The sequence below is a fragment of the Lycium barbarum genome, chromosome 6 (assembly GCF_019175385.1).
Source record: "Lycium barbarum isolate Lr01 chromosome 6, ASM1917538v2, whole genome shotgun sequence".
Taxonomy (NCBI): domain Eukaryota; kingdom Viridiplantae; phylum Streptophyta; class Magnoliopsida; order Solanales; family Solanaceae; genus Lycium; species Lycium barbarum.
In genome coordinates, this window is record NC_083342.1 from 125040549 (window position 1) to 125111403 (window position 70855).

The following is a 70855-nucleotide window of genomic DNA, read 5'->3' on the forward strand; positions in this document are numbered from 1 at the left end:
AATTAAAGATAAGAGTTATCTTTTATGGTGAATTTTATTGGGTTGATACAGAACGTAGAAAGGCCAAATTTGATCTTAAGTGCTAAATTGGAGATGTCATTGCCCCAAAATGAATTTACAAACGAAATCAAGAATTTAAGTTAGTAAATTTAAAATTCACAGCACTCGTGTTCCTGACATCAGTGAATTCAATTTTAGTATAAAGATTATGAATTATCTGACACTTGTATATCTGAGCGCATACATTTGATCGAAATTTCATCAAAAGTATAATTTTATGTAGTATATGATGTTAACCAAACAAATACTTTTTTTTTTTTTTTATAGTTTTAGTCGAGTAACAAACTTGTTTAAAGTGAGTAAAGTGAGTAATAATAATCATAATCCCTTTCTAATATAAAATAAGTAAAGTGAGTTTTCAAAACGTCCATTTCCTCTAATCATTTTAAAAGTATTAGTAGCTATTTATATTTTTATGTAGCTCCAGAAGAAGGTCTCCTTTTGGCAACATAAAAGGGGAAAAGATGTTTGTTTTAACTAGTGAAAAAGATATCGAGAAGTGAATTACAAGTGAATATTTTTGTTCAAACCGTATGGATCATGTTTCATTTTATAAAATAATAAAAGGAGATATACGTATACGGTAAAATTCGGACATATGTTAGAACCGGTAAGACCAGAGATCGAAGAAAAAGAGGGAAGATCATCATCTGGTCCGATTTCTCCATAGCCGAATTGATTGTGGCCGTTGGTCCGTTTGACCGGGGCTGTTGGTCCGAATTGATCGTGGCCGTTGGTCCGTTTGACCGGGGTCGTTGGTCCGAATTGATCATGGCCGTTAGTCCGGGAGATCCTGGCCGTTAGTCCGTTTGATCGTGGCCGTTAGTCCGGGAGATCCTGGCCGTTAGTCCGTTTTGGTCATGGCCGTTGATCCGGGAGATCCGTTACGCGGTTGCCACGCGTCGATAGCGTCCTGCCATGCTCAGCTGCCAATCGTACGGGTGTCAGACCGTACGGCCAACCTAACCCAACCTAATCCAACTCAGAGCTTTTTCATCATTATTTTATTGTTCATGTTGTATGAAGCTCATAGGGCACTACTATAAATAAGGGGCATCGTCCTCCTCTTAAAGGGTTGACTTCCTCATATCAAGAACTCTTGTAATAGCCAAAATATAAAAAATCTCTCTCTCAAATATCCGATTTCGATCACATTTGTTGTGTTTATTTCTTACATTTCTTCAATCAAGTAACACTCATACATTAGTAAACATACAAGTATATAGCAAACCACCGATTATCATTGCTCTCTTCATATCATATCTATATATATATATCTTTCTCTTATCAAGAAGATTGAGACTTAACCACATATCTTATACCCACTCACAAATTTAATTGATTATCCAAATTCGGGGTAAACAGTTTGGCGCCCACCGTGGGGCTAGGATAATAGTGGTCTTTGATCTTGATCTCTATCTTACCCATCAAAATCAGAAACATCTACTGTTCGTCCCTGAAAAAACGGACCAAATGGCTAACAGTGGGCAATCTGGTCACGTCAACAACAACGAGATCGTGGCCGAAAATGAAGGCAGCGGGCCACGAGGATTGCCAAACCCCACTGACCCTTTAAATACTAACAATTCAATTACTTTGTCCGGGACACAAGTCCGGAAAGAACCGGATACCCCGAATGATAATATTGACTTGCGTTTAATTTTTGAAATGTTGCAAGAACAGAGAGCGGCGATTGCCGAACAGGGAATCGCAATAGCCCAGTTGCAAAACGGAAGAGATAAAACGACCCCAGAAAAGGCGAAGGGTGTTGCTGAACCCATAAGAGATGAGACACGGAGGGTTGAAAGCAATGGCTCCGGAGCTGGTTCATCCACCGAGGTTCTGAGAATGCTCGAAACGTTGGTGAAACGGGTGGACTCGACCGAAAAAACGGTGGAGACATACAACTCTCAGGTGGATCAAATCCCGGAGGCTCCGCCTATTTTGAAAGGGCCGGATTCAAAGAGGTACATCCAAAGGCCTTTTCCTCCGAGTGCGGCTCCGAAATTGATCCCGAAGAGGTTCAAAATGTCGGATATCCAAAAATATGACGGCACAACGGACCCTCACGAACACGTGACCTCATACTCCTGTACTATAAAAGGCAATGATATGGAAGAGGATGAAATCGAATCCGTGTTGCTAAAAAAGTTCGAGGAAACTCTGTCAAAAGGAGCATTGACTTAGTACGATCATCTGCCCGAGCATTCAATCACTTCTTTCGAAATGCTCGCCGATGCCTTCATAAAAGCACACGCCGGAGGCAAAAAGGTGCAGGCTCGAAAGGCGGATATTTTCCATATAGCCCAAAGAGACGAGGAGTTATTGCGTGAATTTGTCAACCGGTTCCAAAGGGATCGAATGGAGCTCCCCCCGGTTCCGGAGGAATGGGCCGCACAAGCTTTCACAAAGGGGCTCAATGTTCGGAGCTCGACGACTTCGTTCAAATTAAAGGAAAGCTTACTGGAATACGAGACCGTGACATGGGCGGATGTCCATAACCGATACGAGTCAAAAATTCGGATAGAGGATGACCAACTCGAGCTTCCCCCGGGGCCCGTAAAAATGAACAAAAGCTCGGAGAGATCACGAAATAATTACGAACCGGAGGCCGGACCATTGAGGGAAAGGTATCGGCCATACTCTCGAAAACCAAGCTTCAGGTCGGAAAAATCAAGGGATGGCCCGAGTCATTTCTCCGGGCGGGGGTGATAAACGGGCCGAGCCCCCGGTTCAGGTATACCATCGAGGAGTCAAACGAGGAGGCCACGGCTGTGAAACTCGATCTCACGGATGAACTTCGCGAAAACGCGTTGGTCCGTATTGCAGCCCAAAAGCAGAGAATGGAAAGGTACTACAATCGGAGAGACAATTTTTGACATTTCTAAGTTGGGGACTTGGTGCTTCGGAAAGTTACCTTGAGCACCAAGAATCCCAACAGAGTAAAACTGGGTTCGAACTGGGAAAGACCGTACAATATAACCGGGGTAACGAGCAAAGGATCGTATCAGCTGGAATCCGTGGACGGGCAGCGATTGTGCAACAACTGGAATGTGGCTCATTTGAAAGGATATTACTGCTAAGTTATGGACACCTCATGTTTAACCTTTTTCTTTTTGCAGGAAGTCAAGTACCGGATAAAGTTAGGATCTAGGTCTGAAAACGCGTGTTGCACTCTTTTCCTTAGTACGGTTTTGTCCCAAAATGGATTTTTCGACAAGGTTTTTAATGAGGCAACAAGTACAACGTGTACTTAACAAAGATAAGGACAAACGCCCGGGAACTCGGGGTCACGACCTACGAGTGGGGGCTTGATAGCGCTCGCTCGATCTTGCAGCTCGGATAAGCACTAGGGGACTTATACCCACATCGAGGTTTACCCCGGTTAATGGAAAACGGAGGAGCTCAACAAACCAAGACCGGACCTTCTGCATTAGGTTTCGGTGTAAGGACCAAACGTTCAAAATGAATCGTGTCCCCCCAATATTTACTACGGCAAAATCAAGACCGAACCTTCTGCATTAGGTTTCGGTGTAAGGACCAAACGATTAAAATGAATCGTGTCCCCCCAATATTTGCTACGGCAAAACCAAAACCGGACCTTCTGCATTCGGTGTCGATGAAAGGACCAAACGATCAGAATGAATCGTGTCCAAACAGTATTAGCTACGGCAAAAGCAGAAGGAAACAAAATTCTCGTATCTTGTACAAATACTTGCAATACAAAAATCATCGAAAGTTCGGATAACGATATCTCGGATGTCTTCTTGTTAAAATACTCTACCCCGATGATTGTCGCCTTATTTCGGCATTACTTCATTCGTATACCCTATTCCGGGCACTACGGTCGAAATTCGACAAAGGCAACAAGGTCATAGTGAACCGAGCCAAAATCGTTAACCCCTAAAACGGGGACTGTTACATCAAAATTTAGCTAAGGCTGAGATTCAGGTGTCCGAAAAATACCGGCCCTAAAAAATAGCCGAAAAATATCGGCCCTAAAAATGCCCATCGTGATTCGGAGACGTCTGAATTCACAAAACATAAGATAAGTCCCACGGGAAAAAACTCCATCAAATTCCCAGACAAAACATACCGGATGAAGAGGAAAGCCGATATTCAGGCACAGCGCGGAATAATGACTCCGAGTCTGCTTGTCCTTAAATCAGACCGACAACTCGGGCAAAGGTCATAACAGATATTCAAGCAAAAGAATAAAGGAAATCAAGAAAAATGCGTGTTCCATTTATACGAAGGTCTTTACACCGGAAACCCCTACAAAAGCAAAAAACAAAAGGCTAAGTACAGCCCCTGGTCTATCCGGTATGGCTGGATTCGGAGTGTTCGGACATTGTCCGCTTGGAGTCGTGGGAGTCAGTCTCGAGGGCTTTCTTAGCTTCTTCCTCGACCCTCTTAGCTTCAAGTATCAGGGCCGGAAGATCCGCAAAACCATGCCCGGCTTGCTCAAGGGTGATCCTCCGAGACTTCTACCGTTCATAATACAAGCGATGAACCAAAGGGGATAAACGGTTAAATCAGCAACAAACTCGAGATGGAAGATGATTAGAGGTGACGAAATGAAGAGAGAATAAAGTGAAGTGAAGAAAATAAAATGGAGGAAGAATGAAATGAAGGCGTGATTCATCCACTTCCCGTTACTCCGATAAAACTACGGTCCGGAAAGTGTGGGGGCTATCTGTATACGGTAAAAATCGGACATATGTTAGAACCGATAAGACTATAGATCGAAGGAAAAAAGGGAAGATCATCATCTGGTCTGATTTCTCCATAGCCGAATTGATCGTGGCCGTTGGTCCGTTTGACCAGGGCCGTTGGTCCGAATTGATCGTGACCGTTAGTCCGTTTGATCATAGCCGTTAGTCCGTTTGATCGTGACCGTTAGTCCGGGAGATCGTGGTCGTTAGTCCGGGAGATCTTGGCCGTTAGTCCGTTTTGGTCATGGCCGTTGATTCGGGAGATCCGTTATGCGGTTGCCACGCGTCGATAGCGTCCTGCCATGCTCAACTGCCAATTATACGGGTGTCAGACCGTACGGCCAACCTAATCCAACTTAGAGCTTTTTCATCATTATTTTATTGTTCATGTTGTATGAAGCCCATAGGGCACTACTATAAATAAGGGGCATTGTCCTCCTCTTAAAGGGTTGGTTTTCTCATATCAAGAACTCTTGTAATAGCCAAAATATAAAAAATCTCTCTCTCAAATATCCGATTTCGGTCACATTTGTTGTGTTTATTTCTTACATTTCTTCAATCAAGTAACCCTCATACATTAGTAAACATACAAGTATATAGCAAACCACCGATTATCATTGCTCTCTTCATATCATATCTATATATATATCTTTCTCTTATCAAGAAGATTGAGACTTAACCACATATCTTATACCCACTCACAAATTTAATTGATTATCCAAATTTGGGGTAAACAATATACATGACATCCTTTCAAAATAGTCAAAAGCTCGTGTTTTTGCTTTAAGAAAACTTGAATCACATCTTTGGAGTTATATGATTGTTTGGTTTTCCTTGGTTGCTTCTATTAACAATTATTTATTTCTCCATTACATTCTTTTTTCAATTCCAACATTATATAATTATGATGTTGACATTGCTAAGTATATTTCATGACTATTTAAATAATTACTAAAGTCTCACCTCTTAACATTTTTCAGAAATATTACTCCAACTGTTTGTAAATTAGAACCACCAATACGTGGCAACTACCGGATCAATACAATAACTTTAGTTAAAGCACTATGATAATTAACAAAAGTTTCATAAGATTACCCTCTGGTTATAAAGTAAAATCATTTAATTTTTAAAAACTACTTTATTTACTCTTTTATTTTTTTATTTTTTTATGTCATGAATTAACAACCGTTGCATCTTTTTAATGGAATATTATTATTAAACGGGGAAAGAGAGGCGGGGGCCCGGCGAGGGGGGGGGGGGGGTTTCTGGGGGTTGGGCGTTAAAGGGAAAGAAAATGACTTTGGAAGCGTTGGACCACTCTCTTCAGGATATGATAATGCCCAATCCTACAATAGAATGAGATTAAATCTAATGATTAGAAATATGGATTCTCCATTAAGTTTAAGCTTACAACTGTAAAATGAATACTAATTCTCGGCCTATAATTATAAATAGGTAGAAATTTACTGCCAAAGCTGAACCATGATGTAAAGGTTTGAAAACTTTTTCTTTTTTGCCAAACATTTCAATTTAGAAAAAAAAAAAGTTTTTTTTGTTAAAGTACTTTTAGGTTCTCAAAAGTTTGACCAAATGAGCTAATGTGGTGAGGTCTTTGCTTTTGCCCAATTTAGAGAAAGCTAACCAAAAGAAAGAATCCGGAAGCAATAATTATAAATCTCACACATTTTAAACCCAATATATAATATATTGAAAGAAGAACTAAAATGGCGTTGATAGAAATCTTTCACATTACAGGTGTGAGTTAGATTTTACCGTCAACTCTTTTTTTTCCATGTATCGACAAAGATTATGATATTGTGGTAAGTACTCCTTCATTCATAACCAGAGGTCTCTAGTTTGAACCTTAAATATGAAGCGATTTACTCTCCATGCGAGATTTTTAAGTGCCAATCCAAATTTAATTATAATGAATACCAGATCCTAAATAGAAACCAAAAAAATAACTTTCTTCTCCTTTACATGTATGCTTTGTGTGATAGAATTTTCTTTTTTTGATAAAAAAAAATATTCATTGAAAAATAAATAAAAAGGAAGAAAAAGAGAAATAAATTGAGTGGCTGATTGCAAGAACCATTAGTGGGAGTGGAAGCAGCAGCATAATATTTTTCCTAAAATAAGAGATATTGGTTTGAAGAAAGAGAAAGAGTGATCCTTTTACTCATTCACTTGTCAGCCAGAAGACTGTCACTCTCTCACAAGTATCGAAAACCCCAATAAACTCTCTCTCTCTCTCTCACTCACACACACACTTCTCGCATTTTAGAAAGAACCACAACACAAAAAAAAAAAGGTTTAAAACTGAAAAAGTAATTAAATTCGTCTGTGTTGATCCAGTCTTCAACTGACTTTATCTTTTGAAATTCCACAATTTTATTATGCATTTTTTGGTGGTATATTGATTGAAAGTTTCGAATATTGAAGAAGAAATGCTTGAATACTGCTTGTTATTCATCGAGGTTAGTTCTAGTTTTGCAATCTACATTATTAGCTTGCAAATTTTAGACGATCGTTTAATAGTAACTCTTTCGAAGCGGATTTTGTGGTTCATATACGTTTTTTTTTTTTTTTTTTGTTACTTACATGTATTCGTTGAAGTATGCCTTGAAATTGCTTATAATTTCACGTTTTCTCGGTGAAAAAGTATTTTTTCTCGATTTGTGGTTCATCTAATTTATGAGCGATTAGACGATTTTTTTGGTAACTGTTTAGACGTGGAAATGAGGATTTATTCTTAATTTTTTTGGTTACTTCCTTTAATTCATTGGATTATGCGTACAAATTCTTGGTGTGATTTCACTTTTTCGTTGAAAATGTTTGTTGTGTAATTTCAAGCTTTATTATCCGTGTGTGTATGAAGGAGTTGATTTAGGGCTAAAACTATCTGTAGGAGAGAAACTAGTTTGGAAGATGGAAGTTTGAAATGCTTACCCTTGAATTTCATCTATATGTTCATATTCTTTAAGCAATAACGAATGAAAGAGATTCAGCTTTTGAACAACTCGTTTTTGTCATGATAATCTGTGGAACAGTCTGAGAGGTTCCGGCGTTGTTTAGGATGACTTAAAGATCTACGAGAGTTCTGTGCTAAACATAATGGGGCAATTGTGGTCTCTTCTGCTAATACATTTTGTCACTGTCGTTTAATCTAATAAAGGGCTATTTTCATATTGGATATAGATCTGTTTATATTTATGAATTCTGTGAGTAGTTAGACTTGAATAAAGCGGAACAAATACTCAGAGGATTCATATATCCAAAACGAGATAGTTTGGCGTTGAGGCTTAGTGATTGATTGATATATGGTTATCTTATAATACAATGAAACATAATGGTATTTTTGCTGTTGTTTGACTTTCTACTACTAATAGGCAAATACAATTTCTATGCAAAAAAGAAATTTGTTATTTATCTGGAATATCTGTACTGTAATTTCCCCCTTTCTCTTGAATCTTTGCTTACAACTAGTATGTTTCTTGATGTTGGAACACATATAAACTGGCATATTGCCATAAGAATCTATATTTAAGACTAGCGTAATGAGGTTATTTCCTTGACTCTTTCATTCAGCATCCTGATTGATGGTTAATTCCGACCCCTCCAGTTGAATATAAATGTTATGCATCTGAGTGTGGCATTTATTGGCATGGTTTGCTTACCTGGTCTTCTCAACTTGGTTGATGCTCAATGAATCAATATTTTTTATGCCTTACTGTGTTTCACTAACTATTTGCGGTGCTTTTCTTTTACTCATACCAACTAGCTTCATTCTGCTTAATTTTAGTCACAAGTTCTCTTCAACTATATTGAGTTAAGGACCTTGTCTCAAACTAGGTAGACAGGAACATCTATGGGATGGAGGGCTGTGCCAGAAAGAATTATGCTGAGAGGAGCAGAGATTAGTGTCAGTGACTTCTGCAAAGTTCATTTATGGCGTCCACTGGCCTTGGCCACGGAGGAGCAGGGAGTTCTAGAAGTGCTAATGGATACAAGAGTTCATCTAGTTCAGTCGACTGGCTGGGAAGAGAAATGTTTGAGATGAGGTTGAGAGACAGGGTGGACCATGATGATGACGGGGTGAGCTTCTCAAGTTTGACTGCAACCTAGTCAATGCTCCATAGTTGACTCTACCACCAGTGGTCTTAGTCACAACACTAACTATGTTCTCTGTTAATTGAACATACCATGCTTTTACTGGAGTTTTTTGACTGTTTTTTTTCTCAGGAATAGTCTGCCTGACATTGCTACTGCTTTAGTATTCACTTTAGGGTCCTTGGATGGAGACATTTGGTTGCACCTCTCGTGTAAATCAGTTCAAATCAATCTCTATATTGTATTCATTCAAATGAACTTGATAAGCATTCATATGAAAGTTTAAAAATATGTTTCTAATGTTGAAATATCCTTGTAAATCTAGATGTCTACCAGCTAATGGACCTATCAACAAATATATTATTAAGGTTTTTTTCTGTTCGACGCCCCAAGAAACATGCTTACTTATAACCATGGTAACTATAATTACACAAATCTTAATGATAATTATAATTAAGGGCTGAAGTCAATATTTCTACGGAATTGTGTATAGTTATCACTTATGACTTATTCACTCTATTACTGAATTCTTTTCTAACAATCCTGTGTTTCTCTACTGTCTCTCTCCCCTCCCCCCAAGCTGCACTCTCTCTCTCTTTGAGACTTCCTATCTTCTCTTCATTGTTAGAATTAACAAGTAAATTTTCTCTTTTTTTTTTTTTTTTTTTTTTGTTTGCTTAAAGTGCTCTTGTATACATATATATTGATTTTGTGTATCACAAGAATACTACTTCCACTCAGCTTATTAGAACATTTCAGCTTCAACGATCATTTATCTGGAAGACATCATTCTTTCTTTCTTTTTGGAATAATCATGCAGGACAGTGAACCAGATATAATTGATGGTGTGGGTGCAGAAACAGGGCATGTTATCAGAACCAGTATTGGTGGTCGAAATGGTCAACCCAAGCAGGTTATAATTAGTTACGAGAAGTGTTACTTATCATGTGGTTGGGATGAAAAATGACTATTTTTATTGTGGTTCACAGGATGTAAGTTACATTGCAGAACACGTGGTTGGAACTGGTTCTTTTGGTGTGGTTTTCCAAGTAAGCACTGCATAATTTCTGGGTTATTTACTTTTCTATATTTTTCTGATATAACTTTGCTATCGTCACAGGCAAAATGTAGAGAGACTGGAGAGATTGTGGCAATTAAAAAGGTTCTTCAAGATAAGCGCTACAAGAACAGAGAACTGCAGATTATGCAAATGTTGGATCATCCTAATATTGTTGCTCTTAAACACTCTTTCTTCTCAACAACAGACAAGGAGGAAGTATACCTCAACCTTGTGCTTGATTTTGTTCCAGAATCTGTCAATCGTATTGCGAGACAATACACTAGAATGAACCAGAGGATGCCATTGATATACGTCAAACTCTATACCTATCAGGTATGTTGCATTTTCCGGTGGATCTAAACTGTTAGTTAGACACTAGCTTGGTCATGTAACCTTTGTCTCTGAATTGCATCTCTCATTGTGGACATTGGCTGGTGCTATATTACTTTGGCTAGTTTTGAGTTTTATTTGCCTTCTTTACTATCCAGTACCTGCTGCTAGCTTAGTCCTCTTCCATTACTGTATTTAGCCTATTTAATTTGGGTGAGTGGGTGAAGATACATTGTGGGGAATCCACCATTGAATTGTCACATGGTGCAAATGCTTAAGTTGGGAACTATTTTATACATTTGGTGCGTATCATGAACTTGTAATTTATCTTGTTTAGACTTTTAGACCTTTCTTCCTTGTGATGGTTTATCAAGTCAGTCAGTGTTCTGCATGATAAGTGTCACATCTTTTCACCAGTCAATTGTCTCTAAGTTGTAACACAATCCCCCCAACCCCTCCGCCACCCCCAACCCCAAAAGCAAAAAGAACAAAAAAGGGAAAACAAAGATGGTTAAAATGTTAAGACTAGAAAACCCGTCAAAGAAAGAGTAGAGAACTTCCAGTGTATTTGCCTATAAGTTGCTTTTTATCCATCTAGACTTGTATGAGTTGTTGTCGTACCTATGGTTAATGTGCCTCTATCATGGTGGACCAAAAGTCCATCAGATTCATACGCCCACTGTGTATAGAAATTAAGTCAATGTTTCAAGGTTCATAGCACACAGGTTGACATTAGACCATTGCTTTCCTTCTGTCCTTTTGATTGTCCACCCAGCTTTGCTAGTTCGTAGATGAATTGTATTATTGAAAACAAGAAAAGGGCCTTAAAATATTTTGATATGTTCTATTAGAAAATTTACTATTAACTACTTACAGAAAATTCAAACATTTAATGCTGGACTAGTTGTTGATTCGAGGCCATCTAATGTCTTACTTACTATACCTTTTTCCTTTTTTTGGCTCAGATATGCAGGGCACTGGCTTATATTCATAACTGTATTGGCATCTGTCACCGTGACATCAAGCCTCAGAATTTACTGGTTAGGTGTTTCTTTTATGATAGTGGATTCTGTTCTTTTAAGTAAATACTTTGTTAATTTTTACTCTTGACCTCATTCTTTGGATAATGATTTTCTGGATCGAAGGCCCTCTAATCATGATTAGTTAATTAGGTGATTTGTTTTTCTTTCTAAATGTGTATGATTAGCTGCAATGCATTATGTGCGCGTGTGATTTTACAACTGAATAATCTAGTTGGACTAACTGTACTTTTTTGTTTATAGAATAGACTTTGATATGATTCTGTATTATATATTTAGATGACATATGATGACAAGAGGGGGTGGCTCAGATGGTAAGCACCCTCCACCTCCAATCTTAAGGTTGTGGGTTCGAGTCACCGAGGGAGAAAAAAGGTGGGAGCTCCTAGGGAGGGGTAGAAAAATTAATTAAAAAAAATATGGTTAAACTGAGTGGATGAAATTCTGTACTTTATCGCATAGAAAGCCCTATTCTTCATCAAAAAAGTTCTCGTAGAAAGCCTTATTTAATAAAAATGTAAAACTGTATAGCAAAAAGGAGGAAAGTGACTGAAAGGAGGAACACCCAAGCATTTTGCATAAATGATTGCAAATTTATATTTAGCGTTTTATGATGTGTGTATAATGATATGTGATGCCCGGTAGAATGCTTCAATTCTGGGAGAAAGTCTTAAGACCATAACGAGTGAAGGGGTAAAGAGCATTGAAGAGGTTTCTTAACTTAATCTTATTTGTTGGGCAAGCCACTAAGCAGACTATAGAGAAACCAAGTAACTTAGTAGGCGCTTGGCCATGAAAACCAAATATTTTTTACTTTATTTGGTATTATGGAGTTGGAGATGGAGTTGTGTTTGGTTATAGTTTTTGCAAAGAATATTTTGTTGTTTGAATGTATTGAAAGTGAAAAAAGTGGGAAAAAAAAGTGAAAAACAAGTTTTTGTTGTTTTTCAAATTCCAAGTACAACTTCAAGCTGTATTTGAAATTTTTATGGCCAAACACCATAAAGTGAAAAAATAATTCTGAAAAAAGCGAATAATTCTCATTGACAAACGGGCCCTTAGTATCTACCAGATCAAGAATACAAATCCTTTTAAGTTGAACCGTCTAAGAGGCAATACATTTACACCTTTTGGAAAGAGAGATGCAATAGCATAATCTTATGGTAGAATACGTGATGATGTCAGCTTAATTTTGGGTAGTGTCATGTTATTGCTATTGCTGGTATCTTGTGGTTATCATCGTGATATTCTTATCTCACTAAGCTGGAATACTGTTTAATACTTAGGTAAATCCACACACGCATCAGTTGAAGCTTTGTGATTTTGGAAGTGCAAAAGTTTTGGTAATTTCTCTCTGCAAAGACCACTTTGCATTTAAGAATCTCACACTCGCTACAGTTTTCCGACTTAATTCTTTGACCACTGGTTAGGTGAAAGGTGAACCCAATGTGTCATATATCTGTTCGAGATATTATCGTGCTCCTGAACTCATATTTGGTGCCACCGAATACACAACAGCCATTGATATTTGGTCTACAGGTTGCGTGATGGCTGAGTTACTTCTTGGACAGGTATGTCCCTGTCTTAATGTTTTGTGCTATTCTTAGTTGTAGTCTTTGTTCTAATAAGTCCTGTTTGACAGCCATTGTTTCCCGGAGAGAGTGGGGTTGATCAATTAGTAGAGATTATAAAGGTGAATTTTAGAAACCTTTTATATTCTTGATATTGTCTTCTCAAGGATACTTAACTGATTTCCTTGGACCATTGTTGCCTCAGTAAATAAGGGAGCATATCTCCTTTTGGGGGAAATTCTAAAAAAAAGAGCATGTTTTCACATTATGGCTTAAGAGTTTGCCTTCTGCACAGTATGATTATAGACTTAAAATGCCTATGTGATATTGATACCTAATGTTTGTACAAAGAATATCCGGTTTTTGTAGTTCAACGGGTAATAAATAAGAGAAAAGAAAGATCTTGTACCCTGCATTTGTAGAAATTTGTCAAACTTGCACTCATCCGCTGTTGTCTTACATTAGATATCTATCCTTGAGTCAATGAAGTTTTACTCATCCACTTTTGTCCTATATTAGATATCTATCCTCGAGTCAACGAAGTTTCACTAATCCACTTTTTAACTTTTGAAATTCCCAACTAGTTTTAGGGGTTTTTGTTGATGAACATATTAATTCATGTCTGTGGTGCTGTCATACACTTAAAACTGCTGTTTTCTGCTTCCCCTGGAAGAGAGTTGAGGTGGATGTTGGGGTTGGAGACCTCTTTGTTTATACCCTTTGGGACTATTTTTGTGAGTACTTTTGTTTATAATGTAGCTATACATGTTGATGGAAAAGATGGATTGTTATCTGTCAGCCTACTTTTGCAGGCGGGATTTAATCATATATCTTCGCTGTAGGAATGGCAGTATTTGCTATGGATCATCTGCCTTAATAATAAGTTAAACTTTCCTTTTCTGCTTCAAACTCTATGCAGGTTTTGGGGACACCTACTAGAGAGGAGATAAAATGCATGAACCCAAACTACACCGAGTTTAAATTTCCACAAATAAAGCCACATCCATGGCATAAGGTATGTTGTGTCAAGTAAAGCTGAAATTCAATATATAAAGCTTGATTATTGGTGTTCACTGCAGCAGCTTATGTACTCTTGGTCATTCCATCACTTTACTTTTTGATGAAAAATGGGCTGTGATTATAGCCTTTATTTTATTCTTCCTTCTACTGAATGTCAGATGTAGTTCACCAGAACCATGGGCTACTTAATGTGGTTCATTTTTTTCTTCCATCAGGTATGAAGGATGATATTAGAAATACTGATGTTAATCGATTAAAGTTGGTCAAGGACAGTTTTGAAAGTTCCTTATTTCTGCTTAATGACTTAAAAGTCAAAAGGTGGATAAGATACTTGCGCCCAAAAAAAGGGGCAAATATAGATTAACAAAAATCAGGGAAAGCCATGCCTAAATCTGATAACTTGATTTTCCCTTAGGTTGTATTTGCCTCATTTAATTGCTTGTATTGGATCTGGGGTGACGATCTCTAGAGAAGAGTCAATGGTATAAAGTTCCTCGAAGAGAGCCCCTCTTCTTCGTTACAATGGTAAATGACATTTTAAAATTTCGAAAAGCAAGTGGAAAATTTCTGCTTTGAAGAAACAAATAGGACTGGTGGGTAATTTTTCACCCACCCTTCCATGGTGTGGAAAGATGGGACACTGAAAATCAGGAATTGAGAATGAGAGCAGTCTGTTAAAAAGTACAACCTGTTGGCAAAAGATAGAGAACATATGGCATGTGGTTCCAGAATATCGTAGAGGATGGGTGGTATTTGGTGCACCTAATGGAGTACTTGAAAATCATAGTCTGTCAAATACCATGAAAGACATGAACATTCTTCCTGTTGGTTCACATGTGTCTGATGGTAAGGCATTGTAAGATCCAAATTATTCAGAACAAAAGATGGAGTAGAGATTGTGTGTGGACGAACAGAGAAGAATGTCAAATAGGAAATTCTTAGAAGAGTTTTAGATGAGCCTTGATTGTGCCATGTGACATGTCTTACATTTATAAATACTTCTATTTCAAGGCTCTTTGAGCCTTTGAGATGCTTCCAAGCCTGAACAAGACTTTGTGCATCAAGAATGTACAGCATGTCAGAGTACTAGTGGAGTGATGAGTTTAACTAGCTTTTAATGTGATGCACCTAGAAACTTGTGCTATCGACTAGTGCAGTGAGATATTGACTATGTTATCTTTCCATTTAGCCAATGGGAACATTCTCATTTATTGTCTTTTATTCCATATGTCTGGATGAATTGTGCTTCTCTTTTCCTGATTGTTTTCTGTCGTATACAGAATTCATATTTCTCTGTCGCCATTATCCCTTTAGTAAGTTATTTCCTCTATGCAAGTCTAACTGTGCCTCACAATGCATCTTGCAGGTTTTCCAGAAGCGATTGCCTCCAGAAGCGGTTGACCTGATTTGTCGGTTTTTCCAGTACTCACCCTATTTGAGATGCACTGCTGTAAGTCTACTTTCATTCTGGATTAATTCAATCTCATTATCTTGAGGTTTGCCTGTAGTAGCCTATTGAATTCTACTTTAATCATGCAGTTGGAGGCTTGTATTCATCCATTCTTTGATGAATTGAGGGATCCTAATACCCGTCTTCCCAATGGTCGCCCTCTTCCACCACTTTACAATTTTAAGCCCCAAGGTAATGTACACCAAAAGAAGGCTATTTTGCCACATTGTAAGCATATTACGTGGGTGACTTATTAGACTAGATAAGACTGATTTCAGACTGAGGCTTTGGGACTAATAATCATTATTTCAACTGCAACCACAGATGGGAAAGAAAAAGATGAGACCTGAATTGGGCGGAATTTTTACAGTGGATTCATATAGCTGACTTCACCTAATTCGTATTGAGGTGTAGTTTATTGATTATGATGATGTTCTCTAATTATGAAGGAAGCTTAACCTCTAACTTTTTTGATCACCAAAAAAAAAAAAAAACAATTCAGTACCACACGGGCAGACTTATGCTGGTTGATTGAGCTGTTTCTGCTCCAGCATGGATCTTACTGCTTTTGCTCTAATTATTCACCATGTAGGTTAACATATGTTGCACCTAGGATTCTAAGGAATGCGGTTAACTACCATATGTGTCCAGCTGTTCAAAAATTAAAATAGCTTAACTTCTATGCAGTCAAGTTAAGTGTAGATGTTGTTTGCTAATACTCCAGTGATTGGACCACAAGACTAGTAGACTTGGGCAGTACCTTTGGCAATATTTTTACTCTCTCTGAATATTCAAATTCTCAATTAGTGAGCCCTAAATTTTTCTCTAGCTCTTTTGATGTATGTGTCTTCTTTATTGTGGCATGCACCTTTGCAGAGCTCACTGGAATTCCTACTGAAACTCTCCAGCGCCTCGTTCCAGAACATGCTCGAAGACAGAATTTATTCATGGCTTTACGATCCTAGTGGCTATTTCACATTTTTGCCACTGTCCCTATCTTCTGTACAATGTGATAAAGTGGTGTTTGGACATCATCCACAAGTGCTTGTTAAATGTGGTTGTAGATCAAGTTCACAACGCTGTTAGATTTGCCGTTGCATGTATGTGAGAGAGCATCTTGTAATTTGTTCCTGATAGCTGTAGCGAATACTGTGCATATATGTCAAAGCACGTTTTGTATACGTACGAAAACACCGAGGTTTTAGGTTTGGATGAAGAAAAGCTTAAGAGATTTTTATATAATTGTTTCAGTTTTTTGTTTTAGCACCAATTTGCTTCAGGGGCAATACTAGCTAATTTTCATACCATAAAAGGGTAATATATGTCTTCAGTATTTCCTTGCATGTGTTATTTAGTGAAACACGATCACATATTCATATGTTACTTTTCTAAGACTAGAAGAGCTGTTTTCAGCAAATTGGGTTATTGTTGGCTTTGATAATCATATCTCCAATAGACTGTTGATATTCCAAGAGCTATTCTCATGTGGCCAATAGCAATGTTTTTCATAGGTTTTATATCATAGGTTTTATACAGTGAGCATTGATGTATGTGCCTTGTTGCTAGATGAGTAGTAGTAGTAGGTACTCTTGACATTGTCAAGTCATTTGCTTCCTTATCCACATTGTGGTTTCTGGAAATCCTTGCTATAGTCATAGCTTGAATAGGATAAGGTTGTTATAGGAATTAAATCTGTTGGCACTTTTTTGGCTTTTGTTTGCTCCCTATATTTAGTATAGGAACCCCCTGTAATGAAACTAACTAATTTAATTTTGTGCTAGTTATCTTTTGTACTATCTGCATCGTCTTGATACCATCAATGAAATCAATTCATCAAAAATAAGAATAAGGAAACAAAATATGTGGCACTCATGAGGTGTAAGCTGACAACAGTTAGCCCATAAGTGCGTTTTGCCTGGACGGTTTTCACCAAAAGAAAGCAAGAAGACTTTCAATATCATTGAATATATTGAAAAAATCACATTGAAGTGAGCAACCTCTTGATTATGGGCATTAGTAAAGTTACGGATGATATATGGTCTCTATTTATTATTTTCTGGTTCAAAATTTTACTTTCAGATTCTTTTTTATAAGATTGGGGATGAGGTAGGTTTTGGGGATATGAATCAATGAAAATTGAACTCACACATATTGTGTCAGAGATTTCACTAGTGCTACCAGACTATAATAATTTTATTGACTTGCAAATTACATTCCTATGACGTGGGAATACGTTAGTTACTACTTTGTGATCTTAGAAATCAAGCAAATTACAGCTTACCGTTAAATTATACGCTGATACTGCCAGTCTTCTCTTTGAAATAATTCATGTATTCGTCCTGTTGAAGTATAAAAATTTATTAACCAATCCCAATAGACAATTTTTTTCTTATAAATCTCTTATAAGCATTATTGTTTACCAAACAATTCTTTCTTTTCACTACACATTCTACTTCGGACACACTTTTATTAAAACGAAGAGGACAACCAAAATAAATTGTTTTAATTACATAATGAATATATCAGGTTAGAGATGAGGTCCAACCGATGCATTTCAACGTTAAAAGAGTTCTTAATTTCACTTGACTACGGGGAAGCTCCACATAAAAGACTTAAAATTGCGGTACTTATATTTATAATAAACGCTTACTACGTTATACTTCGAAAATTTGCACATCAACAAATAAGTAATGCCAAGTTAGAAGGATTTTCATGTAATTAAGGAGTAGAAGCAAAGCTGTAAAGATGGAATTCTGGAACAGATAGATGTATAAAGTTTTATTATACTACTAGTTCTACTTTATATTTTACTAGTTCTTTTCTTTCTTTTTCTTCTATCACAGAGTAATCCCTCAAAAAAAAAAAATTGTGATGGAGGAGTTCTTACATAATATTTTCTTCAGCTTTTATTTCTCTTTTAGGTTTTGGTTCCAGCAATTTCCAAAAGGAAAAAAGCCTTTTAACTTCTAAATTTTAGTACAACTCCAACTCTAGAAACATGACCGTGGATAAATTCTATTTCTTTCACGTTTTCTCTAATCTTTAAAGATTTATTATACAATTTGTGAGACATAATTTTTAAATAAATAATATTAATTGAAAAAAAATGTTATACGATTTTCTCTGCGTAATAAGCAAAACCCTAAATTGGAAATGCAAACTAGGATTTTTTATTTTTTTTTGGGTAATACACTTACTCCCTCTGTTCACTTTGCTTTTACTTGTCTATTATGGACCCTACACCCCTCTTAATAAAGGGAAAATGTCCTAATAATACTACTTAAGACTATAAATTACAAAACATAAGGATATTTTTTCTTATTTACAAAATATAATAATTTAATTACTAAACGTATCAGATTTGGGATTAATGTGTTTTTCTCACTCCTGTACTCTTTCTCTCTCTTCCCATCATCAGCATCAAAAAGATTTTTTCTCTTTCTAGTTCCCTCTTATTTTCAATCTCTCTAACTTCTCCTCTGTAACAGAATCGTACTCAAACCCAAACTTTATATTTTTTCCTAATAACAAGCATTTTCATATTCATGACAAACAATTATTTTCTGATGTTTCTTGGCTACTAGAAAATCCTCCCCAATCTCCATTTTTTTTCTTGTTCATCTTTACTGTTGAAGCAATGAGTAAAAAAACTTCAATGGAGTCTCCTACTCGTAAAAGCAACAGGCTATTTGCCTCATGTAGCCCAAAAATAGGGCCGATCCCCGACTTTAATTTGCGTGCATACACTCAAAGTCCTGTTAAGGAAGGTGGAAAATCACCTATTGTTACAGTAGTTCATCAAAAAATGCCTTCCCGAAATCATGCTAAAAGTAAGGGGAAAGAAATTTTGCGTGCAAATTCCAAAGAAATAGTCTACGATTCTGATTTTGAAGGCGAATTTGGTTGTCCTACTGCTAAGAAAAACAGGGTTGACAGTGTGGAAATAGCAAAAGGTTTTGACAAAATTGAGGCTCCTATTGTTGTTAAAAAAAAAGGTTAACAAAGGTGAAACATCAAAGGGGACGCATGACCAATCAAAATTGAAGGTATAAAACAAGTATTTATTTTTCAATTGTTGTTTTATGGTCAAAATGATTGGTATGAATTTTGTATAGAAAATGGTATCTTTCATTTTTATTTTTGGGTTTATTATTTTGGGAATGAATATTATTTGAGTATGAATAAAAAGTGTATGACAATGGTATGTTTCATTTTTATTTTTGGGTTTCTTATTTTGGGGATGAATATTGTATAATTTCGGTATTTTTTTAGTATTTTCATTTTTACTTTTGGGTATGAATTTTGTATAGAAAATGGTATGTTTTCATTTTTATTGTTGGTTTTATTATTTGGGTATGAATATTGTATAATTTGGGTATGGATTTTGTTTAGAAAATGGTATGTTTCATTTTATTCTTGGGTTTATTATTTTGTGCTTACTGTTGAGAAAAAACATAATATTGTGCTTAATGTTGAGAAAAGACATGATTTTTTGTGGATTTTGACTTCCAAATTTTGATACGTTTGTCATATAAGATGTAATTTTGAGAAATAGCCCTCTTTGAAAAAACTCAAATTGCTAATTAAATAGTCAAAGTTGTTAGGGGTGTGAATGTGTTACCAGCACATCCATAATTAAGATATTCATTTTGACAGCTTTTACTTACAGTTGCTTAATGGAACAAGAAGTTTTGTTAATATTTTGGGTATGAATTTTGTATAATTTTGGTATATTTTAATACATAAACCTAAGCCATATTTCATGTATATTTTTATTATTTGTTCATATGTGGTTAATATATATCCTCTTTATTTACTTTATGAGAGCAGGGTTGTTTCAACAATATGATGTCCTTGAATACTTAATGTATGAAATGTATATCTTTCAATTAATTGTAATTGCTTCTTTTAGTCTTAGTTTAACCACTATTATGTATCCCATAAAGTTATTGGATTCCATCAACTGAAGATGGTAAACAAGCCTTTCAACCTTAAGGGTTCCTCTAAATATTGTCAAATTATTTTGTATGAATTTTTATAGAAAATGGTAGTTTTCTATTTATAAGTAGGTTCGTATTATTTGTGTATGAATCTTGCTCTTGAACTTGTATAGTAATAATAAAAAATTTGTTATTTATTACATATTCAGGTGAAGAAGAAACCAATTCGGTTTTGTTGTTACACCAACATCAAAGCTATTGATAATATAAAGGGTCGACTTAAGGGAAAGCACTTGCAGATGTTTAGGGATTCTTCATTTGGATATTTTCTTGATTTACCGAATATCAAGGTTCACCCACAGCTCATTCGCAGCTTGATGTATGTGGAGACCAAAAACGATAGGGACGATATGTTTATCGTCATGTTGAATGGGAAGGAGCTCTATTTTGGCATAAGAGAGTTTTTCATTATCAGTGGTTTGAAATGCGGCATGCTGAGTGATTTCGTCTCGGACCCTAATTCACCAAACCGATTAATGAATAGTTACTTTCCCCAATCAAAAAAGAGAAGCAAAGAGTGAGTTGATGAGGATTTTTGAAGGAAAAACTAGTGTGGGGGATGATGATCTTGTCAAAATCGCCATTCTGTATTTTATTAGCACATTCCTATTCTCAACTGAGACTTCGAAAGCTTATGTATCTAAGTTGCACTTTGGCTTAGTTAAGGGTGGTGAATAAAGGCGCTATTCTTGGAGAAATGGTTGTTTTAAAGAAACACTTGGTTTTGTTAGTCACAAGTTGATTGGTGATCCATCATATTATATGGTTGGGGGCTTTCCACTTGCTTTGCAAGTATGGTTCTATGAGTGTTGCTCAAAGGTTGACATGAGAAAATTAAGAATCCAATGGCACAAGTAAATGCACGTACTTTGCAAGAGTGGGCGCATCCCATGATGAACGTGTCGAATAATGTTATTGCATGTTCAACCAGTGGGAGCAGCAAATTTTGAGGTCAAGAAGACTATGCTACAAATGTTGCAAAGCAAGGGACAATTTGCTAGGCTAAGTTCTGTATGAAATATGTATATAACTATATAAATGTTGCATAATGATCATGTTGGTTTCTGGAGATTAAATACAATTACAACAACATTGTTTACAACTTTCATATAATATCCATACAAATTTAATAGAACTACAAAGACATATAAACTTAAAATACAAATTTCATACAACTCAACATACAATTATAATACAACTTTGATAGAATATTTACCTCGATCACCTTTATATTATACACATTATATACATATTACATACAAGTGATACATGTGAGATTTTTTACCACTATTGTTACGCCAGTAAGCGTTTGATTTGAACACATAAGTAATACACTTATGATACAGTTGTATGGAATCTAAATGAAAGTAGTATATTGCTATGGCGTGAACATGTGATCTTGAATATCCATGTCTTCTTCAGCAACTTTTCGACTGATCTTGGCAATCTCTTCTTCTCCCTTATCTTCTTGATTATACAATCCAAATCTTCACGGTTTCTCACTAGTAAATCTCCATGCCCTAATTATAGTATCATATAACCAACAATCGAATATCAGATTTTGGTCTATTGGTATTGTTGTCTCTCTTAAATACTTGTAATCAACAATATTATACGGAGAACAATAGATGGATGAGTAATTCATAAATAAAACACAGAACATGCAATATATATACATATAACATATAGTTTACATACATTTGAAAGAAAGAGAGAAGAAGTGTATAGACAAACAATCTTACACCCATACACAATACATACAATCTATAATTATTTGACAAAAAAGGCGGAAGAAGTCTACTACATGCTTACATACACATGTTATACAAATATATGCATTCAGGTTAAACTTTAAAAATATGACACAATTTCTCGATAAAGATTTTAGGTGACCTTTATGAGGATATATACAATATCCATACATATTTCACACACATAAATTAACTAGACAATTAACACAATTTAATACACAAGAACTAGGACTGAAAATCAGTCAAAACTAGCTCAAATTTTACCCAAATAGCCTCAAAATTTAGATCCGGACTCCCTTCGACCTTCCAGTTCTTTTGACATATCACCCACTCAAAATGAAATTCATTTGTGACAAATCGATTTTTCAAACTTGAGCTTCGATCTCTTTTAATGGCTGACAATGAAGTTTTTTTCGAATTTGGTTCTTCTATTTTTAACTTCTTGAAAAAAACTTAAAATAAGAACTGAACGAAATCATGGGTGAAGTTAAGAGAGAGTTTTTTTTAGTCATTTTTTTTTTTTTTTTGCATAATAAATGGAATCCAAAACACAAATAAACTAGACTACTGTGGAAAGTTGACTCTTACTAAACTGAAAAGGGGAGATACCCTTAGCAATGGGTAATTTGTGGGTTGATGAAGATGAATATGTGGTTGAAGTTGAGTGAAGGATAAAAAATTGAATGAAAATTGCATCTTCAAACAGTGGTGTAGAGAGAGGAGCTTTTGAAATTAAAAAGATTTTAATGAAGAAGGAAACTGAAATCATGTTCCAATCGTGATGTGGAGAATCTGCCGCTTAATGGATTCAATCTCAAACTTCCATGAATCGTGGATGAAAATGGGGAGAGAAAATTGCAAGGAGATATTATGAGGAGAGGGAATACTGAACGGTTACGTGATTTATGGCTTTTGCTTTACTAAATAGTGACTTTTTTTCTTTTACTGTATTTGATATTTTGTATAGGTTTTGTAAGTTTTCTAATGTTAGGTTTGGCAAATTTAAAAGTATCGTTATGTTTTGTAAATACGTCCTCTATCTATGTATATATATGTTTTTCTCCCTTTAATAAATGAAGTTATATTTTACTGTAGGAAATAGTTACCTTAGTTTTAGGATCCGTTTGGCCATAAGAATTATTCGTTTTTTTTTTCCACTTTTTTCAAAAATTAGTGTTTGGTCATGAAAATTCCAAATACAACTTATTTGGAGTTTGAAAACTTTTTTTCAAATTTTTCCACAAACAATACAAGTACATTTCAATAAAAAAAATATAATTTAAAAAACTACGGCCAAACACAACCCCAACTCTGACTCTAACTCCAAAATTTCAAAAAACAGTTGAATTTTTTTTTTTCTATGGCCAAACGCCTACTTAGTTCTGGTGAGCATTGCCCAAAAGCCATTTGATTCGGCCGTCACTTTACAAAAATGGGCTTAATGCTAAAACCCCAAATATAAGTATCAAAAATATCCGTTTGCTAAAACTGAAACCTAAACCACTCTCCTTCCTCCGTCTTCTTCTTCTTCTTCTTCTTCTTCTTATATTTGGTGAAGTGAAGTAGGTGAATTGGTACAAGGAAAAGAAGAAGAAAATGGCATGTATGTCACTCAATATTGGTGCTGCTTCTTCATTGAAGTTTGTAACCAATTGCCAAAACCATTCAGCTAGGCTATTCTCAGCAAAACAACAATATTGTTCTTCCAACTGGGATTGTTTCAATCTTCGAGTTAGTCCTAGTTCTTGTCGTGGTTTTCATACTTACAAATCTTTTGCCACTGTTTTTAACAGTCTTCCAGTGGATAATGACAACCCCAGTAAGAACCACTACTCCATTTTTGTCTTTCCAGTTTTTTTTTTTTTTTTTCAATGTGTTTGTAAGAATAGGAAAAATTGAGAAATTGGGTGTGTTGCTTTTTTAATTCTTTTCGGTTTTATCCCTTAAAGCAGCTATCTTTACTTGCTTTGCTTTGCTTCTTTGGTTTATTTCTGCTGGAAATCTATGTTGGTACTTTGTTTGGGTAAATTTTTAGCATTTACTATATGTCTTGGGAATTCCAGAATCTCAGTTATTCTGCCTATTCTGAAGTGATTCTATTTTCTTTACATTGAATGGATATGTTAATACCTGCTTCTTTTCTTGAATTTTGATTTTCCCTTTTCTTTAGAGTGAAAAAAAAGAAGAAGAGGAATTATGATTGTTATTCAATAGCTTGGTATTGCAAAAAAAAAAAAAAAAAACCTTTCTTTTTATAATAAAGTACCTTTTTTTGGGTTTTCATTTATCTGGCAAATGCTAGCTATTTAAATAGCATAATTAGCAACCTTGATCTGTGATATGGTGTGGAATTCCTTATAATTTTTAGCATTATTTATTGATACATTCTAATTGATATTGTAGAGGAAAGGGTGGTTGTCTTGGTAATTGGAGGAGGAGGGAGAGAGCATGCGCTCTGTCATGCGCTGAGGCGATCCCCTTCTTGTGATGCTATTTTCTGTGCACCTGGTAATGCTGGAATTTCCAGCTCAGGTGACGCGACTTGCATATCGGACCTTGATGTTTTAGATAGTTCAGCTGTGATCGCTTTCTGTCGTAAATGGGGAGTTGGGCTGGTTTTGATTGGACCAGAGGCTCCGCTTGTTGCAGGTCTTGCTAATGACCTTGTTAAGGAAGGAATTCCTACCTTTGGACCCTCTTCAGAAGCAGCTGCTTTAGAAGGTTCTAAGAACTTCATGAAGAGCTTATGTGACAAATATGGAATTCCAACTGCAAAGGTCCGCGCTCTCTCTCCAGTTTCATCTACATTTACTTGTTTTTTGTTAAACAAAACGTAATGTTATGTTGTTATATTACAAAAAAAACAGTTGTTGTAGAGAATTGTTTTTACAAAGAGTGTATGATTATAATTTATAAAGATGGATGTTGTTATTGCTAAAAAACTGTTATAGAGGGGTAGAATTTATTATAAAAAATCGGTTCTGAAAAAGATTTGACTTTCATAATGAAATGTTATTATATACAGTGGCTGTTATAGAGAGGTCTGACTGTACTTGGTTCATTTCATCTCTTGACTTCATCTGCGGTGAATATTTTTGCAGTATCAAGCATTTACAGACCCATCTGCTGCAAAAGAGTACATCAAAAAGGAAGGTGCTCCAATTGTGGTTAAAGCGGATGGATTGGCTGCTGGTAAAGGAGTGATTGTTGCCATGACATTGGAGCAAGCATATGAGGCTGTTGATTCTATGCTTGTAGACAATGATTTTGGTTCTGCTGGTTCTCGAGTCATTATAGAGGAATATCTGGAAGGAGAGGAAGCATCGTTTTTTGCTCTAGTAGATGGTGAGCATGCCGTACCTCTGGAATCTGCTCAAGACCACAAACGTGTTGGCGATGGCGATACAGGACCAAATACTGGTGGGATGGGGGCATATTCTCCGGCTCCTGTCTTGACAAAAGAACTCCAATCAGTGGTCATGGAGTCTATAATTTTCCCTACGGTGAAGGGAATGGCTGAAGAAGGCTGCAAATTTGTTGGGGTTCTGTATGCTGGGCTCATGATCGAGAAGAAATCTGGTTTGCCGAAGTTAATTGAGTACAATGTACGCTTTGGAGATCCAGAATGTCAGGTTAGTTGGATTTGCTTGCCAGTTGCAATAGAACTTGTTATTTTCGTATTGAAAGTTGTGTCAGTACCATACATTGTTATTTTAAATTATGCTTAGGAAAGCATCGGACCCTTTGCTACTTCACTTTGGTATATGATGAATATGTTGTGTGAAACATGCTTGCTTTCTATTGATTACATGATTTGGTATTTGCTAAGTAGACTAGATGTTAGTCTTTCAGCAGCAATAGATGCATTCTAAGAGTAGCATATACCCTTTTTTTTTTAGGGTGAAAAAGAGTTATTACCATTGTGTTCTACAAGCAAAGAAAATTGTTAAATTGGTACAAAATCATTTGTGTAGAGAACTGATTGGTTCAGGAGGTGGATAATTGGAGGTGTTATTGCTAAGTAAGTGGGTGGTCTCTTTTAGTTATGAACTTGAAATATCTGATCTGTTATATGACTCATAGTCTTTTGGCATTCTTATTTTGGATGACAAGTTACTCCACTATTGTCCCATTAGAACACCTCTCCAGTGCTGCTTCATCACGTTTTTATTGAAGAGTGGAAGCTATTATACTCCCTTAAAACTATATGTTTTTTCCTAAGACAAATCTTAAATTATAGAATTAGCTCACTATGATCCTCATTTTTCCTATTTAGTTGCATCTCATTGTGCTCAGTGTAATTACTCTACCCCACAAAATAGTTTTGAACTCTTTTTTCTTATGCTTTGCAGGTGTTGATGGTCCGGTTAGAGTCTGATTTGGTCGAAATTTTGCTGGCAGCTTGTCGTGGGAAGCTAGATGGGGTGTCTTTGGACTGGTCCCCTGGGTCAGCCATGGTGGTTGTAATGGCAAGTAAAGGGTATCCTGGCAGTTACCAGAAAGGAACAATCATTGATAAGCTTGAGGAAGCAGAGCAAGTTGCTCCGTCGGTTAAAGTATTCCATGCTGGAACTGCTTTTGATGCGGATGGAAATTTCATTGCTACTGGGGGACGTGTTCTTGGAATCACAGCAAAAGGAAAGGATCTTGAAGAGGCTCGGGATAGAGCTTATCAAGCCGTTGAACAAATTAGTTGGCCTGGAGGTTTTTATAGACGAGATATTGGTTGGAGAGCACTACCTCAAAAACAATATTCCTAAGGGCGATCTCCTGCAATCATACGTTTCATTGGGGTCGTAATAACATTTTGTAGCATGATATGGTTTTCAGCTCGGCATTGACTCTATCGGGGTACTCATCTGGCATGGTGTTTATGGGGACTGAAGCATGACATGGCTCTTTCGAGAACCATGCAATATTAGATGTGAGGAAAGGGTCCAGGAATAGAAAGAAAGCCCTGAATTGACAGTAGAACTCTTTAACAAGGTGATTCTATATTGTGAAAGCTGCTGATAAAACTAAAAAAGAAGCTGTTGTATCCTAAATCTTTTCTTCTTATTCCCCTTGCAGTTTTAAATGAAATGCTCTGATTATGAGCTCGTATTTGCTGGTGTAGTTCCTTTAGCGACCCTTGTTCGTTGTATCTTATCCATATCTTCAACGAAAGCAATTTGTTGCTCATCGTATGAAAAAGCATGGCGGAATAATTTACTTCAACATTTTCTTTATTTTTGGTTCCTCCAAAGTTGAGAGAAGTGCTCATCTTTCTTCAGTTCTCATTGTATGAAAAATACAGCAGAATAGTGGCGTAAATAAGTTCTTTTACTGCCTTTGTTTAAAGGTGGTGGCGCCTTCGAAATTGCATTTTGACAATTCTGGTTATCGTATTTTGTATAATGGTGCTTAGTTCTTGTCAAATGATGAGACTAAATTATGGTTTAGCAGATCAACATGTTTGACCACGCAAGTCGCTTTTTCTCTTGCACGCCAAGGGTGCTATATTGTAGCTTAGTTTTCTTGGAGACCCTCAACATGGACTTGGACTTGGCCATACGCTATCTATCCACAAGGCTTAAAATTGGCGTCTAATCTGATTTTAGATTAAATTTTAAATTTTTCGAGGAAACACTATCAATCTCTTCCCACAACAGTGCACGTGATCCTTATTAGGAAGAAAATGGGACAATTTTGTGATCTCAGTAGCTAGTAAGTCCAGGTACCTGAGGCATGTGAGAGGAAAGAAAGACTTTTTAGCATGTATAAATAGCTAGAAAACCAAGTTATGGTGGATCAAGCACTTTATGCTCTATGCTCATATAGGTAAACTGGAAATCAAATGTACAAGTTTTTCATAATTTCTACATATTACTAGGACAATTCAAGAATTGCGTGTACTTACGTACTATGGCTAGCAAGTCAAAACTAAATACTAACATTCTGTGAAGGATAGCACTATGTGAACAGTAAGTAAGAATATTATTGATCATTTTAGTACTTATTGAACTAGTATCAGAAACTAATAGCAGAAATTTCAACCAAGAATACTTGATATTTTACAATTCCACGCAGTGGCAGTATTTTCATTCAGAGATTCGAAAAAAAAAAGTCTTTTACTTTTATTCAGGATGTTCAAAAGCTAATATATGCACATAAATACAAAAAATTTACCCTATATATATATATATATATAGGGTAAATTTTTTGTATTTATGTGCATATATTAGCTTTTGAACATCCACGTGTATTTAATTAATTGTAGTACTCCCTCCATTCCAATTTATGTGAATACTTTTTCACTTTTCGATAATCAATTTATCTAAATCCGCCCCTGATCCACGTGTATTTAATTAATTGTAGTACTCCCTCCATTCCAATTTATGTGAATACTTTTTCACTTTTCGATAATCAATTTATCTAAATTTTGTAGCTCAATTGTATTAAATTAACTCAATATTTTAAGATTGAAATTTATATATTTGAAAACTATATGAAAAATTAGTATAAGTTGCGATTTTACTCATACTAATTTAATAAAAAAAATACATCTTAAAATGTCGATCAAAATTCATACAATTTGAATATCAAGAAATGTCCCTCTTTAAATCCGCCTCTGATCCACGTGTATTTAATTAATTGTAGTACTCCCTCCATTCCAATTTATGTGAATACTTTTTCACTTTTCGATAATCAATTTATCTAAATTTTGTAGCTCAATTGTATTAAATTAACTCAATATTTTAAGATTGAAATTTATATATTTGAAAACTATATGAAAAATTAGTATAAGTTGCGATTTTACTCATACTAATTTAATAAAAAAAATACATCTTAAAATGTCGATCAAAATTCATACAATTTGAATATCAAGAAATGAAAAATAACAAATAAATTGGGACATTGGGACAGAAGAAGTATATTGCTTTGAACCAACAACAAATGAAATGCAAATTAAACAGGAGAGTTTAAGGTGAAGTTTGATTTCATTTCCAAAGCTTTCACTATGAACATTACGACCCTAACCCAGAGAACGAAACAAGATGATCAAGCCCTTTCACCCCTAATACGCCTAGCCAATTGAATATCCTTAGGCATAATGGTAACTCTTTTAGCATGAATAGCACACAAATTGGTGTCCTCAAAAAGACCCACCAAGTAAGCCTCAGCAGCCTCCTGAAGTGCAGCCACAGCACTGCTCTGGAATCTCAGATCCGTCTTGAAATCCTGTGCTATTTCTCTTACAAGTCTTTGAAATGGTAGCTTTCTGATTAAAAGCTCAGTGCTCTTCTGGTACTTACGGATCTCACGAAGAGCAACAGTTCCAGGACGGAAACGGTGAGGCTTCTTCACTCCTCCTGTTGCGGGTGCTGATTTCCTTGCGGCTTTTGTTGCTAATTGCTTCCTTGGTGCCTTTCCTCCTGTCGATTTTCGTGCTGTTTGCTTTGTTCTTGCCATTTCTTCTGACAGACAAAAAGATTAAACTCTAGTGTGTTAATGATGATTGCGGTGAAGAGGAGAGCTGTGTATATATAGAAAGATTAGAGGAATGTGGAGGGAGAAGTTGAAAATTTAGTGGAAAATTCTAGGGGGGCGCTAATGTGAACCGTTTGATTGTGTAGAAATGGACGGCGATGTTGTGCTTTCAGATAGATGACACGGATCGCGATCCATGTGCTTCTGCTTTTATAAATTAACCAATAGTTTCATATAGAGTAATCGAAATATCTTCTCACTGAATATAATCAAATTCGTTATTTATTTCCTTTTTAAATAACAAAAGAATATGGATGGGTTTAAAAAAAAAAATCAATAACGAGTATTTGTAATAATAACTAGAAAAAACACTAGTAAACACGAAATTATTTTTAAACAGTATTCTTACCCATTTGAAATGAAAGAAATAGAGTGTAAAAGAAAAATTATACTTTTAAAAAATAAGAATAAAATAGAATGTGAAAAGTCACTTACTTATTACACCATAGAATTACCAACAAATAGCAATTTTTATATCCTTGAGAATTGAAGAGTGTAATTGCTTCCCTCAATTACATCCAATGTCATTATTGACCGAGCAATTACTAAACCACACAAACAATTCAAAATTGCATAATTATACCTAATTACAGATTCAATTACATCTAGGGGTAAGTAGTTTGATTTGGCATCTTCATGTCAAGGTTCAAGATTTTCCGGGTAGTACTTCTAGGGGTGTACGTAGTTTGATTTGGATCAATTTAATGTTGGCAGTGATATTTCATTAATTTTTATTGTTTTGGCAATGGTATTTCACCTAATAAGTTGGATTCGGTTTATGAAATTTTTACATGGGTACAACTTTTAATACTTAATTACTATTTTTCATGGTAATTTTATTTAATTACATATATAATAACACTTTATCAATTATAGCAAACGTAAAAGATTAGGCTCCAATCTTTCCCATTTTAGGCCATACTCTTCCTCATTTTCTCTTTTTCTCACCAAGCACACTCGGCCGAGAAAAGCTCCATTAACAGCCATTAACAAGTTTTAAAGCTTTGAATTTGAAATTTGGGTTTTGCCAAATTGTTGTTTATTTGAATTAGATGTTGCTGCAAACGGTTGCGAATATCATTTGGAGTTTATATATCAATTTTGTGGAAGTTTGGTGAAGATTTGAGTTGGTTTTGATTAGACTTTCATATTGAAACTCAAGAGAAAGAAGAATGATATTGTTTTTTTCAGATCCCAATGTATAAATATGTTGTATGTTTTTTGTATTCAAAAAGTGTACGTTATTTGTATGTCCAATGTATCACTGGACATAAAGTGGCATATGCACGACATATAAAATACATACAACCACATAATTGTAGGCGAGGTGTATATGAGTTGTATGTTTTGACTGGACTTTATACAAAAAAGTTGTATTTATTGACCGGATTGTATATTATTGTGAAATACTCTTGCTACTTTTTGAAAAATAGATTTTATTGCTAAATTGAACAAATATTTGTATAATTTTGCATATCCAAGTAAAAACCCTTAGATTTATTTGTCACCTCTTTATTGAAACTAACTGGGACCTTTTATTCACATAATAATTCACACTATATACTTTAAAGAACCTTTTTTTTGCGTGGATTGCCCTTCATTTGGGGTGGTCTTTAATTTTTGCCCTTCAAATTGATGGTCTTTAAGTTTTGTTTTTCGCCTAACACCCCGAGGTTGTGGGTTTAAATCCCAGCTCAATAAAAAAAAAATTGCAATGGCAGAATTTTGCAAATCTGTCAATGCAAATTCTAATTTGGGCCTTAAGGTAGAATTTCTGCCTGAAGGACAAAATTTAAAGACCACCATTTTGAGGGGTAAAAATTAAAGATCATCCCTAGCGAAGGACAATCTTGCAAATTGCCCCTAAAGAACTATGCTAATAAGATTATGGGCTTGGCCCACTTATTAATTCCTTACTTAATTTGCGCGATTGTTCTTCATACGGACTGCTCTTTAATAGGGATAACTACATGATATAACAAACATATAGTGGGTATTGACTTTTAGTAGCTATAGTTTAACTTAATTACTTCTCATAGCAAATATTTGTGTATTAATACCATTTAGTAACTATATATATATATATATATATATATATATATATATATATATATATATATATATATATATACACACAAAAAATAGAATACTCATCCCACTATTCACTTCCAACTCATCCCTCCCATTTTTCTCCCCCCTCTTCTCCCCATTTGTAACGACCCATTTGGTCGTTTAGCACTTTTAGGCCTAATATCCCTAAAACACCCTTTTCATGGTCTAATTTTGGTGTCTATAACTTGCGATAACGGGTGATTCGGTTATTTAATTAACGAGTAAATCTTAGAATATATGTATTTAATGTGTGTGAATAGTTTATTCATAGAAATATTATTTGCACACATATAAGGTGTAAGTGGGTAAATATGGTATTTGACGGAGTGGATAATTTTTAAATAAAACAAAATGGTTGAGTAAAAAGATTATTTTGGACAATGATTTTATTTTGGGAGTAATAGCACAATCCCATAATTAATTATTTGAGTAATTGATTAATTAAGAGTTAGTGGGAGACAAAAAGAGATATGCTATAATTTTCAATAGGCTAATATGTATGGGATATTGCCTGATTTCAATGCTGAGACTAATATTAATTATTAATCGATTAATATTAGGTAGTTGCCCACTAAGTGAATATCAGGTCATGCCTTTCCACTTACCTATATAAATTTTAACTTTACTATTATAAATGTATAAGTGGGTAGACCCCACTATCCACCAAGAAATAAATATAGTTAAGGTTCTTTTATTTTTTAAGAAAGGGAAAGAGTAGTATATGCAAAGGTGCTGCAATGTGCTACTTTAGGTGGAAACATTTAACCGAATGTGGCATTAAATTAGTCATTTATGAATGGGGTGAGTGGCACACTTATGCCCCACGACATCATGATGGCAAAGACTAGTGACTAAGCATTCATATGTATTTTGGTGGCACCAAATAGTGGGACTCAATTCTTACGGAAATATCTCATATATAAATGGACCCCACTAATTGTAAGAATGATAAGAAGGTATTTTATTAGTTGAAAGTATTTTGGAGTCATTATATGGGCAGTAACCTCTTCGTGAGAAATGGAAACAATATGCCACAATTCAATTTGTTGTATTTTTCTTAATATGATATGAGCACTGCAAAGAATTAGTGGGGCGGCAATGTTGTTATATATGCAGCAGCCATATTTTGCAGAGAAAAGGGATCAACGTGATCTATTGCTTAGTAATAACAAGGTGTAAATTTTATCAAGAACAACATATGGATTTTGCGCACCGCTTCGATCTGGTTTTTCCGTTTAATCGCGTTGTTGAATTCGGGCTTTCTTCAAGGTGAAGTAATGTGGAAGAAGAGTATTTCTTGGCATATAAGGTAAGAATTATCCTCTTCTAAGTATATTTAAATTCACTGAAGTCATGACTAAATCACGAGACGAGAAAACACGAAAATTATACCGTAAATCGTATATAATGTTGTTGTTGGTTCATGGGCTGTTTGTGGACTATTTAAAGGGGTACTTGAGATATTTATGGCTAAAATTGTCGGAACATATTTTATTACATTGTTGTTGTTGTCATTGATTATGTGTTAAGAGTGAAGGAATCTTGATATTTAAAGTTGTAGTTGTTTATATGAAATTGTTGAGATATGAATTGGATTTTGTGGAATTATGAGGATTGTTATGGTGCTATGTTCTTATGGATTAGATGTCCATAAGGTTGTTGGTGTTGTTGTTGTGATTTGGAACTAATTTGGAGTTCGCATGGGGTGAATTATTTAGAGGAGATGTCGCCCGAATTATATGATCCTTAGATAATGGGTGACATTATTTTTCAATAAAATTCCAAATCTGCCTTTGTGGGCCTAAGGCCACTTTTTGGAGTGCGTTTTTGGATTTCGAATATAGGTATAGCAATATGGGTGTTATTAGATTCGTATTCTAACGTAGATTATATATTTGATAGACCTTGTTCGTTCGGAAGCACTTCAGAAGGAAAAAGCTTTGGCGTGAAAGTTCGTGACGCCTGTTCGGCATTAAGGTAGGTTACGGCTTACTTTATGTCTAGACTCCGGTTAGCAAAACGTATGTAGATAGTAGTGATTGACGGGGAAAGCATGATAGGTCTTCAGACATGGTGTGGAGGTAAATTTCATCTAGGTTGATATTGTCAGTTGTTACGTGGGCTTGTCGCCATTATTGTGATACTGTTATGTGGGCTCGTCGCCATTATTGCGATATTGTTATGTGAGCTTGTCACTGTATTGTGATTTCATGTACTTGATATAATTTCCTCTCTCTTGTTATCTCACTGGTCATATGGAAGAGGAAGGTTATTACTGAGAAACTGAATATTGAATTGCACTTCCTAGTATGAATCTATGGAACCTATAACTGCGGTGATTATTGAGGTTGATTTCATGCGAGGCATGCATCCCATATTCTATGTGTTATTTGATGTAATTATCACCTAGTTGTATCTTTATCACATACTAGCCCACTCACCTTATGAAAGGTAAGGGTAATATTGATTATTGAGCCATGGATAATAATATGACTTGTACTTGTTTATTGCATATTGGTGATATAGTTGAGACTGATATCATGCATGACATGCTTCCAAATTACTTTTATGTTGTCCTAATGGTGAGGAGAGTGATTGAGAGACTCCGAGGTCTTTGCCAGAGATTGAGAGTGACAGAGAGACTTCGAGGTCTTTGCCGGAGATTGAGAGTGACAGAGAGACTCCGAGGTCTTTGCCGGAGATTGAATATGATTGAGAGACTCCGAGGTCTTTGCCGGAGATTGAGAGCATTTGATAGCCTCCGAGGTTTCTGCCGGAGAGCACGAGTGGTACATGGACTTCGCGGGTCCCCCGTGGGTCATGACTATGAGGCATTGCCATAGCATGTGTGTACGAGAATGGAGCGTGAGAGGTGACTACTGCATTGCATAACATTTACATAGCACGACATTGCATTGCATAGCACTCCATTTGAATTGTTATTCATGTCATTGCATGGCACATTCTCTGATTGATTCTTGATTTGTGAATTATTGAGTTGTTGTTTGTAAGTATTTATTTTAGAGGCTTGATGGACTCGAGGTTTAGAGATTTCCCCCTAGGCTTATAACCTGAGATATTGAAATCCCTTGTGACTATCGTTACTGCAAGACTTTCATATGTGCTAGAGTTGTGACTGTGTTTGATTATTTATCTGCTTACTTGTTAGTTGCTTCTTGTTTATATGCGTGAACTAACCATTGTCGGCCTATGATACCTACGAGCCTTGTGTTGTGCTCATACTACTCTTGCTACACTCCTTGTGGAGTGTAGAGTTATTTTCAGGAAATGTTCGGAGTCTCACGACCGTTTCAAGGCATTCGTCAAAGGCGTTTGGGTGAGCTATTTGAGATCTTGCAACCCAGAGTCTCTCCTTAGATTTCTGTTGTTCTCTATCCATAAACAGAAGTCGTATCCAGTTTGAGTATGTTATCTACTTCAAATTGTAAACTTCTTAGAAGCTCTTGTATGAGTCTAGACCCGTTTTTGGGAATTTCTTATAATAAAATTATTATTTATTCCGCATGTTGTATCTAATTAAGGTAGTTATCTGAGGGGTTCGCCCACCAGGGAGGGTTAGTGTGGGTGCCTGCATGATCCATGATTTGGGTCGTGACACCATTGCTCCGCCGCTGGCCACCACCGCTGCCGGAGCTCCGGCGAAAATGCTGTGCATCTTCTCCGGCGAAAATGGCATCCCTCTTCTCCCCATTGCTCTGGCGAAAATGTTGTGCATCTTCTTTGGCGAAAATGGCGTCCCTCTTCTCCCCACTGCTCCGGTCAGATTTGGATTCGCCGAAATACTGACGGATCTGAGCATTGTTGGAAGCAAAAAAGAAAAAAAAACTAAGATCTATGCTGGAAAAGAAGAACAAAACTCAGATCTACGTCGGAAAAAAAATGTCCAGATTTTCGTTGTATTCGCCAGAATTTTTTCTGGTCAGATCTGTATTCGCCGGAATTTTTTCCGGTCAGATCTGGATTCACCGGAATTTTTTCCGGTCAGATCTGGAAAAAGTCAAGATTTTCGCTTTATTTTGTTGTATGTTCACCGTGTATACAATATTTTTCGCTTGTATTTGTTGTATACATACCGGAAAATATGGCATCTTTGTTAATTTTTTGGTGTATGAATGTTTTATACTGTATTTTTCGCATGTATCTGTTGTATACATACCGGAAAATATGATGTATTTGTGTAATTATTGGTGTATATGTATTCAGTTTTTACTCGTTGTATTCATGAATACAACAAGCCAATTTATGAATACAGACAGTTATTTCATGAATACAGTGGAAAAATTGTTGTATTCATGAATACAGCTAAAAAAAAATTGAATACAAATGTGGGAGCTAGGCTGATTTGCTACAGAACGTAAATATTGAAACATTAGCTATGCAGTTTTAATCCCTCAATTCGCTGGTCTTTAATTTTTGTCCTTCGCTTAAAAAGGTGGCCGAAAATACCCCAAGGTTCTGGGTTTGAAACCCAACAGAATGAAAAATAATAATAATTTCGCACGACAGAGGTTTCGATGGACTTATGCCTATTCAGGTGAAATTAGATAGAACCTATGTCGGAGACGACAGACTTTGCCTTGTAAGACATAACTTCCGGCAAACTTTTAGTTATGGCTAAGGCAGAGTCTTTTGCAAAGGTCTTGTCTTGCTATTTTTTTTTTTACTGAGCGGGAATTCGAACCCAAAACCTCAAAGTATTTCGGCTACCTTTTTAAGTGAAGGACAAAAAATTAAAGACCAACAATTTGAGGGACAAAAATTAAAGACCACCCTAAAAGAAGGACAATCTGCGCAAAACAATGAAATCCAAGAACATCGAAACCCTCTAGTTAACAGGATTAGCTTGGTTAATTGCTAAATCCCAACTAGTAATATGCTCACTTGCCACATTAGTTAATTTCACCTCATACTTTATACATATTTAAATTAGGGAAAAAAGTATAAAAAGTTAGCTATACAAACACTCTACGAATTAAAATATACTAAAAATATTTTCAACAAAGCCTAAAAGAAGGGCAATTTGCACGATCGTCCTTATTTGGGGGGATGGTCTTTAATTTTTGACGCTCAAATTGCTGGTCTTTAATTTTTTTTTCCTTCGCTTAAAATATCTCTAGTTCTAGGTTCTAATCCAGCTTAGTAAAAAAATAATAATAATTTCGAAAAACAGAATTTCATAGCAAAATTAAGCATATTCAGAATTTTAGTAGAGTAAAAAAATAATAATTCTACCTTGCAAAATTTGCAAGGCGTTCTTTCTTAAGGCAAATTGGCAAACATTTGCCTAGACTTTTCGCTAAGCATTGCTTTGTGATTTTTTAACGAAAAATTGCGGTTGCCGGCCTATAAGCTAGGAGGAGATCCACTGGGCCTCACAAAAGGACCCAAACCCAACCAGCCAATCACAAGCTTGAATTTCAATCACAAACGAATAGACCAAATAGATCATTCTAGAACCGTCCACGTGTCCTCACCTAACCCTCACCCTCCTCTCCTTATCTTCTCTTCTTCTACCCTCGTTCCTCCTCCTCCTCACTCCATTGTTCTCTCCGCTTCGCTTTCCTCTAATCCCCCAAATTCTTCCACTTAGGGTTAGGGTTAGGGTTTTTCCAATCAATAAACCTTAAACCATGGCGTCTTCAACAGCTCAAATTCACGCTCTTGGAGCCACATATTTCACAACCCCCTCGAATTCTACCCGTACAAAACCCTCAAAAACAGTGTTTTTAGGACAAAACCTAAACAACAGAACTCTAAACTTCGGATTAAACCACAAAAAGAGCACTAGCTCAAGCCGTCGCAACGGCGGTGGTCTTCGTGTGGTGGCTGAGAAGGTTGTGGGAATTGATTTGGGGACTACAAATTCAGCTGTGGCAGCTATGGAAGGAGGGAAGCCCACCATAGTTACCAATGCTGAAGGACAGAGAACAACTCCTTCAGTTGTGGCGTATACTAAGAATGGTGATAGACTTGTTGGGCAAATTGCCAAGCGTCAGGCTGTGGTGAATCCTGAGAATACCTTCTTTTCGGTGAAGAGGTTTATTGGAAGGAAGATGAATGAGGTGGATGAGGAGTCTAAGCAGGTTTCGTATAATGTTATTAGAGATGAGAATGGAAATGTTAAGCTTGATTGTCCTGCTATTGGTAAATCATTCGCTGCTGAAGAAATTTCTGCTCAGGTATATATAATCTTGTATTAACACTTATGGTTTTTTAGACTAGTGTTTGTTGAATGCTTCGGTATGGAGTATGTAAAAACAATTGACAATGTATGATATTGCAAGGTGTAGGATAAGTTAAGGATAGTGTTGTTAACATAATTTGTTCTTTGGTTTCAATTTATTTGTCTGATTTTGACTTGGTACGGAATTTAAGAAAGTAAAGAAAGACTTTTGATTCTTGTGGTCTTACATTAAAAGATATGTAAAATGTACCAAAATGTCCTTTAATCTTGTGGTTTTAAATATGCCATGTGGTAAGTTAGAATTGAAGAGTTGCCCAAAAAAGGAAAGAGTCATTCTTTTTGAGACGGACTGAAAAGGAAAGTCAGACAAACTAATTGAAATGGCGGGAGTATTCTGCTTCATAAACCTTTATTAACGCGTATAGTTTGTCTTCACTTGCATTTCTAGACTAGTGTTTGTTGGATGCTTTTTGTATGGAGCATGTAAAAAAGTTGATAACTTATGATATCGCAAGGTGTAGGATAGTGTTTTAACATAAATTTATTAAAGGTGGACAATAATATTTAAGTATTGATTGAAATTAGAGATATGGAGTCGAAGTCTGGGGATTTAAAAGAATATTATTTTACCTTTGAGACTATAGTCCACAATTTAAGGTAACATACACTACAAGTCCAGGAAAATATTCATCCATACTCCAGAAGGGAGAAGGTGAACATCTTCCTAGGCAATCTTTTACTGCATGCCAAAAGCACTGGTACTATAACTGTCTTCATGATTTGAGATCTTGAAGTTTGTTAATTCACATGGCTTTTGCTGGATTTGATGTGAATAATATGATCCAATAAAGCATTAGTTATATGATGCACTTGCATAGTTGATTAGACAAGAGTGCTTATAGAGGCTTGACCGTCCTGCCAGATACTTTTTGGGTTTTTATTTTAAATTCCACAGTCAAGTGAGCTGGCTTATGTTTAGGGATGTTAGTGGTTCCCCAATTATGTTGACTTACTAATGATTTAATTCTCTTTCTGGTTTAGGTCCTGAGGAAGTTGGTGGATGATGCATCCAAATTTTTGAATGACAAGGTTTCCAAGGCTGTTGTCACGGTTCCTGCTTACTTCAATGATTCTCAGAGGACAGCAACAAAGGATGCAGGTCGCATTGCTGGATTGGAGGTTCTTCGGATCATTAATGAACCCACAGCTGCCTCCTTGGCTTATGGTTTTGAAAAGAAAAATAATGAAACAATTTTGGTTTTTGATCTTGGCGGTGGTACTTTTGATGTATCAGGTAATGATGGCGCTATGGTTCCCTCTTGTGGTGTTAGCTTCCTTCTGTCCTGAAGCTGTTCCCTGCTTTCTGTGCTTGGCTTTGTTGTTGTGTCCTGTTAGTTGATTTCCATATTTTGAGTTTCCAATAATCATGCTGTGCATGCATCCACAACTTAAAGGAGAGGCATATGTTTTAAACCAGTTTGTAGGGGTAGTTACAGCTGTATAACCTCTGCACTGTGGCCTTTTGGCAGTCGTAGCTTTCTTATGTGGTTTAGGGGATGTTATTGTAATTATCTTGCAATGTCTTGACTATTCATGCCTCCGTGCATACTAATGCATATGTGTACTAATGTAATAATTTACTTACTTGCAGTTCTTGAGGTTGGTGATGGTGTCTTTGAGGTGCTTTCTACTTCTGGTGATACCCATCTTGGTGGTGATGATTTTGACAAGGTTTGTATAGTTTCTTTCCCTGCCTATGAAATGTATTTGTTAGTTGATTGAGCAATTTAACTCTAAATATTTAGTTCATGCGAGAACTCATTTACAAGTTTCATTCATGCAGAGGGTTGTTGATTGGCTTGCTGCAAGTTTCAAGAAGGATGAAGGTATTGATCTTCTGAAGGACAAACAAGCTCTTCAACGTCTGACTGAGACTGCTGAAAAAGCTAAGATGGAACTGTCATCACTCACACAGACTAACATCAGGTATGTGTGGTGTGATAACCTTCATTTTGCTTCTTTCCCCTCGGGGCTTCTCCATCTGTTGATTTTGAAATGATATATTTTGGTTTTGTAGTTTGCCATTCATTACAGCCACTGCTGATGGTCCTAAACACATTGAGACAACTATCACACGTGGTAAATTTGAAGAACTATGCTCAGATCTGCTTGACAGGTAACAGCAATAGAACTCAGTTTTTATAGCTTGTCAACTTTAATTATTAAGTAGCCTTGCCATTTACAAGATAGAGAGGGTTTGATGTCAGCTTTTTTGCTCTTGTTCTGCTATTAGGCTTAAAACTCCTGTTCAGAATTCCTTGAGAGATGCCAAGCTCTCCTTCAGCGATATTGACGAGGTGATCCTTGTTGGTGGTTCTACACGTATTCCAGCTGTTCAGGAACTTGTTAAGAAATTGACAGGAAAAGACCCCAATGTTACAGTTAACCCTGATGAAGTTGTCGCTCTTGGTGCTGCAGTGCAGGTAAGAGCCTTGTTTGTTCCTGGTTCTTGTATTCTGTGTCTTTATTAGTATTTTGGTCCACCTCTCATTTTTCTCATTTTTCTAGGCTGGAGTGTTGGCCGGAGATGTCAGTGATATCGTTCTTTTGGATGTCACTCCTTTATCCATTGGTTTGGAAACACTTGGTGGTGTGATGACAAAGATCATTCCAAGAAATACGACATTGCCTACCTCAAAATCAGAAGTATTCTCTACCGCTGCTGATGGTCAGACTAGTGTAGAAATTAATGTCCTCCAAGGGGAGCGAGAATTTGTCCGGGACAACAAATCTTTAGGCAGCTTCCGGCTTGATGGAATTCCTCCTGCCCCAAGAGGGGTTCCTCAAATTGAAGTGAAGTTTGACATTGATGCCAATGGCATTCTTTCCGTCACTGCTATTGACAAGGGTACTGGGAAGAAGCAAGACATCACCATTACTGGTGCCAGCACACTGCCCGGTGATGAGGTATGTTTTTGACTTCAAATTCTGTACTAGGACCAGGTCTCCATTACCAATTCTAGCTAGGTAGTTGTGCAAAGAGCTGTATAGTGTTCATCAGTTGCTGAATTTTGCCTTTTTTATTTTTTTCCTTTTATTACTTTTGGTTGTATATAAAGGCAACATATTGCGTATCATTTCTTGATAATTCCCTTTACCGCTCATAAGTGATCATATTTTTGGTTGCATGGGAACAGGTCGAGAGAATGGTTAAAGAAGCTGAAAGATTTGCCCAGGAAGACAAGGAGAAGAGAGATGCCATAGACACAAAGAATCAGGCGGATTCTGTTGTCTACCAGACAGAAAAGCAATTGAAGGAACTTGGAGACAAAGTACCAGGGCCGGTGAAGGAGAAAGTTGAGGCTAAACTTGGAGAGCTTAGAGAAGCCATCTCAGGGGGCTCAACTCAGACCATGAAGGATGCTATGGCTGCCCTTAACCAAGAAGTAATGCAGCTTGGTCAGTCGCTCTACAACCAGCCAGGTGCTGGAGGTGCTGCACCAGGTGCTGGTCCAGCACCGGGGGGTCCCGATGGGCCTGCAGAATCATCAGGGAAGGGACCTGATGAAGACGTAATTGATGCTGATTTCACAGACAGCAAGTGAGAGTATTGAAGAGCAATTTTGAGACCATATGTGATTTTCAGCTTATTATACTCTTAGTTGTGTATAAGGGGTTAACTTTTTGCACAATTTAGATTTTGGGTGACAGTTTCTGGTGGATGGAGTATGTGAAAAAGATAATTCATACAGGGAACTAGAGGTTAGAAATGTTGAGGTAGGTGGGTATTCTTGATTGCAAAATGAAAGAGTGTGAACCCATGAATATTTTTAGCGATGTTAGCAGTTGAACCAAAAGGTTAGAGGAACTGCTCTTTCTGGTCTCTCACTCGTACCATCCCCTAACTTGAGAAGATCCTTCCCTAAAGTTCCTTTTGGTTTTCATTACTTGTTTATCAAACATGCTGTTATTGGAGTGATTCATTTTGAATTTAATTCTTAGTACCGGCATAAAATAGTGTGATTTGTCTTTCCAAGCTCTTCTCGCAGCTCCTGCAAGAATTGTCATAAGTATTTCAGCTTAAAGCCTCTTATCAGCATACATTTCAATCAAGAAAAATGATAAGCTCATGTTTAATGTATGTACGAAATAAATGTCCTGAGGTACCAATAAAGAATGTCAGTGTTTATTTATTATACAAAAGTTCAAATGTAAAAACACAAAAGATGAATGTACACCCCTCTTTGACGATACAATAATTATTGACTATACAGTAACGTATGCCAAAGTGGGAAGACAAGTTCTTGGGAAATATATGTGCTTTGAGAAGGTAACGGAGTCATCAATAGAGGAAACACTGGAATTGCAGAGCATGTAAGAGTATTAAGTATCCCCTGATCCAGCCATGTTGGAGAAGCGAGGGCTCAATGGAATGGGACTGGGGGAAAGACTACTAGTTCTTCTTTCCACGGAATAACCTCCTGGAGAATGACAACCATTTCCTATCTCCATAGAGTAACTGCCCGGCGATATACTTCCATTTCTTCTTTCCCCACAATGGCCATAGTCATCATAATGCATACATTTTGTACACCAGCCACTGCCACGGCTGTACCTCGTGGGTGATTGATAGTAATGTTGGTTATGATCCACTTGATACCTTAATCCCTCGGCTCGACCAACAGACCTAACAGAAAACAGCCTGTCTGGCCCTTTGACTGGATCACCAGGACCAGGTGGAGGTTTGCTTAACTGGTACCCGTTATAGTTCGGTTGCCTATAGTTGTAATAATGATGTTGTTGCTGCTGCGGCGGCTGATGGTTATGATGGGACCCAGGTTGCTGCTGGCTATTGACATTGTAAAAGCTAGGGGAACTCTGAACTTTGTGCAATTGGCTTCTATTTTGAAAAATACTTTGTAGCAAAGACTCGTGGATAACACCGTCAGTAGTACAACTCTCAGGAGATCTTGGTGAAGAACAAGCAGAGGAAAAGCCAAAAGAAGCATGGCTTATGCTTAGAGGATATTGTATCCTAAGCCCTGCTTCCCTTGCACGGATTATACCATTAATGGCATCGATATATCGTTGTTCTAGAGGTTCTGGTGGGGTTGTGTGGTGGTCCACCACGATGGGCTTTGCTGGAAAGAGGAAGGCACGAAGCCTCGGGATCCCTGCACTTTCACAACGATCATATTCGTCCAACATGTGGCGTAGATCTTCGTCTGTTTTTACTGAGATCAAGGCGTCAAGGTCCTCGTGTACTAGTTGATATTTGAGAACCATGTCACCCTCAATTTGGGGAGTGAGTTTCTTCATGAGTTCTGTAATGTGGCACAACAGTCATGTTATTCACTCAAAAACTCGGATTCTACCTTTAGAATTTTGAAGAATTGAGACATTGATATGCAATTCAATAATTAAATTTCTCTGAATCAAATCAAGAATCAATGAGGCTAAGGATGTTTACAGCCTTGTTAATTATAAATGACTCCTAGAGCTATAGGCATTTAGATAAGTTCATGGTGTATGACAAGTTGCCAACTGATCTCAAAATAACCTAAAAACATACTGAATTTATTCCTATTTCTACCAAAATCTTTAATTTTTCTCCCCTAAATCTTAGTTTTTTGCAATTATAGGTACATCATACATGTCAAAATCTGTCTGACCCTAGAATGTCATTCTTTAGAACTATCGAAGGCAATATAACACAGAAAGATGAGCAAAAGAATGTTGGCAATTGGATTTGATATGAAATAAAAAAGAAGGTGAAATTGTTCATAATTCGAAGTCCAATTAAATACAATATGCAAATCAATTCAGGATTCAATTCCCTGCAATGTAGCATATTCATATAAATAATTAAAATGGACAGCCTGGTACATAAAGTTCCTGCTTTGCACGGGTCCAGAGGAACAAATAAAATATTTACCTGTAAGTTTAATGTCCCGAGGAACGGAGATGACACGTGTCTCGCCCCCGACATACTTGAGGTGGCCATCAGCTGGCTGAGGAAGAATTTTTCCTCCATGGCTACACAGAAATTTAATCCTACACTTAGGGGAGCTTGGGGTGGACCCCAATGGTGAACCACATAAAACAGGTTCCTCCACCATGACAACACCTTCTGTTGGCATTTTCAAACCAAATGCCAAAAACCCAACAAGAAAAAATGAAATGAAAAAGGCTAAAAAATTTATATACACAAAGGGGAGAATTAAAATTAGAATAAGAAGAATATTATGTTTCAAGAATTGAGATGACAAAGAGAAGAACATTTAGGATTTGTGTATTTATATATGTAGAATTGGTTTTAGTTTTTTTTTTTTTTTTTTGCCACAGATTTGATTGTTTGGTTCTAACAATAATGAAATGGCATTACCATGAAGGGACTTTCTGGTATATAGGATAAACAAGGCTATTAATTTGTGTACTTTTGATGGTATTTCCTATTATTCTGAGGATTCTTACGTTTTGATTCGGATTTTGAGGGGACAAAAGTGGATTTAAAAATTTCCTTGTATTCAGGAAATCAAAGGTTGATAATATGATTCAGTTGCCTACATTCATTGAGCTCCTCTATGAACATATGGTATTTATAGTGTCAAAGAATTGTACGACACCTATTTTGTTGCAACAGTTACGACGATAAGATATTACTATAATTTACAGGGAGGACATTGGATAAAATTGAAACGATAAAGCAGAAAATGGTCAATGTACGAGGTGCACAAATAATTGTTATAATTAACAAATCGTTACAACAGAAGTTAAGTGGAAAAATAGGGTACGTCAATCATTTGGACCCAATTGGATGCCGATGAGTATTTCTTTGTCAAACTCAACATATGTACATATTCAGATGTCACTAGTAATTCGTTCATTTGCTCAGTTACTTTATCTTTTATATGACTTTTCCTGTTGGGGAAAATGTATATTTTTCTATCTAAAGTTGTCTCGAATAATATCTTACATATTTAAACTTTACGAACGTATATCTTTGTTTGGAGTGAAACTTATACAAATCATATCATTTAACAACCCTAAATTCACTACTCCATTTCTTACTTGAAAAATTCACAGCAAGAATCTAGAGTAGGAATTAACCTGCAAATGTAACTACAAACTCTACGACGTCACACTCAACAACACCGAAATCGAAACCACCGTCACCGTTGATCCTTACGGTTGGATTAACAGAAACAAATCACATCTCCACCGTTTGATCATAGGGTTCGACGTCGAAACCCTATCGCCACCATTCAACTATGTGTAGGAAACTCATGTCTTATTGCCCATTCCCCCAACATTCCACGAAACTTATAAGTTTGTTGGTGTTGGTATAAGTGCTGACGTGGAGAAATTATGGGATTGAAGGAATTCAGGAATGTTGGGAATTGAGATTGAGAAACCTACGAGTGTTACGATGAGTGGTTGGGATCAACGTTTGCTTAGTGCTAAGCAGATATGTTATGCTTATCTTTCTTTTGAAATTGGGAGGGTTTTATTTTAAGTGCTTGGTATTACAATATTACTACTAATTGAGAGATTAGTGGAGTAAAAGGTTAATGTGTAAGTGAAATATTGTAGGTGTTGTTTTCTTCTACTATTTCATCTAGTTGTGTTGATTCCAGTTTGCTAGTTATCTGTCTGAAATTTGAGAGATTTGATTTTGTCGTTCGTTACAAATGTTGTCTTAGTTTTATGATCTTTTAATTTTTCATGGTATAATGCATATGAAACTATTTCCTCTAGTTGTGTGTTGATTCCGGCTTATTAATGATGCGTTTGAATTATGAGAGATTTGATTTTGTGATCGATCCATTACAAATTTTATTTTAGTTATATAACTTTTTCGTGGTATATTCTAATTAGACATATAGGATGGGAAAAGGGTAAAGACTCTACTATTAGGTAACAATGGTCCAAAGGGGTCACTTGATTCAGGTAACACAAACACAGTACTTCAAATAGTAACATTTTGATTCATCAAACAGTGCTGACATGAACTTTTAGTGAAGACTCGAAAAGGCGGCCTTATAAGTGTCGTACATTATACATTTTGGTTTATAGATTGTTCAAAAACAAGATTTTATTCTGAAAATGTTATATCACTCTGTCTTGAATGTATTGTGACTATTGTCATATTTGTAATCATTTTTTAACTACAAAAATTTTGTAATTCAAGGTGTCTTAGATTGAGTTTTCTTTCACCACTTCTTGATCATTTTTGAACAATTAAAAAACAGGTCCAGTGTCTGATTTTGATAGCAGTGACAAGAATAGTTTATATAACAGTATTGTTTTGTGTTTAATAGTTTGTGCCTCATAAAGGGTACTGTGTGAAACCAAATGAAGCCTTGGTACTTCCATTTTTGTCTTTATTGTGTTATGTTCACATGCTTGTTGATATTTCACTCATTTTCCTTTTCATATCTAGACTTTTATTTGCTTTTTCTCTTTTGTTTTTTGGACCCATGTTTCCTCAGAACTTCACTCACTTTCCCACAATTGTTAAGTCACTATTATAACTACTGGCAAAGCTTTGAATTGAAAATTCATTAGTTTATGCCTAGATTTGGATCTCAATCAGCTTTCTCATAGTCAAACATCTGAATGTAACTTTGACTTTGACAGTTAGATAATCAGGAGTTAAACATCTAAAAATCACTGAACACTCGAAATTCACACAAATCACGAGTTTTATTTCCATAGATATTAAACTCATGTGAATACCAAACTTGAACAAATTAACTTAAACATTAACTTGCACTTTTAACTTCTAGATTATAAGACCCCTTATGCTTGCAAAAATTACCTGAGACATAGGTGCCGCTCAATAAGAAGACCTTTCTCCAACCCAGGCTAAAAAAGAAATATAAGAAACTATATATAAAATGCCAAAGATTTAACATTCTCAAGATATAAGTTGGAGTGCCTCTCTTGAGTACACACACAAACTTTTCTTCTTATGATGGATGAATTCAGAGGGAGATTTAGACCGAGTCGAGCGAATAGAATTGAACTCACAACTTCCAACTCAAATTCTATGCATATGCAAAATAAGTAAAAATATAAATATATAATTGATTACATCCATTTTGCTCATGAGCTTGACCAAAAGTGTTGGGTGTGGTGACTGTGGGGAGTAATGAAACAATACATAATACTCCATATGTTCTTCAGAGTGTAGCCCCAGTGACTACCAAACTCTTTTGACTTTGAAAAAGCAGAAGTACTGAATTAAATACTTTTTGTTGTTCTAGGAAAAAGAATGAAATGATTCATTTTGTGGTGACTTTCAGATTCTAAAAAGGCGCTTACAGGCTTTTAGGATTCTGCCACTTCCACTTTTCTTCTTCTTCTTCTTGTCCATACCCTCATGACCTTCAGCAACATCATCCATTGTTGGAGAAGAAATGGTGAATCCCTGATCATGAATCCTGCAATACTTCTCAGAAACTGATGAAGATCTTCTCATTGAGAAAACTCTCTTCACTGATTGAAATGATGTTGATGTAGTTGTTGTCCTCTTGCTCCCTTGTCTTTCTAGCCTAAACCTATTTGCTGAAGCTGCTGATGAAACAGAGTAAGCTCTGCTCAACTTCACACCACTAGGAATATTGTTGTTGTTGTTGTTGCTCTCCATTTTTTCTTCGTAGGCAATGACATCTTCATTCTCTTTGTCATTCTCATCATGGGTTTCTTGGTTCTTGCTTTGTTGGTTTTTGGATATGGATTCAAGATCTATGTTATCATGAAAAACAGTGTGATTTGGGCTAAGATTCTCATTGGTTTTTTGGGGTTGGCGGAAAGATTGGAGATCTGAGAAATCCTTGGATCTTGACTTGTTGGTTCCGTTGATCTTGGTGTATCCATCCATTTTCTTGTGCTGTCTCCTCTGACTCTATACTCAAAGCTGTCCAAGAAGATGTGTGTGTTATGTATGTGTGTATAAATATGATGTGGAAATGACTCAAATGAGGTAGATAGGTTTTTAAGGGTTGGAAAGTATGGTGAGGACAAAAAAATGATGTTGATTGGAAGGTAAGTTCATATAAAGTGATAAGATATTATGTCACCATCTAGGATTAAAGTAATCTTTTGATGTAGTATGAATTATTAGTCCACTTATGTAATCAGTGGATATGAGTCTCTTTGGATGAGCTTAAAATAAGCTGCTTATAAGCTGGAAACAGTTTATAAGTTAAAAAAAAAAATGGGGTAGGCTAACTTATTTTTTGGTTTATAAGCTGTTTTCAGCTTATAAGCTGCTCTAGATAAATTAAGCCAAACGAGCCCAATTATTTTTTTGGACTTATTTTATGCACAAAATGACTTTAAACTGGTCAGCCAAACACTAAAAGAGCTGAAAACAACTTATAAGTCAATTCAAACGGGTCAATAGTTAAGAACTTACCGGCAATAGATCTGGCTTGGCATCGTGTATAATGTGTTTTAAAAATTAACTTATTACTGGCAATAGGTTTGGCTCAAATTATATGTGTGTTTAAAAATTAACTTAATAAGTACAAACAATTATATTCAAATCCAGTAAATCAAATAAGCTATGGTAGAATTTCTAACTTGAACTCATAATATTGAAATCATGGAGCTCTGCCTTTGATATAATCTTTCATTATTGACCAAGAAAGAGAGGGATTTGCACACTTTGTATAACAACAACAATAACAACCCAGTGAAATCCCACAACGTGCGGTTTGGGGAGGGTAGAGTGTACGCAGACCTTCCGAAAGATCCTCGGCTCAATAGAAAGCATAAAAAGAGGTCAGATAAGGCCAAAAAATTCAAAGCGATATGAAAATGAAAATAACGAAAGCGACTAAGCCATGATAAAGCAGTTTGCAAAGGGGCAGTAGCTATCACAGATAAAATAAGATAATTAAAGTACAGAAAATAACAGATAGTAGCAGAAATCAAAGCACAAGAACTTATATCGCGATAATGCGACTACTAATATGAAAGGATAAATGATACTATCTACTAGCCTTCTACCCTAATTTGAGTTCTCCATACTCTCCTATCTAAGGTCATGTCCTCGGTAAGCTGTAACTGCGTCATGTCCTGTCTAATTATCTCTCCCCAATACTTCTTCGGCCTACCCCTACCTCTTCTAAAACCATCCATGGCCAACCTCTCACACCTCCACACTGGGGCATCTGTGTCTCTCCTCTTCACATGTCCAAACCATATCAGTCTCGCTTCCAGCATCTTTTCTTCCACCGAGGCCACTCCCACCTTGTCCTGGATAGCCTCATTTCTAATCCTGTCACTCCTGGTGTGCCCACACATCCATCTCAACATTTTCATCTCGACAACTTTCATCTTTTGAACGTGAGAGATCTTAACTGGCCAACACTCCGCCCCATACAACATAGTTGGTCTAACCACCACTTTGTAGAACTTGCCCTTAAGTTGTGGTGGCACCTTCTTATCACATAGCACTCCGGAAGCGAGCCTCTATTTCATCCACCCTGCCCCAATACGATGTGTGACATCATCGCCAATCTCCCCACTGCCTTGTATAATAGACCCGAGATACTTGAAAATACTTTTCTTCTGGATGACCTAGGTACCAAGCCTCACTTCCACGCCAGCCTCTTAAGGTGCTTCACTGAACTTGCACTCCAAGTACTCTGTCTTGGTCCTACTCAACTTGAACCCTGTAGACTCCAGAGTTTGTCTCCAACCCTCCAGCTTAGCGTTAACTCCGCTACGAGTCTCGTCGATCAGGACTATGTCATTCGCGAAAAGCATACACCATGGCACCTCACCTTGAATTTGCCACGTCAATTCATCCATCACCAAGGCAAATAAAAACAGACTAAGAGTTGATCCTTGATGCAACCCCATCACAACTGGGAAGTGCTCTGAGTCTCCTCCTACTGTCCTTACCCTGGTCTTGGCTCCCTCATACATGTCCTTGATCACCCTAATGTACGCCACAAGTACACTTTTAGCCTCCAAGCATCTGCATAGGATCTCCTTTGGAACTTTGTCGTAAGCCTTTTCTAGGTCGATGAATGTCATGTGTAAGTCCATCTTCCTCTCCCTATACTGCTCCACCAATCTCCTTATTACAATTCGTATAATAAGTGAATAATAAACTGTGAATTAACTTTTGTGTGAAGTACATGTTTTTACTCCTTTTATCAGTTTAGTTAAAGAATTAAAATGTTACTATATATACCACCTGTCGTGCTACATGAAGATTTTATATAAGTAATTAATATAAAAGCTGGTGAGGATCCTATAATAGCACATCAAAGCGCACCGACCAGTTGTTTTCGTGATACGAGATTCGAGAATGGGGACCATGTTGTCTAAGTAATTTTGCCATATTCCCATAATGGGAAGAGTCAAAATCAGCATTTTCTCATCATTTCACACAAAGGATCCACGAGATGATACAGCTGTCTAGTACTCTAAGTTTCATTTGTTTTCTTTTTTAAATAGTTGACTGATGTATATTACCATGTGAATTCAGTAAGTTATGCATGTACGCATGTGGGTTTGTGTCACTCTCGGTGTGTACACATACATAAAATATACACACATGACTGACACTTCAAAATAAGTATGAAGTTGAACTTTCTTTCTTCCCCTTGAAAAATTGACCTGTGCTATCCGGTTTAATTCAATAAATTTTAAACTCTTGATACAAATGTCTAGAGTTCAAAAGTGCTCAGAGAATCCTTCGATGTTCAAGGGGGTTAATCGTTTTTACTTTCGAATTGGGAATTGAAAGGGGCTGTTAATTTTTTAATATTCCATGTACCATATTATTTTTTCTTGTTTGGTTTGAATAATCCGAAGCCTTCTCCAAATTTAGAAGCTCCAACGAAAACCGTATTCGTTATCGGAAGGAACAAATTTAACTATCCTGAAAGAGTATCTGTTATTAAGAGTAGAATCTCTTGTTGAAATATAAGTACAAATAAAAATAAAACACTACTCTGGCATTACTATAAGTTCAACTTGAGGTTAAGGAATTATAAATAAGAAACATTTTCAATGACCAAAGAGAGATCTCACGTGAATAGCATCATAAGAAAAACGAATATGAAAATAAATTCAAAATAATTAGGAAGAAAGTTTAGAGAACGCTCAAATTTATGTTTTTGAAAAGAAAATAATAATTGAAAAAGAGAGTACATAAGGAACTGTATGTCAAATTGGTAAGTACTTAAAATTCAATCGCCGTAAAGTTGATTCCTTACGCTATAAATGCACAAGACTTCCAAAATTGAACCTAACAAAGTCATTCCATCTCCGTACATGATCATGTTGCAAAAAAAGTTGGAAGGGAGAACAAGGAAAAGGCAAACAAGTCTGAACAAAAATCAACTAAAATATGAATCCTATAATGTTGCTAGAGGGGCACAATCTGATGCTGGCCTTATAGTCACACAACTTGGTAAGTCTCCGTGGCCAACGTTGTTCTTTGAGAATGCTTGGGAGTAGCCCCACCTCTTAGAGGCAAAATGTTGACAACCTGAAAATTTTACACCAAATCAAGTTATCAGATAAACAACCAATTCCAGGCTCATGGTTAATACAAGCTATTGCAGATAACCAAGTATTAGTGAAAAAACTAACACCCCAGTTTCGAGTACAAAAGGTATCAGCTGACTGCCATACAGTGAAGCAACTCTAGGAGAAAAGAGGAGTCTTTTGACTCTCGGAGCTTTATCAATATTCAGTAATATCTTTTCTTTACAGCAATGGTACTTCTTTCATAGTAATCCGGGGAAAAATTAGGGGGCTATATTTAGAGTTGATGTTACTTGTATCACTGTCCAGCAAAACAATTGTTGTCTAAATTTCCTCTATGCAAGTTCCATCACACAACTGGAAATTCATATATGATAAACCAGCAAAGATCAACTGCATAGCATCACAACACAGCAAATTCAATCAACCCTGCTTTAACAGTTACTAGGATTGCACCAGTAAAGATCAACAGTTAAGTTACTTGATCAAAAAAAAAAAAAAAAAACAGTTTACTAGGATTGCAACCACAAGAAGAAGACTCTTTCACAGAAATGAACAAGCATAATAGCAGATCAGATATAAGGATTGCATGCAAATAAATCAAAATAAGCAACAAACATGTAGCAAGAGTATCGATAATCGCCAGACACTAGCTCCCGAATGGTCAGCATAAACTGGGAAAAATTAGACCCACGCCACCTAAAGGCCAAAATGACTGAGCAATATCACATGGAAGATTAGGAGCAAACCTTGACGTCACTGAAGGTTCTCGAGGCAGTAAAACGTGCAGAAATTGGGAAGAAGGCCGACGGATCGGCTGCTGGAACAACAAATTCTAGTGCTCCACTGCAAAGTTTCCAACTTCCACGTTAGAAAGACGAACAAGCCTTAATGGCTGTGTGTTTCAAAAGGACAAACTTTAACATAAGCTAACCTGCGGTTCGAATTGTCAATGAGAACGACAGACCACTCCAAAACAGAATTTCTGGAATCATACCTGCAATTGGATGGTGAAAAATATTAAATTATATAGACTATTCAACAATAGGTACGGCACAATCCAGCAGTTCCATACAACTTCCCACTCAAAAAGGTCAGTCAATCATCTATGCCTCAAAAAAGTCATTAGATTATATCTTTGGTCAATTCGTATCAGGTCCTCGGCCAACTATCGACTAGGTCTATGAATAAAGGTATGAAATTACACATTCTGCAATGCATTTTCACTGACTTAACATTTTCCTCAATACTATCATACCAAACAAGTACAACAATACGACTTTAGCTGCAACCAGTGGCCCCACAACCAGTTAATTTTTCATTTTAGTTTTTCTCTATACTCAAATTCGCTTAAGCAACTATATGCATGCTAGCAAACAATCTTATTTGATAGTTCTTACGAGGTGCAACCAAAATGAAGATAGCTCATATTTCTTCTTCAAGGAAAGCAAACGGAATTGAAAGCTAGCATCGGAAGGAATAACTAAGTGACATCCATCCCTCCTTTGAAGAGCTACACGATGTGTGAACTTTCCAAACCAATGATTCTACAAGAATTATATCTATAATATGCAACCAAATGAATTAATAAACATGAAATAACTGCTTTGCTCTGATTGCAGTGACCCAACTCGGCTTTTTTAAAAGCAATAAACAAATTAGCATCTTAGAAGTAGCATGGTCTCTGTGCAAAGGCCATTTCAGCTTTGAAAGCCTCTATCATAAGAAGATCTATGTAAGATTCAGTTTTATAATCCCGTGAGAACTGATAAAAAAGGTGATCATTTGAAACTAGCATAAGTGTAAAAGTTAAGGTTAAAAGATCACCTCCATTCTCCGTCTATCTGTTGTACGTTTGGAGCCTCCCTGAGAGCTGGGAGGGGTACAGAAATTACAACATTTTGTAGATCAATCTGTGCGGGGGTTTCATACTCAATATTCACATAGGTTTCGCTTCCAGAAACTGAAGGCCAGCAGTTAACTGAGACAAAATATTTGAAATCAATGATAAAGGATAATATCAATTAAACACATAAGACAGCACAGAGATTTAGAGAAGGGTCAACTGAAATTCACAAAGCTTACTTGTTAAAGGCAAAATTGACTCATCTGTGCTTTGCATTCTCCACCTCAAAAGACTAACACCATCACCGCCTTGACCCGTGGGAAATGGCCTGTTGGGATCTTTAAGGCCTAGAATATTTTCATTTGAAAACAACTCCTTGTTCATGTTTGGGTGTGTTTTGAAGAGGATTGCTGGATTACCACTGGTTTCAATCTGAACATATAGTATGGAATGAACAGTAAACTACATTATCATAAAATTCACAAGCAAAGCAAATATGAATGCCTTCTGAGGTCAGATAGACCTCCAAATGCAGAGCTAGAGAGTTCAGTTTAGACAAACATTTCAAATGGAGAGGGGCCTAGTTGAATCTTCAGCTTTATTATAAAGGGTGCACACTGGAAATGTTTTACAATTTTCTTAGAGAAGAAGTCATATGTATTGCAAGGAAGTGCGGGAAAAATCATTAGGTCCTTCTTTATCCTCTTTCAAATTTCAATTGCTTGCCAGTCGCATATCAAATGAGTAGAGCTGGAAACAGTGTTTAGCTGCAGAGGACATAAATGATGAACTCCGCTTCACCAAGAACATCTACATGCATAGTTCATTGTTTATTTATTTTTTTGCATAGAAAGAGAATATAAATAAAATTGTTGACGTTGGACATTGGCATAGTCTCGACAGACTTTTCCAAGGAACCTCAGCACATGAGATGCTCAGTATACTTGGAGAGAGAGAGAGAGAGGACCTGCACTTGGATAAACGCATCTTCTTGGTTCAGAATTTGGAGAGACAGAGTACCCTGGACGTCAAAGTTGCTGACACCACCATCACGCTTTAGTGTTACATTAATCTTCTCTTCAACAGTCAACGTGACGGGATCAGTTAGTGGAGCAGCAGCTGGTTTGGCCTGACCAACGGTTGGCCTCACATCCTCGACAATTACTTCACCCTCAGCTTTCAGGGATTCCAGAAATTGGTTGGTCTTCTGTGTTTTACCTAGCTGCATACCAAGACCTTTCGGTGGAGCAGTAGCAGATGCAGCTGGACGACCTGATGCACACAAATGTCATAAGCTACATTCTCATTATTTGGTTCCGCACCAATTTTCTCAAGGTTCTCACAGAGCACCAGCAAATTTGATATTTCAAAGGATAAACGGAAATGTGTTTCATAGCCAACAGAGAGTAACTCAATATAGATGCAAAACTTTTCAGACCTACCGACTAATTCCAGGGCATCAAACTACACACACAAAAGAAAAGTTCTAGAAGAATGTATCAAGAAAACATCAACTCAATAAGTTGTCACAAACACAGCAAGTCGGAAATATACAGCTCTCACAATTTAAAGGACAAAGGCTGAAACAAAAGGAGGTTTCGTTTTCCCTTCTTCCTTGAGGGATATTTAAGGCAAGGGTTTTGTAGGAATTCTTGATAATTTTCTCGAGTCTGTCACATTTATCAACCTCCTACATTCTGCGAGGATAACTTTTGAAGGAAAATTTGTGTGTTGTCCTTCTCCTTCATTTTCATTCTTCTTCATCACCTATAAAAGCATTTCTTTTATACTATTTTCTTTTGGGTCATTCCTTATACACTCAGCCCAACATTTATTATAAAGGGTGGCTTTAATTCCTTCCTATCAAAATTGTACTGCTTCCCCACACAGTATATGCACCGAAATTATCAAAAGGGTGTGTCTAAAGAAAATGACATATGTAACCTAAGAAAAAAGAAGTTGCACGAGCAAAACATGCAAAACCGGCTGATGCACCCTCCCCCCCTCCCCCCCCAACAGATGTCTAGCAACGAACTAAAGACATAAAACATTGACAGGGTGAAACAAATACAAACCCTTGGATTTGGTAGAAAACGTGTCCACATCAGGGGTTAGACCAAATCCAGAACCACTACCAAAACCACTGCCTCCTGTGCTAGATATGCCTGAGTCGCTGCCAAAGCCAGTATCGATTCTTCCAGAACCCATGGATTGCAGTGACATGAAACCTCCTTTTTCACCTCTATTCTTCTCAATCTGCAAAGTAAATGTGTAGGAAATTATGTTTACAGTACAATCAAATAGACACAAGACATGAAAAGGGAAGAAATTAAACATTTAGCACAGGTGACGTGTGCCTTTTGAACTACCTTGCTTTTGTCAATCTCACTGGCTTTACGCTTCATGACATCCTTAGTTTCATTTATCTTGCTCTGTAAGACTAACTTGTGCAATCTTTCCTCGTGGCTCTCCATTTCACAGTACTGCTTCACTTGTGTAACCGTAACACTTTCCTTGTGTCCAAGAGAGATCACTTCATCAAATGCAAAAATAAGCTCAAAAGCTGTCCTGCCAATTCCTTCCTCATCTAGTGAATAACAATATTCAGGCACCTAATAACCGTCAAGGAAATGGCCCAAACATTTAGAAAAAATTCTGGGCGCACATGAAAGCTTGTTTAGTTGTATTTATTTAGATTGAATTTTGGAGTAACATTTTGCAGGTTGGAGAAATTAAAAACTATTCTTTTTAAAAGCAGCAATATTCTATGACCAGACACGGATAAAGACAATCTAGAGCTGAGAAGAAAGGATAATCTAACTTCAGTATCAGAAAAACAGAAAGGATACTAGTTTAGACAGCAGCCTCAGTGTCTCCAAATCTTCAAGAATGTTGCTCTGTTTGTTCGTCACAAGGACCAAGTACAGAGATTCTATCGGCTGATAAACATATCGCACATTTTCAGTCTCAACATATGTATGCTGCTTTCCTGTACCAACCAATTTGGGAAAAGCTGCAAGATATCCTTCAATTCTTATACGAGACATATCAACAAATTGCCTCGAGACAAGAGCTGCAGAAGATGATGAGACGATACAGTCAATAGTGGTCAGTGGCAAATCCATTCTATTACATAAATAGAAGAATGTTGGACATCAAGATGCAAAAGATGGTTGAAAGACATATCCTAAGTCCTAACACAAACAAACAAAAGAAGTTGCTTCTGTAAAAGCAAAAAATCAATGAACTATTAAACGGAAAGCATCATGGGACTACTGATTCCCTACAAGAGGGATATCATAGTGGACAGAAGCTCTTACCTTTCAAATGAAAATATAAATAAAGAATCTATTATAAAACAAAACTCTGACCTAGACCTGTGATATTAGAAAATGGAAACATCACAGTTAAGCGAAAAGTCAAACAGGAAATAGAACTCTTCGTGGTTCCAACAATTTGTCCCTCCCAGCTTTTTCGTTATTGTACCACTACGCTCGAACACAGCAGCCACAAAAGACAAACAATTACAACTATGTTCTCATTTTTTAGAGGGTTAACATTTATCTCTTCCCTGACCTTTTCTTTCTAATGTAAGTTTGCATTCCATGATTTTTTGCTTTCTTCTGCATAACTTTCATTTCCTTTTCCTCCCCTTCTAGGAAAACGTTATTTTATATTTATTAGTCACATCTATACTACTAGTAAAGAAGAATATAGCAGTTTCAGCACAAATACTTGTCTCTTCTCTTCCCTTCTCTTTCTTCTTCTCTCAAAAAGAAGAAAACTGCAGGAAACCTGTCACATTTCTTTTAAATGATAGTCCTGTACTATCCAAACTAATCAAGTAGGAGAAAACTTTACTACTTTCTAACAGCAGTCCCCTACGCGTTAGAATTTTTTTTCTCTTTCTTGAAATAAATTTCTTTAATAGGTCACCACCGAATATTACGACATCCCATACACTAGCAACACACCAAAAGGCATCATAAAAAATATTTACAAAAAATAACACAACCATGTTTTTCCATGAAATAACTGCTGTTTATAAAGATAAATATATTCTTTTGAGGACAAGATGACAAGTGTCAACCATTACAAATAATCAAATGATAACAATGTGAACACCTCCGGCATTTTTGCAACTAAGACAGGTTAAACAAGAGTGAAATGGTGCAAACTCTTTTCAATCAAATGATGATTAACTAGAAACATTCCAACTCCTTTACAGAGTACTTCACTGCACACTAGTCAGCCTAGTCTCCGTTGCAAGTGGACATTTTACGTGTCCAAAATAACGTGTCTTAGAGATTATTTACACTTTGTGCCTCTAGCTGTAACTAAATGGAAGCTTTTCCCCTAACTTCACTGCATTTTTCACAGTTATCTCAAGAAAGAAATTTGACATATTAAATTGACTGAAACAGCAACTTCTTTTCTAACACCAAATTGTTATTTTCAGCTTTAGACTCCAACAGCATCCTTTCACAATAAAAAATTACACTTTTTTATATCTAGAAACAGTTTACTCTTAACATTCCCATTTTGCCATTGAAAATTTGCTATTCTTAAACTCCATGTCCAATCAAACACAAACACATAAAATGTAAATGAGGGTGTGCTAATTTGTGTACATGTGCCAACTTCAGTAGAATTAACCAACAACAACAACATACCCAATGTAATCCCACAAGTGGGGTCTGGGGAGGGTAGAGTGTACGCAGACCTACCCCTACTTTGGCAGGTAGAGAGGCTGTAGAATTACATCAACTAACATCACACTAGTCTCTACAATCCAGATAATTCCAAAATCATAGGTAGAATGCGACATACCTTTGCCAGATTTAGAAATTATGGAAGCCGCTAGAACAACCTGCAGCACGTAATACAACAACGGTGTATAGTTATCATCGCAGTGTTCTTCTAAGCTAATAATCTCTTCTTCTTTTTTTTTTCAGGAAAAATGATAAATCATTCCAATCTACACAACTATGTTGCTACAAATTTATCAACCGAAGTATTACCATCTTTGCTGCTTAGTAGATTTGTTGTATCAGATCCTAGGCAATAGATCGTATACCACCTGGATTTTGAACGCAAATTCAAAGCCGTAAGGAACATCGAAAAAAATTCAAACAACCAACAGATAAGTATACATGAGATTAAAACACCATTCACTTCACAGGCATCGACAATGCGATAACATTTATAAACAATAAAATAAAACATACACTGTACAAATTCACTAAAATTACAACATGAAATGGTGAAATCCACGCAAATTGCTCGGATCTTCGCACAGATTAAAACATCATTCACTTCACAGGCATCAACAACGCGATAACATTTATAAACAATAAAATACAACATACACTGTACAAATTCACTAGAATTACAACATAAAAACGGTGAAATCCACGCAAATTGCTCAGATCTTCGCACAGATTAAAATCATTCACTTCACAAGCATCAACAAATGCGATAAAATTTAGAAACAACATACACTATACAAATTCACTAAAATAACAACATAAAACGTTGAAATCCACGCAAATTGTTCGGATCTTCGCACAGATTTGAGAGATAAGTAATTGAAAAAATCAAATTCAAATCCGTAAGAAACATCCCAAAAAAAAAATTCAAACAACTGACAGATGAGCATCTACGAAGATAAAACATCATTCATTTCACAGGCATCAACATTGCGATAAAATTTAGAAAAAATAAATTACGACATACACTGTACAAATTCACTAAAACTACAACATAAAACGGTGAAATCAACGCAAACAGATCAGATCTTCGCAGAGTAATTGAAAAATCAGATCGGACAGTAAATAAATCCCTAGATCTAACGATCAGAATAGAAAGTAGAACATTGGAGAAAGATCAAATAGTGAGAAGAAGTCTTATTGAGAGAAATGGGCAGTTACCTTAGTGAAGAATACTTGCTAACGAAGAGTAATAATAATCAGATGATAATAAAACAGAAAATATGCGCTTTCGGAGCTTATATATGAAAGGACCCGGGAGTTCAACATCTTACAGTGCGACACTACTTTTCAATTAATTTTGAAGCAAGCTCGAATTTTATTTTATTTTATTTTGCAAAAATTGCAATTTAAATTTTTTATATAGAATTAATTTTTTGGTACATGTATTAATGTGTGATTTCATGTAATCTTTTATAACAAAAGGTAGATAGATATCTTTATTATTAATATAGTATTTTAGTTAATTATACTACACATAAATTTTTGCCAAATAATTTAATTCATAGTTAAATCTAAGAAATAATCATTTAATCAATTTAATGGTAATATTGGTAATTCAATTATTAGAATATTAGCATTTACTTTGTTGGAGGTCCCTGATTCCCTGAGTCATATGAAATTGAAAATATTAGTTCGGGGGAGGGGGGTAGGGGATTGATTGTTACTCTATACTAACAATGTCTGCTCAAGCCGAATACAAAAAATTGCTATCTAATTTAGAGCGCGTTTGGATTGGCTTATAAGCTGTTTTCAGCTTTTTTGAGTGTTTGGCTGGCCAGCTTAAAGTCATTTTGTGCTTAAAATAAGCTCAAAAAAATAATTGGGCCCATTTGACTTAGCTTATCTAAAGTAGCTTATAAGCCAAAAAAAATAAGTTAGCCTACCCCAACTTATTTTTTTTAGCTTATAAGCTGTTTGCAGCTTACAGGCATAAGCCCATCCAAACGGGCACTTAGAGCCCGTTTGGATTGGCTTACAGCTTAAAGCTGTTTGCAGCTTATAAGCTGAAAAAAATAAGTTGGGGTAGTCCAACTTATTTTTTTTGGCTTATAAGATGTTTTCAGCTTATAAGCTGCTTTAGATAAACTAAGTCAAATGGGTCCAATTATTTTTTTGAGCTTATTTTAAGCATAAAATGACTTTAAGCTGGCCAGCCAAACACTCAAAAAAGCTGAAAACAGCTTATAAGCCAACTTATAAGCCAATCCAAACGGGCTCTTAGTATGTTTTTGTGTTAACTTTGGAAAATGGTGAACATTCATCCCAGTGGATCTGATTTGGTCTAGACTGGTTATCTTTTTTTTAAAAAAAAAAATATCTTAATTAAACCATGTTCACCCGAGTTGATCTGATTTGTCTAGATTGGCTATCTTTTTTAAAAAAAAAATATCTTAACTAAACCAACAATATGCAAATAAATACATCTAGTTTTATAAAATAAAAAAAGTTAAGAGACTATACTATTTTGTCAATTTGCACGATTGTCCCTCATACGGGCTGGTCTTTAATTTTTGTCCCTCAATTCGTTAATCTTTAATTTTTGTTCTTCGCTTAATTAACCTATGAATCTATGTATATTCGGGCGAAGCTACATAAAATCTATGCCGGAGACGACAGACTTTGTTTTGTAAGGCAAACGTTTAGTTATGCCTTAAGGCAAGTCTGCCGCATAAAGCAGGCTTTTTGCAAAAGTCTTGTCTTACGATTTTTTTTTTTTTTACTGGTTGGGAGTTCGAACCCAGAATCTTGGGATATTTTCAGCCACCTTTTTAAGCGAAGGATAAAACTTAAAGACCAACAATTTGAGGACCAAAAATTAAAGACCATCCCAAAAGAAGGCCAATCCGCACAAAAAAATGTTAGTCTTTTTCACTCGTCGCTCTTCGGTGAGCTTGCACTTTTGATTTTAACACCATAATCCAAGTGTTATTTACAGCATGTGGCCATTTTTATAGCCTTGTGTTTAAAGTTGGTTACTTTTTAAATATTAGACCGCCTGAATATTCGTTTTGGATTGCAAGTGGACACTTTTGAATTGCACACCACTGACCACATGTTTAATTTTGAAAAAGCATCCAACTTTTAAATACAAACCAGGGAATGTGGCTATTTGTATAAATCTATCGTAATCCAGTAAACTCGTGAACTCATTATGACGCTTTCTTTAATTTTCTTTTTCTCACTTCTTTCTTTTACTTCCATTGTTCTTATTAATTGGATGATATTTAAAGTTAAGTTGATTGAAGAAAATATTAATTGAAGAAGTTAAAAAAATAGTTACTTAGAATTGAAAGAGTTTTGTATTTGAAAATTTGTTGTTTTCGTAGAAGATGTAGTTAGTAAGAATTGAAGAGTTTCGAGAAAAAGTTTAACAAACCTTCGTAATAATTAATATTTTAGATATGGGAAAATCAAAAGTTTTGCTTGAAAAAAGAAGATCAAACAAACACCAGTATTAAAAAATTATTTAAGCGAAATTCTAAATATTTCATAAACGATAGGTCCATGAAGAGTCGGAATATTAATTACCAATTAGATATTCTCTTAAAGGGCCATGTAATTGAAGGCCAAATTACAAGTAGAGTTGAAAATATCATTATAATGACGTTTATTTTAGAGTTTTCAAAAATTGAGTGTGCAAATTAAGCTTCTGTTTTTTTTTAAGTGTTTGTTTGAGTTGCTTTCTTCAAAAAAAAAAAAAAAAATTACTATATTATAGATTGTTGATGGCCTAAAAACTATTTTGAGGAGAAAGCTCAAAGTCGGAGTTGAAAATACAGTGCGATATTGTAATTTCAAGTACTTGGGCATCCCTTTGACCACCAAGAAACTCGCTATATTGCAATGGCAACCTTTAATTGAGAAGATAGTAGCAAAGATATCCTCTTGGACAGCAAAAAAGCTATCCTATGCAGGAAGGATTCAACTTGTCAAAACTGTAATTTTTGGGGTGCAAGCTTACTGGTCTCATTTATTCATTATTCCTGTTAAGGTAATGAAGGCTATCGAGGCACATTGTAGAAGCTATGTTTGGTGTGGGGCTACATCATTAGTAAAAGAGCATTAGTGGGATGGGACACAATTTATACTCCAAAAGCAGCTAGTGGTTTGAATCTCACAAATCTCAAGATATGGAACAAAGCAGCTATAACTAAGACTTTGTTGGAATATAGCCAGGAAGCAAGATACGCATCCATAGTTACTACATCAAAGGACAAATGCTGGAAACAATGAGCATACCAAAACAAGCAAGCTGATGATTCGGAATATTATTGAAGCAAGGGACAGACTAGGATACATCCAACTTTAACTGCTGTGTACATATAATGTTATCGGGCAATGTTATTTACAAATGGTGCCAAATCTCCCAAAGGTTAGCTAGAAAGGGTTGATATGTATCCTAAGGCCATCTTCACTCTATGGTTACAACTTCATGGCAGAATGCTTACTGCTGACAGGTTATTAAGCCGAAAGATACAAGTAGATAAGAAGTGTGTGATATGCAAGACTAAGGAGGAATCTAGAGACCATCTATTTGTTACGTGTCCCTATGCGTACAAGGTATGGAGTCGACTAATGCAATGGCTTCAAGTGCACCAACCAACTGGACATACATAGGCACGACACCAGCAGTGGTTGCTTGTCAAAACTAAGGGCAAAGTTCTGAAACTAGTTCATGCTGAGTTCATACATGCCATGTGGATTGAACGAAACTTGAGAGTGTTTGAACACAAGGGAAATGCTGAGGAAACAGTAGCTAGAAGAGTTGCCTGCCTTTGTAATGTTAGGGCACCCCCTGCTAGCAGGGTTTATTTAGATCAGTACTTCAATTGTAGGTAGGTCAGAAGGCTCTACCTTTAACAATTTGAAAGAGTCAGATGTGATATTTGACTCAGTTTGGTAATTCATACTTTGGTGATTAATGAAAGTCTAATTACCCCCAAAAAAATGTCCATAATATATTGAGGATGACTAAAATTTGCGCTTTTCCATCTATTTGACCATATAAGCCCTTAACATTCCATAACATGAGAGTAAGAAATGATTAAATATATATAATAGATACTTTGTGGCTAGGAGAATATTGAGATACAAGTTATGTTCACTTCACTTTGGCAAAATGCTTGAATAGACACTAATGAAGGATAAATAGATATCTTAACTTAGTAGTAATCAGATAGATTCCTCTTATCTATCTCTACTATATTAAAAGCACGAGGAGCCTTAAAAATGTTAACTCTAAAAATGTTGATTGAACTTTTTACCCTTCATTAAAAGACCCCACAATAGACAAAATTGTCATTTACTATTTTTTTGAAATTATTATTTAATTGTCTTTGTAATATTTAGGAGTCCTTTCAAAATAAAAATTACAGTAAACTAGGTTAAGCAATAAACTAGGTTAAGGAAATTAGGTTTAGGACTTTACACTTTCAAATCAAAGTACTATAGTTTTCCCTCGATGGTAAGAATTTATGATCTCTTTTTATTTATCTTTATCTTATGTAATTTATCATATAATCTATATATAATATAAAGTTAGGCATAGACAAGGTGATGTGTCACCTCTCTATGGCCTAGAAAGCCATTTATCTTTTTTCTCCTTTTTTTGACATTTTCTCTAATTTAAAAATGAACAACTCTAATTATCTCTTAATTATTGTGCTAAATAAAACTGTTTATTTCTTTAAAACTTCTGGTGGCTTTTCACTATCCAGAACGTGAGCTATATTAATTGTCTTACATTGCATGTCATAAAGAAAAAGTAAATAAAGGCATAATGCCCTGCCCTCACCATAAAAAGTAAGAGCAAATGGAAGATCAGTACGCTGTCTCTCAAGTTCCCATTTAAAATTACGTGGAAGACTCTTTGTTATTATAAGCCTAAATTTGGGGAAAAGGTCATACCCACCAGTAGAAGATACTAAAATATCATTGAACAATATGAAATTGATGACAACTTTAACAACGAAAAAATGGTGGTATGGCTACGAAGGTGGCAGAAGTGATGGCGATGAAGGGAGAAGACGTGGAGATGAGTAACGCTAAATTCTCCAGCACAAACATTTGGGTATGTGCTTAGTATTATTTAAAGTAAATCATAATAAAATTTTATACATGATAAACAAATTGAAGTCTCGCAAAGTTTTTCCTATCAAAAATCTCATAGTATACTCTTTTCTTTCTTTCGGTTGAATTTGGAGTCGTGATGCCTTTATTTTTTTCGTGTGTTTTATATGCAAGAAGTTGGTGAAAAGTTGTACCGAGTAATTGGAAAGATTGATTTTTTTAAGAGATTGGTGTATTAGAAGGTGATGTTTTATACTTAGTGTGTTTTTTTGGAGGAAAATTAATTTTGTTAATGTTTAGAGCAATGATTGTAGTTGCTCTGTATGTTCCAAGTTAAGGGGAGAAAGAAGGAAGGAAGTTGAAAAATGATTAGGAAGAAAAACAAGGCAAGAAAAAGAACAACAAAAATAATAGATGAACTAGATTAAAAAATCAAATTTTGCTAGCTACACATAAACAATCAGGATGAACAAAGAAATATACTTATTTTCAAATTCAATGAGGTCCAATATGTCCAATATCCTACGTGTTGGAAAACTGCATTGAAAATGAAGTTGTAGTAGTGTTTATTTTTTTTAGTTTTCACATTCCTCTTTTTTTCTTGTAACATGTTATAATTAGGAAAAAGGTATTGAAGTACTAATTTTCTATCTTTAAAGGGGAGAAATTAAATATTTACCTGCTTTTACCCACATAAAAATCAAAAAGTTAATTGTGTCAGAAACAAAATGTACCATTTATAAAAAAATAAGGATGGAGTTTTAAAATTTATGTAAAAAAAATTAGAAAATATATTTCCTTCTTCAAAACCAAAAAAAAAAAAAATGTTGATAATAAATTCATAACTAAAGATCTCAAAATGATATTGTTTAAAGAATATTTGAATACGTAAAATTATACAGTTGTGAAGAGAACAGAAAGGTCAAAAAATATGTGCAAATTAAACTTTATGTCTTAATATACAAATTTTTATTTAAAAATCATTTCAAAAATTTAGTAAAGTACTTTATAATCGCGCGAAGCGCGAACAAATTTACCAGTGAATGCATACACCAAAAGGAATGTGCTTCTTCTTCTATTCTTCATCTCTCCTTGGTGTGAAGTTTAATGTTGGAGCTGTTAAATCAAATTGACTCTATATTAATATTTTGCTGTAATTATTTTTATCCAATTGATTCAAATTGATTTAACAACTTCAGTATTAATTATTTATTAACTTAACTATCAATTAATTAAATTAAGACTTAACATGAACATGCTTGGATTGCCGTGAACATTCTATGAAGTTAGATCTCAGCTCACAACCCACACAAATTGTTGAGATTATTAAGCGTGTTACCAATAATAAAAAAAATTACTACCAATTATGTTTATATCCTGAATTGAATGTATTACCCCTAATTTAAGAGCCGAAACTTTTTGGTAAAAAAAAAAAAAAAAACTTGTGGTCAAAAGTTTCATGACGTGTGTTTATCCCTGAAAAGGGTACAATTGAATTTGTACGCGATTTAAATGATATGTGATTTGGTTTGCCGAAGTTAGTGTTTAAATATGTGATAATTTGTATGAACTACATAAAAGGTAGAGTTAAAACTAAAGAACAGGTCTGGGCTTCTGTGAAGTTTCAGATTGAATTCTGTGAAAAAGAATGCCTCCGAATAATATTTAGGCTTTAAATATTCAGGGAAACGAAGGAAATTGAATTGCTAAAAGATAAAAAGAGCTCTTTCAGTAGTGTGATTTGAAGTTTAAGTAAAATATTATAATGTTGTCTTGTATCTCCTGATGATCGATTACAAATAACCTGTCCCAATTTATAGTACATGAATCAGTCATTAGCCCATAACCATTCTCAATAATGACTAATAAAGGATCTTAAATGCCGCCTTGAATGTCAATTGTAACGTCTGCACCGAATCTGGTCCGGTTGAATAATGGCTGCAAGACATGATATCCTCATTTAATGAGCTTGTCGGGCTGTACTTCAGAGTGGATTTGCTATGGTGGATTTGCCTCGGGTAAAACCGTAGTCTTCTTCTTTGGTCCGCTGAAACGACTCGACGCTTCCTACTCTAACTGCCACGTGTTTTGCTAGCTGGACGCCACGTGTAAAGCTGCGTTTTACAACGTGGCAATAACTTAATCAAGTAATTGTCATTTATTAAAATAACCAATAACACTATGGTTGTTAATAAAAAAGTTATTTTTAATTAATTTATTCAAAATATATTATATTAATTGTAGAATAAGAAATCAAATTACACTATTTACTAAAAAGAAAAAAAAATTGTAGTTAAAAGTTATATAATATCACAATAATAAAATTAAATTGTTGCCATTTATTGAAATCAACCAACAAGATATACTATTGGTTGTTGGTAAAAATATGCTGCAAAATTTCATATTTTGTTGTAGTGTTTATAAATTTTTAGTTATTTACATATATTCTTCTTTTTGTTTTCCTGAATTTTGGGTTCTATATATGGAAGTTCCAGATAGTTAAAAGTGGTGGCTACTCCGATTTTTTTTTTATTGGGTATTTCTTAAATAATTAATTATTATTTTTCAAATGTTAACTTAACAAAAAGTAAATTAATGCAATTGGTCTTATCACATAATGAAATGATTTCTCCGTTTTAGACCAAAGCACATGAACTTTTCTCATAAGGTCGTATTTATTTGTTAGTACCATTTATTTGAATATTTCCATTTGTAATCCAATAGTCTTCTTTATATTATTTAAGGTGGGGGATAAGTATGAAAAAAAAAATACTATTTTTCTTTATGGATGATATTCTTGTTGTATGATCCATTTTGTCGATTTGGCTACTCTATCATGACCAAACTCTTGTAATTAATATTGATATTTCTCTTAATAGTGCAACTTAGTTGTCCATGCGAAAAAATATACTGCGACAAATACAATCCACATTAGCTATTGTTTAACAGTGTGCTTTATTTAATGTCATTGAAAAACATAATTCCACTAAAGATTATCATTTGATAAGGGAACATAATATACGCTAAGAACATCTATAAAAAAAATATTATGTGGGGTACAACAACATATAATGTCTCTCATATACTAAAATATCTATAGTTACAAATAATATATATTTAATTTAACTAAATTCACATTGTTTGCACGTTCAATAAATATTGATTTCAACTATTATGTCCGCATAATAATATCCATTTTCATCTCTTAGACAATTGGCATTTATTTTAATGAGAAATGTATTCTTCTTATATAAATTATTTATTGATTCACAAAATGTGTCATTACCTATTACGCGGACATGACAAAATGTGTGTGTTCCACTAACTTTAGGGGTGAAGACCCTTAAAATTATGTTTTTTTTTGTTTTTTCCGCATGGACCACACGTTTTTACCCGACCAGTCTCACAAGTCACAACATCGCCATCAACCCTCAAGTCGTCCCAACCAAGCACAACTACACTACAATCCTCTCACCATAAGGGTGTCAAGTGGGTCGGGCCAGCCCGGACCCGGCCCGGTAAACCCGGCCCACCGCCGGCCCGGCCCGAGCCCACTGAGAGGTGTAAGGGGCTGGGTTAGGTGGGTTTTATTAAGGGGTTGGGCCGGACAAGGTGGACAGCCCACCAGCAGCCCGGGTGATGGCCCACCGGGGCACCGGCCCGGCCCGGCCCACTTCAAATAAAAAAAAGAAAGATAAGTATTACATTTATTACTAATAATAAGTATTTTAAAAACATTGTATCCCAATAAAATAGCTGTAGCTATAATTGTGGGATTCTTAAATTTTAGAAGCAAATATATGAAATATTTATTAATTATTCAAACCATAGTTAGAATCTTACTTTAGTTAATTAAAACTTAACCATTAATTTTAACTCATGTAATGTGTCTCTTATTCAAGTAAGAACTTGGGGAAAATGGAGACAATGAAAATGGAGAGGAGTCTGATCCGTTAATATTTAATTGCTACTAAATGAAAACTAATTAGCTCTCCTTTTAAAAAAAAAAAAAAATTAGTGGTCACTGGTCAGCTGAGCCCCACAGAATTAATAAAGTGGGTAGTGACCTTTTCCAACGTTTGAAAACTAGTTAGCTCTTCCTTTTTCTTTTTTTTTTTTCAAACTAGTTAGCTCTTCCTTTGTTTTTTTTTTTCAATTAATAATGGGCAGGTGGGCCCCAAAGAATTAACAAAGTGGCCAAGTGACCATTGCTAACGGAAAGATTGGCAATTCAACCGTTGGCCCAAAAAAGGACCCCTCAACCCCTTAAAACTATTTTTGACCTTTAAGTTTAAAAAATTACAGTTTAACCCATTTTCACCTATAAATACCTCATACATTTCATCATTTTTTACTACAATCCTTTCATTTTATCTCACTTTCCCTCTTAATTTTCAGCAATTTCTATAATTTTAGTATTCTACTTTAATTGTTTTTGCAAACTTGCAATTAACAAGATCAAGTGGAAGGCTTCAAGTATTCAACTCACTGAGCCTTTGAATTTCTTTTCAAATTTGTGTTATAATTTTATTTACAAGAATAATAATCTGTACGCAGTCAAAATAAAACTATAAATGTAATTATGTAAAACTAATCCTACACAAGCAGCAACTTCAAGATAAATTTCTGCAAGGAGGGACAAACATTGATCAGTGCCCAAAAGCAACAAGACATTATAACTTTATAAGAGGCTGACAAAATCAGTGAAATGACAAGCCTCTGAAATTGCTGATGCGTGAAATAAATCAAATACCCCTTTTAAGTTACTATCTTGCTGTTGGCTTACACAAGTTCAAAAATATTTCAATAGGTTATACAATATATAATAATATAAACTATTAGTTATATATATATATATATATAATATTAATAAAATCTTATTAGTTTCAAATATTTTATATATAATAATAATTAAATATTTTTTAGCGTATTGAAATGTGTCCGCCGATGATGGAGGTGTGACAATCTGTACATGACATTAGGACTTAGGATAAGATGAGATAATTAAATTAAGAACTTTGGTTTAGTATCAAAACTCATGTGCATTGTTCCCATTTAGATGAGTAGAAAATTTAGAGAAAGAGGAGAGTAGGGAATTGTGAGATAATATGGAGAGGAATGAATGGTATTTATAGATTGAAAATACGGCCAAAGTATAATTTAAGGAACTTGATGGTTAAAATAAAGTTGACAACAACTAGATTTTAAAGTATCAAACTTAATAAATTTTAATATTAGATTTAAAAAAAAAAAAAAATTAAAACCCGACCCACTAACTAAAACCCAGCCCGGCCCACTAATGGGCCCGATTAGCCCGAGGTGTAGCCCTATCCAAGATGGGCCGGGCCGGACCGGACACCCTTTTTCTCTCCAAGCCCGGCCCCTTAAATTACGGCCCGGCCCGACCCTGACCTGGCCCCTTGTGGCCCACGTTAAAATGGCCCGGCCCGGCCCACTTGACACCCATATCTCACCATCACATCACTCAAACAAAGAATAATACTACTAAATACACGCTTCAATAACTTACAATTCAACATCATATAAAAACTTAATTAGATAATTACCAAAATAAAGGTAGCTATGATAGCGGTGGATGGGGTTGAGAAAAGATGAACTTGAGGACTATTTTGGAAGAAGAAGAGCAGGGACAGAAAGAAAAGACGAGGAGAAACAAGGGGGTCCGTGATTAATTCTGGAAGGAGTATAATAGGGGAAGGGAGAGAAGGGAATGTGTTATCTTGGAAGAAGAATAAAGACATTTTTTTGAAGTCGCACCTATCATTCACTGGTTTATCCATTTGACACATCAATGGCGCGGCCAGTTTTGAATGTTCATGAGATACTTTTTTCACTAAAAGAAAATATCCATATGGTCTATTTATCATTACCATTTGCAATAATTGTAAGTGTTTGTGTACATTTAGTTCATCTTTCTTATAGTTTTCCTCTTTTGTTGGGGACGTTAATGATCATTATCATATGCAATAACTTTTTAAGTATATACGTACATATTTTCAGCGGAGTAACCATGATCTCCACTAAAGGGATTCAGAATATGAAAAAATAAACACACGAAGAAGCCAAAAGGATTCAACATTTACTAGACAACGTATCCAATGAAATCCCACAATGTGCGGTCTGGGGAGGGTAAAGTGTACGCAGACCTTACTCCTACAATGAAGGGAAGCTATTTCCAAAAAACCTTCGGCTCAAGAGGAATTTAACATTTACTATATATACAGAAAAAATAATTTTAACCATATATAAACAGTGTAATTTTTCGCCGAAGGGGCCCCTCAACCCTTCTTGGCTCCGCCCTGCATATTCCGTCCGTCTTTCTTATACGATAGTTTCCCTCTTTTATTGGAAACACTATGGAGTCGTTTGGTAGCTAGTTAGAATTATGCAGGTATTAGTAATGCTGATACTAGTTATGCATAAATTATTTCTTTTGATTGGTTTGTTATATTAAAATTTAACAAATATTATATACTTTTAGAAATTAATATATATATAACAACAACAACAACAACAACAACCCAGTGAAATCCCACAACGTGGGGTCTGGGGAGGGTAGAGTGTACGCAGACCTTACTCCTACCAAGGTAGGATGGCTGTTTCCGAGAGACCCTCGACTCAATAAAAACATAAAAAGAGGTCAGATACGGCTAAGAGATTCAAAGCGATATGGAA

General features: G+C 35.8%; 6 protein-coding genes and 1 long non-coding RNA gene across 10 annotated transcripts; 3 read left to right on the forward strand and 4 right to left on the reverse strand.

The window, feature by feature from the left end:
* Positions 1-6899: 6899 nt before the first annotated feature.
* Positions 6900-16699, forward strand: LOC132598632 (shaggy-related protein kinase kappa). Of its 2 annotated transcripts, XM_060311622.1 has the most exons (13): positions 6902-7252; positions 8628-8870; positions 9706-9798; positions 9875-9934; positions 10006-10278; positions 11241-11315; positions 12602-12658; positions 12746-12886; positions 12958-13008; positions 13806-13901; positions 15273-15356; positions 15446-15548; positions 16233-16699. In XM_060311622.1, the coding sequence occupies exons 2-13, from the start codon at positions 8724-8726 to the stop codon at positions 16319-16321; spliced, it is 1269 nt and encodes a 422-aa protein (XP_060167605.1). In that variant the 5' UTR covers positions 6902-7252; positions 8628-8723; the 3' UTR covers positions 16322-16699. The 2 variants fall into 2 exon arrangements, with proteins under 2 accessions (XP_060167606.1, XP_060167605.1); XM_060311623.1 differs by lacking the exon at positions 12958-13008 and having other exon boundaries at positions 6900-7252.
* A 4805-nt stretch (positions 16700-21504) lies between these two features.
* Positions 21505-23110, reverse strand: LOC132600131 (uncharacterized). 3 transcript variants are annotated; one of them, XR_009567131.1, is made up of 2 exons: positions 22717-23110; positions 21505-21876 (listed from the first exon to the last, which is right to left on the reverse strand). It is a non-coding gene; the product is annotated as an uncharacterized LOC132600131 (long non-coding RNA). The 3 variants fall into 3 exon arrangements; XR_009567129.1 differs by having other exon boundaries at positions 22701-23110; XR_009567130.1 differs by having other exon boundaries at positions 22696-23110.
* Positions 23111-23545: 435 nt separating this feature from the next.
* Positions 23546-27345, forward strand: LOC132598633 (phosphoribosylamine--glycine ligase). The gene is made up of 4 exons (XM_060311624.1): positions 23546-23926; positions 24511-24884; positions 25209-25739; positions 26460-27345. Exons 1-4 carry the CDS (start codon positions 23704-23706, stop codon positions 26865-26867), a joined length of 1536 nt encoding a protein of 511 aa, XP_060167607.1. The 5' UTR covers positions 23546-23703; the 3' UTR covers positions 26868-27345.
* A 1653-nt stretch (positions 27346-28998) lies between these two features.
* LOC132600132 (histone H3.2) lies at positions 28999-29614 on the reverse strand. The gene has a single exon (XM_060313239.1). The coding sequence runs from the start codon at positions 29557-29559 to the stop codon at positions 29149-29151; it is 411 nt and encodes a 136-aa protein (XP_060169222.1). The 5' UTR covers positions 29560-29614; the 3' UTR covers positions 28999-29148.
* A 7625-nt stretch (positions 29615-37239) lies between these two features.
* Positions 37240-41969, forward strand: LOC132598634 (stromal 70 kDa heat shock-related protein, chloroplastic). Its single transcript, XM_060311625.1, has 8 exons — positions 37240-37949; positions 38996-39248; positions 39606-39685; positions 39798-39940; positions 40032-40130; positions 40248-40437; positions 40523-40921; positions 41152-41969. Exons 1-8 carry the CDS (start codon positions 37401-37403, stop codon positions 41557-41559), a joined length of 2121 nt encoding a protein of 706 aa, XP_060167608.1. The 5' UTR covers positions 37240-37400; the 3' UTR covers positions 41560-41969.
* A 128-nt stretch (positions 41970-42097) lies between these two features.
* LOC132598635 (uncharacterized) lies at positions 42098-45268 on the reverse strand. The gene is made up of 2 exons (XM_060311626.1): positions 43890-45268; positions 42098-43278 (listed from the first exon to the last, which is right to left on the reverse strand). The coding sequence occupies exons 1-2, from the start codon at positions 44233-44235 to the stop codon at positions 42338-42340; spliced, it is 1287 nt and encodes a 428-aa protein (XP_060167609.1). The 5' UTR covers positions 44236-45268; the 3' UTR covers positions 42098-42337.
* A 5822-nt stretch (positions 45269-51090) lies between these two features.
* Positions 51091-59338, reverse strand: LOC132598636 (coatomer subunit delta). Its single transcript, XM_060311627.1, has 12 exons — positions 59249-59338; positions 58340-58398; positions 58149-58188; positions 56168-56391; positions 55688-55930; positions 55394-55574; positions 54286-54590; positions 53558-53750; positions 53300-53453; positions 52407-52469; positions 52222-52318; positions 51091-51473 (listed from the first exon to the last, which is right to left on the reverse strand). The coding sequence occupies exons 2-12, from the start codon at positions 58340-58342 to the stop codon at positions 51384-51386; spliced, it is 1593 nt and encodes a 530-aa protein (XP_060167610.1). The 5' UTR covers positions 58343-58398; positions 59249-59338; the 3' UTR covers positions 51091-51383.
* Between the last annotated feature and the right edge of the window lie 11517 nt (positions 59339-70855).

Excerpts from the sequence above, each read along its gene's own strand:
- LOC132598632 (XM_060311622.1), top strand. The coding sequence starts at position 8,724 with ATGGCGTCCACTGGCCTTGGCCACGGAGGAGCAGGGAGTTCTAGAAGT. Across the intron at positions 9,799-9,874 it reads GAAATGGTCAACCCAAGCAG|GATGTAAGTTACATTGCAGA; the intron begins GTTATAATTAGT and ends TGTGGTTCACAG. Across the intron at positions 9,935-10,005 it reads CTTTTGGTGTGGTTTTCCAA|GCAAAATGTAGAGAGACTGG; the intron begins GTAAGCACTGCA and ends CTATCGTCACAG.
- LOC132598633 (XM_060311624.1), top strand. The coding sequence starts at position 23,704 with ATGGCATGTATGTCACTCAATATTGGTGCTGCTTCTTCATTGAAGTTT. Across the intron at positions 23,927-24,510 it reads AGTGGATAATGACAACCCCA|AGGAAAGGGTGGTTGTCTTG; the intron begins GTAAGAACCACT and ends TTGATATTGTAG. Across the intron at positions 25,740-26,459 it reads TTGGAGATCCAGAATGTCAG|GTGTTGATGGTCCGGTTAGA; the intron begins GTTAGTTGGATT and ends TATGCTTTGCAG.
- LOC132600132 (XM_060313239.1), bottom strand. The coding sequence starts at position 29,559 with ATGGCAAGAACAAAGCAAACAGCACGAAAATCGACAGGAGGAAAGGCA.
- LOC132598634 (XM_060311625.1), top strand. The coding sequence starts at position 37,401 with ATGGCGTCTTCAACAGCTCAAATTCACGCTCTTGGAGCCACATATTTC. Across the intron at positions 37,950-38,995 it reads CTGAAGAAATTTCTGCTCAG|GTCCTGAGGAAGTTGGTGGA; the intron begins GTATATATAATC and ends TTTCTGGTTTAG. Across the intron at positions 39,686-39,797 it reads GTGGTGATGATTTTGACAAG|AGGGTTGTTGATTGGCTTGC; the intron begins GTTTGTATAGTT and ends TCATTCATGCAG.
- LOC132598635 (XM_060311626.1), bottom strand. The coding sequence starts at position 44,235 with ATGTTCTTCTCTTTGTCATCTCAATTCTTGAAACATAATATTCTTCTT. Across the intron at positions 43,279-43,889 it reads TCGGGACATTAAACTTACAG|AACTCATGAAGAAACTCACT; the intron begins GTAAATATTTTA and ends GCCACATTACAG.
- LOC132598636 (XM_060311627.1), bottom strand. Across the intron at positions 54,591-55,393 it reads GTTTTCTACCAAATCCAAGG|GTCGTCCAGCTGCATCTGCT; the intron begins GTTTGTATTTGT and ends TGTGTGCATCAG. Across the intron at positions 53,454-53,557 it reads GTCAATTTTGCCTTTAACAA|TTAACTGCTGGCCTTCAGTT; the intron begins GTAAGCTTTGTG and ends ATTTTGTCTCAG.